Genomic DNA, 72,089 nt, shown 5'->3' with positions numbered 1-72,089 from the left:
ATGGTGGAGCTTGTGCAGGATGACGCGGTTTCACTCTACCGGCTCGCACGAACCAACGGAAAGATACAGTAAGTCCTCGCTTTTCGCAAGGGTTACGTTCCTGGAAAACCTTATGATAAGCGAAACTGTGTTAAACAAAACATATTTTCCCATAGAAACCAATGTGTTAAAGGGGGGATGTGTTTTTGGCTCGGAATTTTTTGGACATAAACACAAATAAACAAAACACACTCCTCGAGTAGTGGCGACTTACCCTGAGGCTGGAGGAACGGAGTTGATTGTGGTGGACAAGTCACACTTGCGGAGTGGCAGAATCATCCCCCTCTTCACTTGACACTGTGCTGTCACTTTCTTCACCAGTGGGAACGGTCTCTTGGCAGCTGGTTGAAGGAGCATCCTGGATGGTGGATGGAGTTGGTGCTGCATCTTTTGGCTTGAAAAATGCATGGAGAGTGGGCTGGATGGCTTTCTTTTTCTTTGCTGCATAAAGTTCCTTGTAGCAAAAAAGGGCGTCATGAACAACACTGCTAAAATCAGTGCTCCTTTCAAGATTTGGATCTTGCTCGATAACAAATTCTATGGCACTTTCAAACGAGCTGAGGATTTGACTGAGGTTTTTCATGGTGAGATGCTCGGATGAAGGTGTCACAGCATCTTCTTCTTCCTCAAGAGCCCACTGCTGTTCCAACTCCATAAGATCTTCATTGCTTAAGGGTTCTGCATGAGACTCCAGTAAGTCATCCACGTCCTCTTCGTCAACCTCTTCAAAACCAGCCTCCTGCGCCGTCTACAATTTGACTTGTAATCAACGGAACATCAGCAAACCCCGTGAAATTGTGGACACACTTTCTTTCACACAGCGTTCATTGTGGAGGCACTCACCTCCACCCATGAATCCTTAATGTTTTCCAAAGCCATTTTTATGTTGTATGTTTGCCAAAACTCCTTGATTGATAGCTTGTCCTTATCAGTTTTTTTGATAATCTGCAGCATGGTATGCTTAACATACTAGGCTTTAAAAGCAGCAATAACTCCCTGATCCATACGCTGTAAAAGTGAGGTAGTATTTGTAAAAATACTACCTGCACGTTTTCACACCAGTCTTCCATTTGCTGAGGATGGGCAGGAGCATTGTCTACAAGCAGCAAAGATTTGTTGTCAATGTTGTTCTCCTTGGAGTACTTCTCAACATGATTGGAGAAGTAATTGATCACGTAATCGTGGGTCAATGCCCTCACAAACGACGCGCTTTTTCTTGTATCACAGCAAGAGATAAAGGCATGCGACGTTTAGTTTGATCTTCTATCCACACACATAATAAACGCTCCATGTTGTGCATGGCACCATCTCTCATTCTCGTTAGTGTCGTTGCACTCGAACTGGTCGCAATCTGTGATATTTTCTTTATCTTTGCCGAACTTTGAACGATCGAATGTACAGTCGATGCAGCCATTGCTGCGCGCGGCCGATTTCCGTTGTCCCTTCACCTCGTTCATGTCTTTTAATTATATCCAATTTCACCTTCAATGTGACAGCCTTTCGTTGTATCTTGAAACGAGGTGTGCTCGGCAAAAGACTTGCGGGTCGCTTGGGATTCATACTGGAAGGTATGCAGGCGAGCGTGAAGAGAATACGTACAGTACAGCATACAGTACATGCGCAGTAAAGTGAAAGTGTGTTTATGCGCATCCTGTGTGATTGTTTATTTTTGCAGGCAGTTTGAAACTTTTTTTGCGTTTTTCCTTGCAAGGACATTACGATAGGCATAAAATGTTTGCGATAATTGAAAAATTGGTCATTAAAACTAAATTACGAATAATCGAAACTACTATATGCGAACTTCCGGTTAGCGAGGACTTACTGTATTTTGTAATTCTGTTTTCATATTTCGCAGTCGATAACAGTGGCCTAAATCCCAACGTTGAAAACCGGGTGAAAATCGAAGGATTTTTGGTATTTTGGCGACTAAATTAGCTTTGAATACTTGGGAAACATAAAATAAAATGCGCTGATTCACTCGCTTTTGTGGTGGTTAATGTAAATAGTTTTTTCATCGGTACTTGGACTTTGGGGAGGTATAGAACTACAAAACGAGAGGTATCATTCGGTCGTCGGAGTTGTGAGGATTAAATTATAAATTTTAAAAGGTCAGGTCAGGTATGGGAGCATGTGCCAGAAAAGCACGTCGCTGCGTCCACTTTCCGCTGATACTCCAGGGGCCTCCATCTGGCCATCCCCCTGGCAGATGCCAGGCCCATCCCCATCTCCTTGAGATGATGGTCAACCTGTTGCAACCATGAGGCACGTGGTCGACCCACTGGCCTCCTCCACTCGTGAGACTCCCTCGCTGAGAGAATCTGGTGAGCAGGATCAGAGTCAGGAAAACGAGCCACATGTCCATACAGCCGCAACTGACGCTCACGGACTATGCAGGTAACAAATCTCATCTGAGTCTCTCTCAGCAACCGCTCGTTGGACACAAAATCGGACCAGTGATAGCCAAGGATTCTCCGAAGAGACCTGGTACCAAAGGAATTAAGTCTCCGTCTCAGATCCTTGGTCAGAGTCCAAGTCTCGCACCCATAGAGCAAGACTGGAAGTACCAAGGACCTGAAGACTCGGAATTTCGTCCTCCCGCACAGGTACCGGCAGCGCCACACCCCATGATCCAGTGAATCCATGACTCCCCAGGCCCGACCCAGACGTCTATTGACCTCTGACTCGCAGCCAGCAGAGACATGAATATCACTGCCAAGGTAAGTGAATCTCTCCACGACCTCAACATCCTCACCACAAACAGACACAGACAGGACAGCAGCATCCAAGATGTCACCGAAAGCCTGGATCTTAGTTTTGACCCAAGAAACCCGTAATCCCAACAGCTCTGACTCCTCATTCAGCACCTCGAGGGCCCCCAAGAGGATGTCTAAAGTCTCCGCAAAGATGACTGCATCATCTGCAAAGTCAAGGTCCGAGATCTTGATATTCCCAAATGACGCACTGCAACTTGATCTCTCCGACATCCTCCCGAGAATCCAGTCCATACAAGTGCTGAAAAGTGTGGGGGCAAGTACACATCCCTGACGAACTCCAGTAACAACTGGAAATAAGTCAGAGATGGTACCACCACACTTCACAGCACTCTCAGTACCAGAGTAGAGTTCAGACATCAGATCGATCAGTTTTGGTGGCACCCCACGTAAACCAAGAATCCTCCAGAGGACATCCCGATTCACTGAATCGAACGCTTTACAGAGATCAACATAGGCTGCAAGCAGCCCCTGCCGAAACTCTCGTCTGCGTTCGGTGAGGACACGAAGTGTAAGGATACGGTCAATCGTTGACCTCTTTGGTGTAAAGCCTGACTGCTCTGGACGCTGGTGCTCAAGCAGATGGTGGCGAACCCTATTGAGAATTATCCGAGCAAAGACCTTGCCCGGCACTGAGAGCAGCGTCACCCCTCGGTAGTTGTTGCAGTCTTGGCGATCACCCTTCCCTTTCCAGAGAGGGACAACAAGGCCCCTCTTCCAGTCAGTTGGGATGATGCCTGTGTTCCAGGCAGAGCACAAAACTGCATGCAACGACACGAGTGCAGCATTTCTACCAGCCTTGAGAAGTTTGGCATGGATGCCACAGATCCCTGGAGCTTTGCCCCGTTTCAACTGGTTCACCGCAGCCCGTGTTTCCACAAGCGTAGGTGGACCACAGTTGATTCGAGGGTCAGCAACAGGGATTGTAACACCCTTGACGTCCAACTCGACAGTTGGGGGATCAGCCTGGTACAACCGCTCAAAGTAACCGGCCCAGCGGGCCTTCACTTCAGACTCCTCTGTCAAGAGCCTACCACTCTCTGCTCAAACTGTTGTGCTCCGAGGGATGGGCTTGGATGAACGTAATGCGCGAATTCCCCTGTAAGCGGGACGAGAATCGCCTGTCCACAGGTGATGCTCTACCCCCTCACAGATTCCTCGCACATAGGCCTCCTTGTCCACCCTCAGTGCACGTACAGTTTTACGCCTCTGCTCCCTGAACAGCTCAGCTCTGCCATTCAGCCTGGCCCTGCGACTCTGGTCAATGGTATCCAGTGTCCCTTGAGAGACAAAATTCTTCTTTGCCCTGCGGTGAGCTCCAAGGCATCCACCGGCAACATCAAGGACGGTGGTCTTGAAGGCGCTCCACAACTCTTCAGGACCCCCCAAAGCACCCAGACCCCCAAGTGTCCACTCAGCCTGTTCGCAAACTCCTCAGCTACTCTCTCATCCCTGAGCTTGGCAACATCCAGCCTCGGCTGGGATGGTACCATTCTCCAGGATTTAAGGTGCAGCTTTAGAGTTGCTACAAGCCTGTGGTCAGTATTGAGGAACTGAGCACTCCTGTAGACCCTGCAGTTCTGGATCATCCTCCAACGACCATCAATGAGGACATGGTCAATCTCCTTTGCCACACCGCCAGCGTTGGAATACCAAGTCCAGCGATGAGCTTGTGGGCGCTGAAACCATGAACCAACCACCCTAAGTCCATGACTTCTTGCAAAGTCAAGGAACTTAGTGCCATTCTGGTTCATAGTTCCTGACCCATGGGGACCAACACACACCTCATAACCATCCCTATCAGTTCCAGTCGAGCATTGAAATCCCCCAAGACTAGAAGTGTATCTCGTCTGGGGCACTGATCAACCACAGACTCGAGCGTGGCGTAGAATGCATCCTTCACGGTGAGATCACTCGCCTCAGTCGGAGCATAAACAGAGACCAGGGAAATGACACCTAAGGAGTGACGAATCCTTAATCTCATAATACGCTCATTGACCAGTGTTACCTCAATTATCATTGGGGTCAGCTTATTGGACACAGCTACAGCAACTCCTTGGGTATGGTAACCATCAGAGCGACCAGACCAATAGTAGGTGTAACCACCCACCATTATCTCGCCGCAATCCGGTCTCCGAACCTCAGAGAGAGCTGCAATCCCGATGTCCAAACGCTTGAGCTCAGATGATAACAGAGACAGGTGATCATCCTTTCTTAGGGATAGGACATTCCAGGCACCCACCCGAAGGGACCGCCTCAGGTTAACCCAAGGAGACCGCCGTCTGGTGGACGACACCTCAGCACCACTCCGACACACTCTCCCGCAATCTGACCCAGGGATGTTACCCCGTGCTTTCCCTCCTATCATCAAAGATTGGGGGTCCCGAAGGCTTTGCCCCAATCCCGTCATCCGGTGAGCTGCCCTGCGAAGGGAAGCTGCACAGGAGGTACTCCCACGGAGTGGGTTTTCAGATTTTTTTGCGTTTTTGCGTTTTGCGGAATGAAGGGTTTTACGCTGGCCAGAGTGCAAATCCTGCCACCAACCTCCTAATAAGAAGTGACCCAACTGCAGGAGGATGTCCGCAGACACAGTTGGGCACTAGATATGGATGGCCGTTGGCTCACAAGGAGCTCCTCCGCCCTTTGACAGGTTTTGTTTTTAATCCTGCTGGGTGTCCATATCCAAACACCCTCCTCACCAGAAAACCTGGTGGGGGAGACGGTTTAGTCGCCGACAACCCGACCATGGAACAGGTTAGTACAGGTTTACATGGTACCTGTAGCAGGTCACAGATCGAACCTGACCTGACATAAAGTAGCTGTTGTAGTTTAAAAGGTAGAAAGTTTAAAAGCTAGCTGTTGAAAAATATGCAAAATTCACCTCAGCGGTTTGGACAAACGAACGGAAAATTATTTTTGAATTCTGTTCTCGGATTATACAGTATCTACAGGGTAGTAATGAGATTACCTCGAAAATCCGATTAAAAAAGGCTTAGGTTTTGTTGCTTAGCCGCGGCTTGCAATTTTTACTTGGAAAAATAACGTTCCGGAAGGAATTTCTCTTCCGCCATCATCCCAATAATTTTCCGTTGGCACGAGGATGAAGACGAAGGATAGACCGACAGAATAAGGTGTCTCATAAAACTGTGTGATTTAGAATGATTAAATTAGAGATTTTAAATGCAGAGTTGAAAATGAAATATAGAGGATTGTCAGCTTCTTCTTCACCATGTCGACACCGCAACGGTTCTGGGCCCTTTAGCGACCAAAATGGTTTATTTCACCTTTCTAACTTATATCGCACTATACTTAAACAAAACGTATGGGCACACATATACTTAAACAAAACGTACGGGCACGCACTATACTTAAACAAAACATACGGGCACGCACTATACTTTAACAAAACGTACGGGCATGCACTATACTTAAACAAAACGTACGGGCACCCACTATACTTAAACAAAACGTGCGGGCATGCACTATACTTAAACAAAACGTGCGGGCACGCACTATACTTAAACAAAACGTGCGGGCACGCACTATACTTAAACAAAACGTATGGGCACACATATACTTAAACAAAACGTACGGGCATGCACTATACTTAAACAAAACGTACGGGCACGCACTATACTTAAACAAAACGTACGGGCACGCACTATACTTAAACAAAACGTACGGGCACGCACTATACTTAAACAAAACGTACGGGCACACATATACTTAAACAAAACGTACGGGCACGCACTATACTTAAACAAAACGTGCGGGCACGCACTATACTTAAACAAAACGTGCGGGCACGCACTATACTTAAACAAAACGTGCGGGCACGCACTATACTTAAACAAAACGTACGGGCACCTACTATATTTAAACAAAACGTACGGGCACGCACTATACTTAAACAAAACGTACGGGCACGCACTATACTTAAACAAAGCGTACGGGCACGCACTATACTTAAACAAAGCGTACGGGCACGCACTATACTTAAACAAAACGTACGGGCATGCGCTATACTTAAACAAAACGTACGGGCACGCACGATACTTAAACAAAACGTACGGGCACCTACTATACTTAAAACGTACGTGCACGCACGTACAGCCACGCACTTGTGGAAATGATGAACTTATTTACAAATCAACAAACTATGTACCATAATTGGAAAGAAGAGAGTGCACGTCCGGATGGCAACAGATCTTAATCCCTCGTCTCCTGGTCTCATGGTTTGTGAGAGGTAAAGAATTACATAAATGTTCACATTACAACTGATTTTAGCTCATTCCTTTGGTGAACCCTTTTGATGGCATGCAAACCAAGAACACAATCTTTAACGACGACGCTAACTATGAACCGATAATATCATAATCATCTCACTCAACTTAAGCTCATTGCTTAATTAAATGCAGATTAAATAAAATGATGAATATTAATAATCCCAGGTAATAAAATACCAGGGCATCTGACCCCAACCAAAAGTACTAAAAGTAATAAGCGCGTAGCCGGGAACGAAGCGAGTAATGGAATGCTAAATTCGGAGCTCAGATACTAAATTAAGAACTGAACTCGTATCGGCGCTCTTTTAGTAATACATGTGCTACGCTCTTTTAGTAATACATGTGCTACGCTCTTTTAGTAATACATGTGCTACGCTCTTTTAGTAATACATGTGCTACGCTCTTTTAGTAATACATGTGCTACGCAAAGCTTATCACATGTCAACATTGTGCCTGGAGGTATAGTGACCTAGCCAAAAGTATGTTGACCTTAAAAATGCCCTGTTACGTGAAAATAACCCTTATAATTCACATTTCAAAATTTATTCAACTGAAATGTAATTCCCTTCTCGTTTCATAGAGGATATATGGATAACAAAGTTTTTTGCGACAGCATCAAGTAGCACATCCCCGACCACTCTCCTGGAGCAATCAAGTTCCCAGAAAGAGGTGGACAATTCAAAGGAGAAGATAGCAGAAAACTGTGCATGTGCGAGTTCTCGGCCTAATTTCCCAGATCAGCCTTTTCAACCTCATGATGTCAGTTGTATCCCAGTCCAAATAATGCCAAACCGAAAGTTGAAGTTTCAACAACAGTGGTTCAAAGATTATCCGTGGCTTCATTTTGATCAGAGCATCGGCGGTGTACTCTGTCACACCTGTATGGACGCTTCTCGTGAAAAACTTACCGAACTTGCCCGCTGTGCAGAAGACGCATTTGTCTCAAAGGGCTTTCGGAACTGGAAAAAGGCGACAGAAAAATTCAGACCACACGGACGATCAAACATACATAGGCTTGCCTCTGAAAATCTGAAATGTCTCAGAAGTCAACCTGGTGTCCATGTGCAGCTGAGCAGCAAACTGATAGAAGAGCAAAGATCTGCACGGTCAGCACTTCTGAAGATTATCACCTCACTGCAATATTTAACCCGACAAGGTTTTGCAATTCGTGGGAAGGATGCCTCTGAAGGGAATTTCAAAATGCTCTTACAGTTGCGGGCCGAGGATGATGTAAACCTCAAGACGTGGCTGTCAAGGATGACGACGTTCACAAGTGAAGAAATTCAGAACGAAATTCTACAGTTGATGAGTCATGCCATCCTCAAAAATATCTGCAGTAACGTGAATGAAATGTCCACTCAGTTCAGACTCATAACTGATGGAACGCAAGATATTCAGGGTAATGAGCAGGAGTCGGTGTGTGTGCACTATGTGATGGATTCCTTTGATGTTCAAGAAGATCTCATCGGCCTCTAGCAAGTATCGTCAATAACAGGAGTATCACTTTGTAAGATGCTTCAGGATGTCCTAATTCGGTGTCAACTCCCTATTGAACACCTTAGAGAGCAGACTTATGATGGGGCAAGCAACATGTCTGGAAAGTACAAGGGCTGTCAAGCACAGCTAAAAAAAACTCCAACCGCTGGCCAATTATGTTCACTGTGGAGCTAATGTCACCCAACTCATTACATCCAAAGCCCTACAAACTGCACCGTTCATAACAGACGCCCTTGATTATGTCCAGGTACTCAGCAACATCTACAACAACTCTGGAAAATCAAGCATCTGTACTTGAATATCCACGCTGACGATGCTGACACTCCCTGCACTACACGCCTAAAGCCAATTTGCCCGACGTGTTGGTTAACTCGTTCTCCTGCCGTGAAATCGATATTGGATAACTATGAAGCGGTACTGGATGCCCTTCAACAAGCAAGTGATGACTTTGGTACGAACACGGCATCGCGAACCAACGGTATTCGAAGCTGTCTTTCATCAGGAAATTGTGTTCTCGGTCTGTTTGCTTCATTGCCCATTCTCCAATCCCTTGAATACCTCAATAAGGCACTTCAGGGTTCACAAGTTACCGTCTCTGGTATGCTTACTGCTGCAAAGGTAACTGCACAGAATCTCCAATCTCCCCGTACCGACCAGACGTTTAAGGAGGTTTTCGAAGCAGCACAACAGAAGCTCCAGCAGGGCCAACTAGATCCAGTGACCCTCCCTTGTAAGCGCAAGCTTCCGAAGAGACTTGATGGAGGCACGCAGGAATACACTGCCAATTCTGCAGAGGAGGTATACAGAGTTTAATTTTTCAAAGTCATCGACAGAGCATCCGAGAACTTGAGCGAGTACTTCACATCAACCGACCTCATGGCGTACAGGGACTTGGGTGAAATGCTCCTGTCTGGGTCATTCAAACCACAAATAGTCCGCAAATATCCCGAACTGTCGGATTCCCTAGAGCAAGAACTTGGCTTCTTTCGTAACTAGTTCATTGGTTCATCTGTTGAGGATTACCGTAAGATATTTGTAGACATGGTGCCGGAAGTCCGTCGAATGTTCCCACAGGTAGAACGTTTGCTTAGGCTTCTATTGGTTTCCCCAGCAAGTTGATGCGAAGCTGAACGGTCATTCAGCGCACTCAGACGTATGAAGACTTGGTTACGTTCTGGTTACACAATGACCCAACAACGCCTCAACCATCTCATGATCTGTCATGTTCACCGAGATCGTCTGACTGCACTTGACCCCCAAGACATTGCTACAAAGTTTTTAACTGGATCGACAGAAAAGAGGGTTCATATTTTTGGCAAGTTTTAAGGTAAGTTGACCGTGCTCGTGTAATATCAATTTGTATGTCAGTCTAGTTTTCAGTTTATGTTTAGTGAATCAGTTCAAGGGTCGTGAGAAGGAGGCTTGATAAACAATTATATGTATATATATATATATATATATATATATATATATATATATATATATATATATATATATATATATATATATTTCTTTGATGACAATTGAAACTTTAAAATGTGTATGATCAATGTTTAATTAATTTCGCTCCATCTGCTTACATTTGATAAAAAGATGGTCGATAGATGGTCAGATTAATTTAAGGGATTTGTGTGATCAGAAAGCAGCATGTCAACGAGCGTATGAAATCAAGAATTTGCAAGGGTAGACTTTCTGTGTCCACGCCGGCACGAAGTGGGCTTCGTGGTCTGGACATGCAATGTCCCCCCTCCCCCCCCCACTTTTCAAAAGCAATCGACGCCCATGACATACCCTTACTGAAATGAAGGTGGATGCTTTGAGCCTGTCTTGGGAGGACTCCATTCCACATTCTTAAATGCATATGAAGATATCAATCAATGACCCACACCCTTTTATTCGTATAGATTAGGCGGCAGTGAGACACCTCTTTCGAAACTGCCATGTTTGCATGATATTTCCCACTGTTGTTCATATATTCTTCTTCTCTCTCTCATAGCAATCAGCAAATAAACTTTGTATCCTCTATCCTCTATCATATCATTTTTCCATGAGTTTTAGGATGTTATAAAAAAAAAGGCTCTAATTATTAATGCATTCCTGCTATTGCAGACATCGCTACGTGATGACATCATGTGTCGGGACGTCTTTTTTTCAGACTTCACACGGAAGCAAACACGGGATATTTTTGCTTAAAGGTGGGGTCTTAACATCACCATACCGTGCCAAATAAAACTTAACATCATAATCCGATACGTTCTCAATGTAGAGGCGGACTGTCATGATCCTCTCATTGTCAGAGAGTGCCTCGACCATGACTACCTCGACTTGACCACGAAACATGGGTCAGTGTTTAGTTGTCCTGACTCCACTCCACCGATTTACACCCATCAGCTCTACAGCTGGCCTAACTCCACCCCAATAATATCATGCGTCACCACTGCATGAAGTAGCACAGATCGGCAGTAGCTTGCAGCCTGACAGTACTACAGGCAGTAGCCTGTAGTAACAGTATCCTGAGGAGTTACACCTGGATGTGAGTCCATGACCCAGTGCAATTGGAATGATCCCGGGTATATAACCACAATATATTTATTTTATATGCACCTAAGCCGTATGCGCTTTTTTGCTTCATGTATGTACAGTACATCGGGTCATTACCCTCGCCCAAGGAGAGGGTATTGCATTTGGGTCCATTTGTCTGTTTGCTTGTCTGCACAGAACTTTAGTGTTTTTCTCCACAACCACTTGTCAGATTGACAAAATCTTCACCATCAGTGTGACGACTCATGAAGAATGTTTTAATGATAATTATGATGTCATAGGTCATGTGATATGGCAGCCAAGTTGGAAAAACCGAAAAATTTTGGACCTCTGTATCTCTGAAACCGCACCATGGAAGAATGGATACTTGGCACATAGCAAATACTCCTCATGGGGAATGAGTGTGATTTTTTTTTGGACGTTATAGGTGCCTTTGTTATTATGTCATAATTGCATATGTAGAACGCTACATCAGATCAGTATGAAACTTTTTGAGGGTCATATAGGGATGAAATTGTCCACACAAAAATATTTGATAATGTCATCGGTCACATGATTCAGCAGCCATATTGTTAAAAAAAAAAAACCTTAAAAAATCTTTGTAGTGGCTGAACAGATCGAAGGGAAACTTCACAGAAAATGTTCCCCAAGACTTGGGTGTACAAGTTTGTTCAGGAATAATTGATAGGTCACATTGCTTGGCAGCCATATTGGATTAAAGAAATTATTAAATACTGTTTTTTCTAGAACTGCTTAATCAATCAACGTGAAACTTCACAATTATAATCTCGTAGTGATGGGGAATACAGGATTTAAATTTCAACTTGATCAGACACATGGTCTGACAGGCAGAATTAAAAATTTTTTTAGATCTGGGTTCTTTAAATAAATTTTTTAATAAGGCTCACTTGGCTGAGCCTGGATGGGTTTGAGGGTAGAGGAGTAGCAGCTGAAACGTGAATGCTATTCTTGTTCCTCCTGATGACTTCATCTTTGCTTTTTGCTTGTTTGGGTTCCTTCTGATGACTCCAATGCAGAACTGTACCTATTTGGTTTTCCTTTTGATTTGAATTGAATTTATTTTAATTCCATTCTAAATTCAATAGAATAATAATAAACGATCAAAGTGGGGTTGCATCAATGTGGGACGTCTTGGTATCCAGTCATCACTGCCAGCAGTTATAAAGTGGTAGCTCTTGTTATATCTCGTATTAATTACACAACACACTACACAAACACCACACAAAACAAATCATGGCAAGGGTCTGCAATCTCTGATTGCTCTTTTTCTTGTTTTCCTTATTTTCGGCACCGAATGTGCCATTATACACCCAGCGTCCAAATAAACAAACATTCATTGGGACCGGTCAGGTACATGTTTTGCAAAGCAATTCTCACAGGTATATATATATGTATATATATATATATATATATATATATATATATATATATATATATATATATATATATATATATATATATATATATATATATATATAAATATATATGTATGTATATATATATATATATATATATATATATATATATATATATATATATATATATATATATATATATATATCAGATTTCAGAACTTTTGTCGACCTCATTTTGAAAGCCACATCAGTCATTAAATCTGGCCTGTTCTCCAATAAGAGTGATTATGCGCGTAACAGAATGCACCGTATTGAGTGGGACAAGTCAAGTTGTCCTTGTTAAGTAACATATTGTGACCCTTTCCTCGTTATTGTTCAGGCCTTGTGGCCTCTCCAGGCCTTTCCTTCTTATCACATTGGCCTTTGAAAAGGAAAATTCACATTGTGCTTTGTATATGAACAGAATCCAATCACATTTCTCCTCCCCATCTCACTGAAACATGTAATTAATCATTGTGGAAGAATGACCACTTAAATTCTCAACCAGTGAAGCATCTTCCAAATGACGAGTCATTTCTGGCTTTTTCTGTCTTCTTCCGAGGAGTACGATTTCAGCCGATGGGTGGAACATTCCATTCTATTGGACTATTGAAATGCCTGAAATGACTGTCAAAGCACATAGTATGACAAGTCTAATGGGTATCATTGAGGTTACTTTTGATCCTGTGGCCTTTGAAGCTTTTACAATCTTATGGAATTTACAGCAGGATGGTACATATTTGTAATTGGATTGCTAATTAATGCTTTAGAATATTGTAGCCACAAAATCAATATTTGGAACTCTCAGTGAGCTGCAGTGATTGTAACATAACAGCTGAAGCCATCTTAGCCATCGTTCCTCGACGGCAGTTTTGTGACTGATGAAAGTTCCATTAGACTGTGTGACTTCACAGTGATGTCTTCCATTAGACAATCATGGGCCAATCTGCTGCATAATGATGATGTGAAATGTATCAAGGACAAGAGGAGTGTAGCAAATGGTGCAACGAAACATCACTGTATTTTATTGCTGTTTGCAGCTTGGCTTGTGAGTCAGATTGTGAGACCAAGTGAAGAAACGCCGAAATGAATAACTTAACAATGCACGAAGTAGTTGAATGAAGCAGAAAATGAATTTTTGCAGCCAAGCTGAAATAAAAATTGATTCCGAGTAGGAAGGAGGTTACAGTAAATACAGCTCAAGGACATTGCTAACTCCAATTGGTAAATGGTGGACATTGGTGGGAAATGCTATTTCTGACAGTGAGGTTGCGAAAGCTACAGACACTCATTACCTCTGCCTCCGAAGGTAGACGGAGGTTATGTTTTCACCCCTGTCTGTAGGTCTGTGAGCAGTATCTATAAAGGTAATGGACAGTTTTGGATGAAATTTGGTGGACAGGTTGGGTGTGTGATAAGGATGAAATGGTTCGATTTTGTTGAAGATCTGGATCCTGATCCGAAGATTTTAAAAATTATAAAAATTATTCTTCACCATTGAGTGACAGAGCCAAAAACGGTATATTAGTCAGGAGGCCCAATGCAGAATAGTGTACGACCCTGCTGATTCCGTGTTAGAATAGTGCAACAGGTGTAAATTGACTGTCCAGACACACAGAAACGTGAATCAACTTGTTGCCAACTCTGGATATGGATAGTATGGCCGCCATGACAGTTTACAAAATGGTCGCCATTAAATACACTTTTCGTCATATTTCAGCCACAAATTGACATGAAATTACAAAATTAGGGTCGATTTCCATGTTTTTGAGCATGCCTGAGCTGATGGGAGTATAGACAAAACATTGCTCCATCCATTTTCTAAAAATAATATGACTTGTTTTTCACTATATTATTTTTAAAGAAATGTTCAGGCTCGAATTAGAATGTCTGATTATACAAACCACAATCAATGAATTTTACAACTTTGCTATAAAATGAACCTAAACTACATAACTGTGTGTTTTTCTGTTACCCAGGACTAACTGAAAAATGAAAGCCGCAAGATTTCTCACAGGGGGTTCAAGGGATCGAGAAGAAGAAGAGAATGTAGACTGGAATAAATGCTTTATTTGCCAGGAAAGTTCAAAAACTAGCAAGTCAACGCCACTTCGAAAGACTACAATCGTTGGTGTGAAAACTGTAGCTGAATGTTGCAAAGAAAGAGAGAAATATAATGACGCTAAATATGTTGACTCATTCTCAAGAATCAGAAAATATTCTGTACCGGAGCACGTCGAAAAGATTCAATGGCACAAATTCTGCTATAGTGACTTTCCTCACGCACAAAAAATAGACCGACTGAAGTCAAGGATTCAGCCACAATCTGTGACTTACGCAGAAGAGATACCCACAACATCAGGTTCCTCAGAGAAATACCATGTCCCAAAGTCACTAAGATCCGCGCACAGCGCTATGGATTGGTCAAAATGCGCTTTCTGCCAGACTGACATTCCTGGAAAAGCTGGTGTCCTGACAAATGTTGAATTTGATCACACATCATCCAGGATGCTTAGTTTGGTCCAATTTGACCCCACCATGCGTCACAGGTTTGCAGGTGTTTCAGACTTGATGGCAGCTGAAGGTAAATATCACCTCAAGTGTTATGTTTCTTTTCGCAGAAAGTATAAAAAGGAGAGTGGAGAGAAAAACCAGTCTCCTGAAAGCATCTGTTTCAGAAATGTGATGAACCAGCTTGAGAAAGAGCTGCAGAAGGGACATGTGTTTACCCTGAAAAACATCTGGGAACACTACAGCATGCTGTTATTGAATGATTTTGGAATTGAGGCTGGAGCCTACAAAAGCTAAAATTTCAAGCAGAAAGTGGAGGTTCACTTTGGTAGTGACAAGGTGACATTCGTGCAGCCATTGGATGTCACAAAACCCCTCATAGTTGCGTCCTCAACTGTGACAAAGTTTGCCATGAGAACCGCCGTGAATGATTTATCTGAAGAAGGTGAAAGTTCTGAAGAAGATGAATTGGCCCAGTGCAGTCTGCCTCATCATGAGAACGAAATCCTTAGCTGGATCTTCAGAGTGGGCATAAAGATTTACAGTGACGTAAAACACTCTCCAGGGCATAGCATTATCGGTGGACTGAACACAGAAAATGCAGAGCGAATTGTACCTGAAACCCTGTACATGCTTGTAAAGCTTCTTTGTGGTGGTGACAGCACTGACAAGATGGACAATGAAGAAGCGGATGAGACAGATACCAAGAACAAAGTTCTGAGCATCTGCCAAGACATTATTCATGTGGCTTCAGGAGGCAAAAAACTGAACCCCAAACACCTGGGCCTTGGCCTTGCTCTTCACCAGGCTACACGCTCAAAAGAACCACATCTACCTGCACCTGAGAACTGTGGGTGGGAACAGGTCGTCAAAGATGGCAACGAGACATTTCAGCCGCGACTCATGACTGCACAGCCTATTACTGCTTACTGTGTAGAACTGACGACATGCAAATGCTGTGGGTCATGCTCAACTCGACGGTGCAAATGTACACGGAATGGACTGCCTTGCACGAAAGCATGTGGATGCAAAGCCTTTGTAGGAACCCGTTCAGTGTACAAGCCGATCAATAGCTCTGAAAATTGTACTTGGGTGTTCTCAGAACACTTTTTTCTTCTGCAAAGCAACGTAATTTTGTGTTAGAAAGAATCTGACAGCTGTTGAAATAACCTTTGACTGACTGTAAACCCATCTCCATCAATAGTGCTAAACATTTTCTTTTTCACATTTGTTGCTCGTATGTGCATTTTCAATTTCGTCTTTAAGTTGTCAATTATGTGAAAAGTTGTGATCGAGTACAAAAATAAAGCACAAAATAGTGTTCCTCGTGTCAGATTACATAGTATTTCACAATCATGACAAATTTCTGGCTAGTACAATTTGCAGTAAGAAAAAGACTAAATCTGATGGCAGCCATTTTGATTACTGTCATGGCGGCCATAATATTCAGATGCAGACTTGGCAACAAGTGGAACTAGACTTGGTCATGCCTAGACTCTTCAAAAACACCAGTTGCACCATTCTAACATGAAATCAGCAGCGAACCCATTTTCTAGGCTAGCTACAGATTTTGGCTTCTAGACTATATTGCACGATATCTCAAAATGTTATGGATGGATTTGGATGAAACTTTGTGGACACGTTGGGAGTGTGACAAGGACAAATTGATTCGATTTTGGTTAAGAAACGGATACGGATCTGGATACGATAATTTTTTAAGTGAGTCTTCACGACTGAGAGATGGAGCCAAAAACGACATAGAGCATGGTATTTCAAAAGGTTGTTTACGTATTATGACAAGATTTGGAAGATGAGTTGGGTATGTGACAAGAACAAGCTGATTAGATTTTTGTTAAGGTCCAGATATAGACCCAGCCCATCAGTAGGATACAAAACATAAACTCTTGTGAACTATTTTGCTTGTAAATCCATCCATCCATCCATTGGGACCATACCCTGCACAGAGCATCATTGCTGCTGAAGCAGTCTCCTGGGATATTGGGATGAATCCTAGACAAGTCACCACTCCAACACAGGACACTGAAATGGCTCAATCATCCCAGCAAACTGGTACTCATTGGTCCTCATTTTGCCAACCTCAAAAGGATGCCAGGCTGAATGAACCCCACCTGTTAAAAATTCAATAACTGAGCAGGATTTGAACTCAGGATCCTAGAATCCCAAATCCACCATCCAAACCATTAAGCCAACATCAAGCATAGTTGTAAATCCATGTACTTTTGATCTGTATAAATGTTCCAAACTGCCTGATCGTCTTTTCTCCAATGGTTGGACTATAGTGTGTTCTAGAGACAGGGATTTCTGCCCATATGGTGACATGTGGTCAGGCCTCGCTCTCCCCACCCCCTCCCCCACCTTAGTATTCCCATCAGTGAAGCGACGGATTGTATTTGCTAGTCTCAAATAACGGTGGTACATTTGCCACTATCCAATCCTCTGGTACCTGTCCTGACTCCAGTGAGCTACGAAACATATTGGTTTACATTTCACTTATCTGTTCTGCCACCTCCCTCAAAACTCCCAGGTGAATATTATTTGGCCCCAGAGCTTTATCTACTCTTCACTTTCCGAGATGCTACTTTACTTAATCCACTCCGATCTGTATTTTCTGTAAAAGCACTTACTTCCTCACTAGTAACACAAGAACATGAGTTGGATATATATAAGAACGAAGGAAACAAAATGATGAAAGCTGATTTTTTTTTCAGGAAAGTTGCCTTGTTTTCTACCTAACACCATGGAGTTAAGTCCCCAAAAATCCCACTTCAAGAAAACTCTGAATCCAAGATGGCTGCCATCATTATACAAACATCAGGAAAACACTAAAAGAGCCATAACTTCGTTACTTCCTGTCATAGGAAGATGATTTTGGGGTCTGGACCCAGGTTTTGTGGAATGAGGAATTCAAAGGAATGCTCAGATTTTTCAATTTGAGGTCATTTTATGCATATAAATTCAAGATGGCCACTGTTGTGATGTACAGATTCGAGGAAAATGCTGAAATAGCCACAAAATAATTACTATTTGTCACAGGAAAATTATTTTGGGGTCTCCACCAAGGTTTTGTGATGTGAGAAATTCATTGCAATTCTCAGAATTAGAACGGCACTCTTTGACGACATGATGTTAACTGGTATGCCTCTGCTCACATTATTACATCACCAGCAAATACAACCCGTCACTTTGCTGACAAGAATTTTAAAATGGGAGTGGGTGGGGGTGGGAGGAGTGGGGTAGTGAGTAAGGGGTGCGGGAGCGAGGAAAAGGGAGCAAGGAATCGGGGAAAGAGAGGCCTCACCACACGTCACCATGCACTCTGGGAGGTGGGGGGGGGCTTGAGGGGAGGGATCGAGGAGGATGGGGAGAGAGGGGGAGGGGTAATGGGGATGAGAAGGGGGTGGTCTGAATATGCATTTGATAGGGGGACTTAAGTGAAAGTTGGTGAGGGGGGGGAATGTTCCCCTTATGCTGGCATGAGTGCAGGATTGAACAAAATTGGCTATGTTAAAACAGTAGGTTCAAACGGGTCAAACTAAACAACACCCGGGCACTGCCCAGGAATGACTGTGGGGGGGGGGGGGGGTGGAGGGGGTTTGGGATGAGGAAAGCACGAGGGAAGGAAGGGTGTTTTCCTTCAATTGTTGAAAAAGCCACACCAGTGCTTGTGCCTTTATTTAATTTCCAGACATCCAAGAAGCTCGAGAATCTCATAACCTGAGATGAATTGTGGAATTGATCTAACCAGCACTTCCGACTGCAAAAAAAAACAAAAAATAACTTTCATTTGTCCAATTTGCACACTCTTTGACACCCCTTCCTCTACTCGACCTCAGGAAGGTTGTACGGTGGTGGAGCAGGTTTTGGAGGATGATAGCATGAGGGGGTGGGGGGAGGGGAAGGCAGCAAGAGGGGAGGGAAGGCAATGTGGGGTGAGGGGAAGGCAGCATGGAAGGGGGGGAGGCAGCTTGATGGGAGGGGAAGGCACCATGAAGGGAGGGGGTAGGAAGGCAGGGTAAGGGGAATGGAAGGCAGTATGAGGGGAAGGGAGCCAGAATAAGGGCAAGAGAAGGAAGAATGAGAGGAGGGTAGACGGCATACTAGTGCATTATTGGGGTGATAAAATGCACCCAAACAGCAACATTTTCTTTTTAATCACCGTGTTCCATATAAAACCAGGCAGGATCATTTAAAAATAGGGGCAATCGCTTTGGGTGCTGTGGTGGAGATTTCCAACCAAAAGAGAAAACCCTTTATAATTTAACAGATCGTTTATTATACAAAAACACATACGTGGAAAGAAGAGCTTGTCTCAAGAGTTCGAGCAGATCTCTGCCTTTGAGCCAGAATACATGGCCTTTTATACAATTGGAAATCGGGAGGGGTCAAAATATCACAGGGCACTTGGCCAATCAGACTACAATAAAGTTTTGTTTGCACACGATGTCCTTTAAGCAAAGAGAAAACAATCTTCTGTATAATTAAGCAGATTGTATTGTGAAAGAATGTGTGTCTTTCTGCAGGGCATGTATGCACAGAAAAACCTTCATTTAGTTTAGGCAATGATAAGCATTTATTTCAGCATGCAGATGGAACATCTGGTTTTTACAGCTTTTGCGGAACAATTAGAGGTCAATGACCTCTGCAGTTTGATGAGACTCCTGTTGATAAGAGGACAATGGGAAGACAGAAATCATGTTTGTACAACTTTGCAATTGAATGGGAGGCCAGAGTTAATGAGACTAATGCCTCTGGGGACCAGACTCTCCAGCATCACCAAAGTAATTCTCCCCAATTTGCCAACCAAGTGTAAGATATAACATTATATTGTAAGAGAGTTAACTAACATATGATATCTATTTATTTATAAAACAACCTTCAGTATGTAATTATTTATGAAGTATGTATTTTAGAGTAACAAACATAACAGATGGGTACATATTTCCTTTAACTAAACATGGACCAACAAGATCTTTTATCAGGCCCAGATCCTTTTGGGCCAGTATGGAGATTATATATTCGTTATTATTATATTTATTAATCAATGATCCTAAGGTTAAATATGGGAAGATATATCAGTTTATTCACAAGACCATAGTGGAATGAACATTTACTTGTGGCCTCTCAGTATCAACTCTGCAAATTTAATGAGCTCTGCCCTTGTCATTGTGAGAGACCTCATAAGCATAATTACCCTGCAAACAATTGGTCTATTTCAAATCTATCTCGGTGCCTTTGCAGACGATGTTTCCTGGCAAACCATTCTTTATTTGGTGATAAAGTGACCTATACTTTACGATATATTTTATACTTCCATGTTATTTAAAAGCAAAAATAAAGAGCAATGAGTGCATAATTTGTGGACAAAGAACACTTATCTCAATTTGAAAAATATTTGTTTCAGTGTGATTAATACAGAAACACCAGTGTTTTGCAATAGTCATGTGATCCATGGAGCTTTCTATGACCAAAATTTTCATGCTCATATTTCACAAGATGGAATTAATAATCTTTACTTCCACAGTGCTCACTTGGTAGAATAATGATACTGAGGAGGATGTCAACGTGTGATGAAATCAGCAAAATGTACCAATGAACCAATGTTATAGCAAAAACCTATTTTGGGGGGAAACTCCCCCCACCCCCGTAAGTCCCCCTCGACCCCAATTTTTTTTAAATAGCATGAACAAATTTTGGTACATCACATGGATGGGTGATGAAGGTTGTGGTCAAGTTTCATCAGAATTATGTGTGTAGTTTCCGAGAAGAATGAAAATGTATATTTTGGGCGGCAAACCCCTGTAGACCCCGATTTCTTTTTTTAATGTCGTGAACAATCATTGGTACATCACATATGATGAATGTTAAAGTCAAGGACAATTAGAATTGTGTGTGTAGTTTCCGAGAAAAATGAAAATGTATATTTTGGGGGGAAACCCCCCAAAATCCCCTGTGGACCCTGATTTATTTTTTTAATGTCATGAACAATCATTGGTACATCACATATGATGAATGTTAAAGTCAAGTACAATCAGAATTGTGTGTGTAGTTTCTGAGAAGAATGAAAATGCATATTTTGGGGGGCATCCTCCCAAATCCCCTGTCGACCCCGATTTCTTTTTTTTTAATGTCGTGAACAATCATTGGTATATCACATATGATGAATGTTAAAGTCAAGTTTCATCGGAATTGTGTGTGTAGTTTATAAGAAGAAAGCAGATAGCTATTTTGGTTGGCAACCCCCACCCTCCCCCGTAAACCCTGATTTTTTTTTCATTGATGTGAAGGAACTTTGGTTACATCATGGGTGATGAAGGTTGTGGTCAAGTTTCATTGAAATTGTTTATGTAGTTTAGGAGAAGAAAGCAAATACATATTTTGGGGGGCAACCCCCCCCCCCCCGACAACGACTTAGACCACAATTTATTTTAATGTCATGAACAAATTTTGGTAAATCATGAGTGTGAAGGTTGTAGTCATGTCATGGAATTGTGTGTGTCGTTTCTGAGAAGAAAGCAAATACCTCTTTGGGGGAGGGGGGGCAACACCCATGTAAACTCCCTCCGTGACCCCCTCATACCCAGTTCTTTTTTAAATTTTATTCCGTGAACAAACTTTGGTACATTCGAGGTGATGAATATTGTGGTAAAGTTTCATCGAAATTGTTTGTGTAGTTTCAAAGAAAAAGTTGCAAGTATTTGTGGACGAATGGATGGACGGACTGACGGACTAATGGCATGTCATCACAGAAGCTCCCCGGAACTACGTTCCAGGTGAGCTAAAAATTAAAACCCATGCTATCTACCTGGCAAAGGCCTGCCTGCATGCATGTCTCCCCCCTCCCTTACACATTCCTCCAACTTCCTCCCATGCAGGCATGCACACACCCCACGAAGAGTCATTTGTACCCATTCGTACCACATCCATGGGTGCTGTGACTACTATCTATGTACCTCTTCATTTTCAGCAACTGTCAACGATTAATATATTGCAGCAACTATTGGTATATTTATATTAATATTTTGTCATGCAAGCATATCACACAAAATGGTAAAATCCAAACTGCGTACATAATTGCTGGAAAAAAAGGACCCCTGTGGACTTCATTGTCATGGATTGCAAAAACAGGTAAGGGAGCATGGTGATGCACTCAATGAAGTTCCACTATCTGATCATTCCTTAATCTTTTCTTCACTCAATATAATCGTCTGAATAGTAGAAAAATACGAAGCTTAATGCTTTACTAAAATAAATACACTTAGTTATACAAATCGTTGATTTGTATAAATTTTCAGATTCCACTCCAAATTTTGACATTTATTTAGTCCACGACATCCGATTCTTAAATCAGATATAATATTTCGATTATACACTTTAACTATAACGGGCACTCAGTAGAGCGCATACCTTCACCAACGCTACATTTCCCCCCCCCCACCCCCCAGAAACCGTTGATTGTGAGGGTATTTAATCCCATACCACATCTGCCATCTCATATGTGTTATGATGGCTTGAAAACATTAAATTTCCTGCTGTTTGACACTGATTCACATACATTGTACAATTTCTGTATAAACTCCCTGACGTTTTTGGGTGTCGGTATCAAGTCAATCTGATGACAACTGGTCACATAAAAAATTATTTTCTGGCATTTTAGGGGCATTTAGCACACACGAGTTTCTGTTTTTCTAAATAAGTTATTTATTGTGAACAAACAAACATTCATTTTCAAAAAGTATGACATCTGAAAGTACTAATTCAGCTGTGTGTACTATATGTAGAGTGTATGACATTAGCTAGATGCACGATAGGGGTTGAAGTACTATCGATAAATAGAACCATAAGTTGTGAAATACACCTCTCCTGGTGCCAAAGTCCCATTGGTTTGCATGGAGAGAACTATGTTTTTGCCTGCTAATCCGTTTTTATTACCTGCATCCTTACAACTGTAAAATGTGCATATCTTTTATTTTTTAATATCTTCAAATTGCACCAGCAGCCGAAAGCATCATGGCACATAGGAATGACACATTTGAAGCACACATCAGGTGATCGTGCCTTTTTTTTAGAATGGTTGACATCAGCTGGTTGTAGTTGCGCAATCAAAAAGTAATACGTCAGCTGGCTCCTAATTTGTAAAAAGGAACATTTTTTGTTTAGTGTGCGTACGTGCCACTAAGGTATGCACATTTTGTAAGTTCATTGACACCCCCCCCCCCCCCCAATGCTTTAAACTCACTGTCAAATATTACACATCACAGGATAGGGAATTGAATTCTAAACATTTTGAATCTACTTACATGCAAATTGTATAAGATTTGACCTCGTTATGATAATAAGGGTCGTTCACCCTCCTGACCTTTGACCCAAACTGCTAATAAAGGTAATGGCGTCATTGTGTCACATCATATATCACAAGATTGGGCATTGAATTCACATTTTGGCATTGGTTGCATGCAAATTGGATAAAAATCGACCACACTATGGCAAAATGACGATTTTGACCTTTTCATGACCTCGACCTTGACCTTTGTACTCTTAATTTTGTAAATGGTATTAGAGTGTGGGAAACAGAACAGTCAACATTTTGGTGTTCGTTTCATGTCAATCGGATAAGAATTGACCGTGTTATGACTAAAACCGCACATTTTGCAATGTCGTGACCCCCCCTGACCTTTGACTCCCAACCGCTAATAAGGGTTATTACGTCATTGTGTCATTTCGCATATCACAAGATGGGGCATTGAATTCTGAACATTTTGGCATTAGTTGCATGCAAATTGGATACAAATTGACCACACTATGGTAAAGAGACGATTTTGACCTTTTCATGACCTTGACATTGACCTTTGACCCGATTCCTCCCAAAATCTAATCAAATGGTCCTCGGATAATAACCAATCATCCCACCAAATTTGCTGCGATTCAGTTCAATACGTTTGGAGTTATGCGAATAACAAACACACATATTCACAAATAAATAAATAAATACACAGCGATCAAAACATAACCTTCGCAACAAAGTTTGCGAAGGTAATCAGTCTGTGAGAGTAGATCATGTCTCCAAATCAAGGCATGATAGGCCAAACAAATGGCGAATTAAGACCCCAGCAAGCTGACAGAGGGCTGACCAAGGATAATTCCTTGATAAAGGATAATTAAATAAGTCTGCTAATTATCTTCAAAAAGGGTGTTTAAATTAACCCAACACCTAATTTTCATTCATGCACTACGTTGGAGTTCCCTTACTATGCTCGCAAAGTTAAAGGCCGCTCGGGTTTCATGGTTTTGGAGTTATGGAACACACACACACACACACACACACACACTGACTGACATTTGTTATAATAGACGAGAAAATACCACCTGTCTCTTCGCTGATGAGAATAATAAGGAAGGGGTGAAAAATATGGGGGAGAGAAAGAGAAGTGGGGCAGAGTGAGTTGGTGGAGGGGGAAAGTGAGAGGAGGGAGTAAGAAAGTGAGAGAAGGGGGGGTGAGAGGAGGGAGCGGGAAAGTAAGAGGAGGGAGGAGGGAGCGAGGAGGGGGGGGGAGTGGGGAGCGAGGAGGGAGAGAAAGTGAGGAAGGGTGGAGGAAGGGAAGGCATGTGAGGTGGATCGTTAATTACATTCATAATGTCTCATCAAAATGATTCTGCATAGAATGACAGTGAAGATGGAAACAAAATAATATCTGAAACACATTTTCTACTGGTCATACTATAAATACTATCCAGAGACCAACACCGCCTCGACATGTTCTGAGATAAACACAGTCTGGAGACAAACACCACCAGGACACGTCCGGAGATAAACACTGTCCAGAGACAAACACCTCCCAGACATGTCCGTGGTCACATATCGCATGGACACATCTGGGGCCAAAGCCATCCAGAGACAAACTCCCCACATAAACACTGCCTGGACATGTCCATCGAGAAATAGCATCTGGACATGTCCAGAGACAAACACCGTCTGGAATTAACCACAGCCCAAACACATCCGGTGACGAACACGAACACGTCCAGAGAAAAATACTGCCTAGACAGATTCAGAGACAAATTCCGTCCAGAGATAAACAATGCCCAGTCACATATGGAGACAAATATACACTCTCTGGACAGGTCCAGAGACAAGGAAACACCACCCAGACAGGTCTTGAGACAAACACTGTCTGGAGACAAACACCACCTGGACACATCCGGAGACAAACATCGCCCAGACATAAACACGACTTGGACATGTCCGGAGACAAACACTGTCTGGACATGTCTGGAGAGAGAGAGAGAGAGCGAGAGAGAGAGAGAGAGAGAGAGAGAGAGAGAGAGAGAGAGAGAGAGAGAGAGAGAGAGAGAGAGAGAGAGAGAGAGAGAGAGAGAGAGAGAGAGAGAGAGAGAGAGAGAGAGAGAGAGAGAGAGAGAGAGAGAGAGAGAGAGAGAGAGAGAGAGAGAGAGAGAGAGAGAGGTGTGGGAGGTGTGGGAGAGTGCTGTACTGTATTAGGAGTTGGCAGAGCGAAGATTGCACATCATTAAACAACACATTGCACTTCATTAAACAACAGAGCTGTTATCAGCATGCTCAAAGGTCAACATTTAAGGTCAACAGCATTCTCAAATTAATCAGCTTAAAGGTCAACATTAAGCTGAAATGATAATTCAACTTTATATTGGGTGTTATAGAAAATGTTGATTTTTCTGCTCTTCATTTTCTCTGTAGCTGTTCACATTTAGTGGTTCTCAGCATTGTTTAGAGCGAATTTTAATTTAAAGAAATAGCATCTTCTATTTTGAAACATTTCTATGAAGAGACCGACAAATATTGTGTATTGGGTTTATATGAGCCCATTCCTTCCTGCCTTGTGATATATTCAATGATATCAATGATGCATCTGATGATATTAAAAATCAACTTTGGTTTTGCGGTGACAAAAAAATAAACTGCAGTGACAATTTTTGGTTACGATGACAATAGTTTGCAAAAAAGTTCCACTATAATTTATGTTTGCACACAATCACACAAGAAGACAAGAAAGTTTATAATAATGGTGTGCCCTTTCTGAGTTCCATCAGTGTGGTGAGTTCACAGCCTTCTTTAAACTAATTTTCAGACAATCTACAAAATGTCCCTTAGTACATCAATTTCAGTTACTATTCATGAAATAAGCAGTTTCTTCTACATCAATTACACCTTCTGAAAGGGTTCTACTGATGGACAACTTGCCCTTTTAGGATTCCAGATAAAGCATTCTCTGACATTATCACACATTCCAGAAGGCACGCTTCTCTGCGAACTCATCGCTATCTGAAACTTTTTTTGATGTCAAAGTTTTGGGTATTAAACCTTTGTCTAACTCAAGATAAGCGGTCTATTCATTAAACATGTAAGGCAGCTTAAATCTTCCAGATGTCCTTCCACCAACGATTATTTCTACTGAAAGTGTGGATCTGGTATTTTTCGTATCAAGTGATTTTAAAGGATGTTGTACAGAATGTCAACCCAGTAGCATAGATTGTTCAATGAACAGGATATATTAAATCCAACATCACCTATTGAAATTTACTTATTTCAATTTTTTGCATGGTCCTTATTACAAAGTTTTAACAATAAGGTTATGATTAAAATGGCACGGTAACATAATTTTTGAACAACCATCCTGATGATGATGATGATGATGATGATGATGATGATGATGATGATGATGATGATGATGATGATGATGATGATGATGGTAATAACATTTTTTTTGAGATAAATCTGATTCTCTGTTCACAAGAAACATTTCGACAAAATTGTGTATTGGGATATTTCATAATCGGTGGATAAAACTAAAATACATGTCAATATTAAGCTGAGATGAGCACATACATGCAGTTGATTGGAAAGAGCTGAATGAGCAAACCTACGAGAAACTGAGATGATCATATAGATTGGAATAAGCCTATGAATGAGCAAACCTTTTACAAAAGTTTTACATGCTAAGGTGAATAACTAAATGCTGGCTTGTACAAGTGAAAGAGAAATATTGTTGTGGAGCCAGGTATCGGCTGCGAGCACGACCGCGAGGTGGTGGGGCAGTAGGGTCGACTCTACCGAACACACGGAATCTAGATCGTACCTTTCGGAAAACTCCGAGGGTATGGGACCCTTACCGGACCGTAAATCGTCAATAATTCCATCACGTGATACAGGGTTATTTGCCAATCTTCAAAATACCTAGAGATCCATGTGGCGAGCTACCGAGAATTCACACCCTCGACGGCACTCGTCGAGTCGAGCCGTTAGCGTGCCCGACCCGTGCGCAACCCGAGCGGATGGTTGCCGAAGTCCCGTCGGTCCAAATGTACATTTACAGCGGCAACAGCCTTTGTAATTCACAAACACGCGCCATGCTAAGCCAATGGAAGCAACACAGAAACGAGCCGATACATTTCACAGTTGGGGTATTTATTCACAGTAATCGGGGAAACGAGGGAAGCACGTAAGGGCAGAGTTATCACGACTAATAGAGAATGTAAATTTAAACACAAGCACTTCAACAATTCCTACTTAAAGACGGGCCCAAAGACAGATGCATACCCAAAAGAAATGGATCCAAAATGGTCTTTATTATCCCTTCAGCTCAGAGGGAAGTCGAGCTGAGGGACGAGAAAGTGGCTGGCTACATGGCCGCGAGCGCGCGGCTCGACGTCCACACCTTCCCGGAGCACCAGTAGGCAAGAACGGACCAAGGGCAGCCGACGCAGGACACACCAGCGACGGGATCAGCCGGGAACCAGAACACGCGCTCGTGAAGACGAGGCGCCGATTCTTTCCAACCCGCTCGAGCAGATCCACCTGATTATTTGCTCTCCGTTCCTTTTGTCACTCTCTGGCGTGGTCCGCTCTTCTTGGCCCGCTCTCATTGGGTGGGACACGACGCATTCCCTTATTTGGCGCGCAGCCAAGTGAACCGGTTCATGACCATATTTGGGAATGAAATTCCATCCCCGAACGAATTCCGAACACATCCGCATACCAGCGAGCGTGCGGAGAATGCCAGGAGCAGAGGGTTGTCACTGTGAGAGCGAAGATTTGTTGTTGTAGTCGTTGATGTAAAAATCCTAACTATCAAAATAACTCCGCAGCGCATGAACATTTAATTACCCAATAAACACAGATAGGGAGCCCTAACTATAAGCACATAATTACCGATATAACTGTTCTATAGGGACTCTGAATGTTGAGTGATCATGGCTTCCAGATTCGTAATATATAGATTGGAATAAGCTGATGAATGAGCAAACCTTTTACAAAAGTTTTACATGCTAAGATGAATAACCAAATCCTGGATTGTACAAGTGAAAGAGAAATATCACTCTTAAAAAGGGTATACAAGGATTACAAGGAATTTATGCACAAGAGGAGGTCATTTGGCCCATCATGTCTGCGCCACATCAATACCAGATTTTACAAATCCATCAATACCCCTTCCCTTCATGTGCAGCCTTTTAGCTGCTAGTTGCATCATTGGTTAGGGGCACAGATATGCCGCTGATGCAGTGCCCCTATTACCAGTACACTGGTACTCATTCACCAATCTCAGTAGGTTGACAGGCTGAGTCAATCCCCTGGGGTTAATTAAGCATCCAACGGGGCCTTAACTCAGGACCCTACAATCCCAAGACACCACCCTAACCACGAAGCCAACCACTAGGTATCAGTCCATTTAAAGGACAAACATGTTGGAAGAACATAACACAGCAAAATTTCAGGTTGGTCAAATAGCCAATGAAAGTTTAGCCAAATATGTTCAGGTATCAATCAATGTTTTTTTTTATTTTATTTTATTCAGAAATTGAGATTTGTGGAGGGGTGAAACGACAGAGGGCAGCAAGTTGATGGGTGACTGGGATAAAAGGCAAACGGAAACAAAGACATCACACATGAGTGAATGAGTGGCAGAAAGGAAAGGGGTGGGATGATCGGTGGGGGAGGGGAGCGGATGTGGGGGGCCTGAGTGAGGATATAATGGGTGTTGGAGAAAGCATCGGGTGACAATGGTCAGGAGAATTGAAAGACATAAGTTAACAGACACATGGACTCAGTTTCAAAGATGTTGCAAATGATCCAGTTGACTACAGGAGCCCTTGGACAGCATACACGAGAGAATAAAGGGGATGCATTTTATCATTTTCAGCTCCAAAATATGGAGCAAAGCCAAAGAAACATCATCAACTTCATAGAAAAACACTCAAAAGAAATTCTCAATGGCATAGAACAATCTATTTTATACTTTAGAATCTGAAAAGAGATTTAGCACCTGCCTCAGTAGCATGATTGTTTAGCAGCTGGCTCATTAGCAAAACAAAATGTTTGATAGATGGCAAATGTAACCCAACACAACAACCAACTTTAAAGATGAAAACACCACGATATAAATACTAGCCATACACGTATGGTACTTTTGTTTAAAAGTAAGAATAATAAACATAAGTAGATTTCAATAGGAAGCAATTGAAATGCAATTAAAGGCAGATCAAGGTAAATTCCAATCACTTTGAACAAAAAAAAAGTCATCGAGAAAATAATGAAACAAGTGAATTGACCAGACTTTTTCGATCTTGAAATTCCCCTTCTCGAGCGATTGATTTTGTATCCCTCTGCCAATGTAAACAGAAATATCTTTTTCTTAATCTGAAAGTGAGTCTGTAGCTTGTGTTTGTCCATTGTGAGTTGTTTTTTTTTTAATGGCAAGGGAATCAGGAAACAGCAATTTAGAAATTCGCAAGACGACCAACACACAATGGTCTATTGTTTTATTTCAAAAGGTATGTCAGGATGCTTAATATCCACAAGCAAATGCGAGCAGATGAAACGAGCAGATGAAACGGCTCGTTTAATGTCCCCTCCACAGTTTGGCACACACATTGATGCAGTTACCCATCTATAAAGCACTAGGTTGACTGGTTATAGTCGGATCGGGAATACAACCAACTATACAGCTCAAAGATGACAACACCACCTCTGAGAAATTCTGTCAGCTCATATTTTTTCTCATTTACTGTCTTTTAAGTATAAGAACCAATTCAATGTTTTCCTATTGGTTCCTATCCATAACTAGTTATTTAAATGGAAGAATCTTGAACCACCTTGAAACATAAAACTAGTTGGAGACCTCGATGTAGGCCAATAGTAAGGGAGTGAAACTCAAACGCAGGAAGTGGCCTTGTTGTGAAACTGTTGTCCAAAAGCTCAGTGTGGAATGTCTCGACAAATTTGCAAGCATTTCCATCAACAGAGAAAGTAATATATCTATAAAGAGATGCATAAACAGTTTTGCCTTCAAGATCATTGGAATCTCCCGCATTGAAGCCGAGTCCATGGGCCAATGACTTTTCCATTGCAGACAGGTCGGTGGTCTCTTTGACTTCTACCACCTCCTTTCTGATTTTGCACTCTCTGCTCTTTGTGTGCTTTGTTGCCGCCCCTCCCTCCCCAGGTTTCTGTAGGGAGCACGTGGTCCAACATGAACCCCTTCTGGTGTTGCTCCCAAAACACAGAATCACTGATCAACTCCACTCATTCGTTCCTCTCTTTTTTCACCTGTGGAATCAATTTCCACATTCTCTTCAATCTCATTCTTCCCATCCGATCTTCAAGACAACTGTTTACCACCATATCAGATCACCCCATGTAAGACCATGATTTTTTTTTACATCACTAACCTCCCTCCCCCAAGCCCCACCTCCTTCCAAATTTCCAGTTTTTCCTTCGTAAGAGTTTGCTTCTGTATGCATCTTGTCCACCCCATGCATCCACCCCACCCCTCATTACTCCTCTTTCCATTATTTGTCCAAGTCTTCCTCTAGTTTATCCTTCCACCCTGCTGTTGGTGTTTCCCCCCTCTTTCTATTGTTAATTTTGTTCTGTTGTGTCCAGATCCATCAGTGTTTGAGCTCTTCCACGAGCCTTGATTTTTATATACAAAAAAAACAGCTATCCTTTCAGGGCCTAGACAGCATGTTTTGGCTTTTAAGGTGTTCAAACTACAATTCTTACTGTGAGAGTAATGTATCTTGTTATCCTCATCAAAGGAGAGTGTATCGCATTTGTGTCCATTTGTGTCTGTCTGTCCGCACAGAACGTGAGTACGGGTTTTCTCTGCAACCGCTTGTCACATTGACACAAAATTTTCACCATAAGAGTGACGATTCATTGTAAAATGTTTCAATGATGATTACAATGTGACATGTCACGTGGTGTGGTAGCCATGTTGGAAAAATGGGAAAAATTTGGACTTCTGCATCTCTGAAACCGCTCCAAGGAAAAAATTGAAACTTAGCACATGGCAAGTACTCCACATGGGGAATATGAGTAATTTTTGTATGACATCAAAGGTGCCTTCATGATGACATCATAATTGCATACATCAAATGCTACAACCGAACTGTATGGAAATATTTGTGTCATCTTGGGATAAATTGGTCCACAGAAAGAAAAAAAAAAAAAGAGATGATGTCATCGGTCATGTGCTTAGGCAGCTATATTTTAAAATAAAAACCATCAAAAATCTTCTCTGAAACACCTGAACAATTCGAGGTGAAAGTTTACTGCTATGACTGCCGCCTATCCATGAGGAACAACACGATCCTACCTTTGTCATATGTCACATGGTTTGGCAGCCATATTGGATATACAGTAAAACCTTTAACCTTCTTCTTCTCCATAATGGCTGGACAGATTGAGGGCAAACTTCACACACATTTTCCCCAAGCCTTGGGGATACCATTGTGTTCATGAATAATTAATAGGTCACATGGTCTTGCAGCCATATTGGATTGAATGAAAATGTTAAAAATATATATTTTTCTTTAACCACTTCATCGATTGATGTGAAACTTCACAATTATGATCTGGTTTTGATGGGGAATATATGTTTTAAATTTCAACCTGATCGGATGCATGTTCTCGCAGCCAGAATATTTTTTTTTGAATAAGGATCACTTGGCTGTGCCTGGATGGGTTTGAGGGTAGAGGTGTAGTAGCTGAAACCAGAATCTTACCCAGGTTCCTCTTGATGACTTCGTCTTTGCTTTTTTTCTTGTTCGGATTCCTTCTGATAACTCCAAACCAGGATTGTACCAATTTGGTCTTCCATTTGATTTGAATTGAATTTATTTTAATCCCATTGTGAATTCAACAGAAAAATAATGAAAAACGTCATTGATCAGGGTCAGGTGTCCTGATCAAAGCGGGGTGCCTTGGTACCCGGTTATCACTGCCAGCAGTTATAAAGTGGCAGCTCTAATTATGTTTTATTAATCACGTAACACACCAGTACACAAACGCCACACAAAATGCACCACACAAAACTATACAAGCACCACACAAAACAAAGTCCTGGTGTGGGTCTGCAATCTCTTTTGCTCTATTTTTTGTTTATATTGTTGCCATAAAGAAACCATAATGTTCTGCTTGTACCAAGGTCCCTTCCTGTTCATAGTAGTTATTTCAAAGCACTTTCATCGATGTAAATACATTTTATGAGGAAACTGCAAGGTAAAATGACGTAACACTAACAAATGAAATATCGTAAATTGTTGTCATTTCCAGTGAAAAGGTAAACTGTCGTTAAAATTATTTTATGTGAATCTTCGCACGTTTCTGATAACAGTGAGACTCTCACAGAAATGTTGGGCAAGATTTTAAAAAAGAAAAAAAAGCAGCTGGTGTTAAGAATTGAAATTTTCTAGTCTCCTTCCGAGTTGAAAGTAATGTGCGTAGCCAACAAAATGACTGTGAGTAAGCACCCCACTAGAATGAGAGCACTTGACCTCTCAGGCATGAAGGGATTTTAGTGAGCATGCAGTTTCAGCCCCTGAAACACTGTGTCGCTATCACTCGGCATGTCCTGATGGAGCAAAGCAACTGTGACAATCGGAGATGATTCACGCTGCACTTGGCATGACAGATGCCCAGTGGTTTGGCGCGTTCAATGTAGTCAAGTTTAATCGTCATGAATTAAGTTTGAGACCGGTGTCATGAAGCTAATTAACTGATGAGGCCGTTGCTTCTAATATTCCTTTTCTTGACTCTTTGGAAGCTTTTCAGAGAGATCCACCAGTATTTGGTAACAGTTAGGGAGTTGAGTAAAAAAAATAGACTTGAATAAGCAGAAGTAATGAGCAGAAGATAAATCAAAACTTCCAGCACTTTCGAAGGGTGCGGTACAATTGAGGAAGTCTTACAAGGCCAAATCTAATTCTTTTGTAGCAGCAGTCCCAGCAGAATCTCACTGAACAGACTGTAGGATAAAACATTCGTTTCTTGTAGTATATCTCATGAAAGTCTGCTTCTAGTAAAGTTTCTGCCTTTTGTAAAATTCCACCTTCCTTGAGGTGGTCACTGACAAATTTATATATTGGATGACCTGCAAAAACCAGACCCACCAATAATGTCATGCCCAAAATATGATTAGCCAATGAGAAGCCCCTGGAAAAAAAAACATTGCACCAAAAGTCTTCATTTTCCTGTTAAATTAGGTTGAAACTGCAAAATGCACTTCACATTTTCATGTAATACACAAAACCTGAAGTTGTGGTGTTGGTTTAATGGTGAAGGTGGCTGGCTTAAGATCTGAGGGTCTTGAGTTTAAGCACGTGTCAGACTGTTGAATCAACACCCCATTGGGATGACTCAGCCTGTCATCCATCTGAGGTTGGTAAAATGAGTACTCGTGTACTGGGGTAATGACCATTCCTGTGGTGGAGTGGTGACCCATCCAGGACTGTTCTCTTTGCCAATTAAACTGCCTCAGCAGCCCTATGTGAAAGTGTGAAAGGAATGGTATTTTTGTGGGCCGGGGGTCGATGGCGAGAACGACCACTAGGTGGGGGAGGTTACGCCATCTCCCACCAACCTCCCGGAATTGTAGGCCGTTGCTCGGATAACTCCGCGAGCCGGCGGGTCGCTTAATCGACCGTGGAACGCCAATATCTCGACCGCATGGCATAGGGTTATTTTGTCTAGATCCAATGTACATAAGTCACCACGCGATCTTGGCTACTGGGGATCCAAGCCCTCGGAACGCCTGGCTGAACTGGATTCACTCTAGCAGCAGCCGTAAATTTACACCTACCGACTACCACTCTGCCACCTACCTTTCCAGCTTGATGCAGTCGAGCGGGCCTGCCCAGGACGTCCTGGCTACAATGGACCGATTACCGAGGATAAAACCCCGCCTAAACTCAGATCCGAACCATGCTGGACGGAAATGAACTAGGGACATTTCTAACAAGTTTTATTTACAATAAAAAGACAAAGGCAAGACTTAACGTGAATATGCAAACAAGAAATATTTACAATGATCCAAAACACTTATTCAGTTCTATTTACCAGACAGGCCCACACGCAGACACACACACAAATGAAAAGAAACCCAGAGTTCTTTATTGGACCCTCGCAGCCGAGGAGAGAGACAAGCTGGGGGTCAGAGTTTGGATGGGTACGTGGCCATCAGAGAAATGGGGTATTCCGTGCTGCGGCACCTTACAATGGTTTCTGGTTTGGTCCCCAGTCGCACTTGTGGGACTCGAGGTTCGTGGCAGAGCTCATGTGGTGAATGGCTGGGGTCCATGGAGGGGGGGGTCAGGGTCACTCTTCCTTTCCTTGTAGAGGGCCAACAGAGACACGTTCGCCGCCTCGACGACCTTCTGCTCAACCCTCGTGACAGCCCTCATAACAACTGCTGTAACCACCCCTTCATAACAACCTTCGTAACCCCTTCGTAACAGTCACCCCTTCGTAGATCCCACTTCAACACGTCAGGATGCGGGAAGGCAGCCGGTTGGTGGTGGATCATGACTGGGGATGGGATGGTTGTTAGATGGCTTGTTAGATGTAATAACCTAACGAAAAGAAACCGCAACACACGCCTTTGATTCTCCCACTAGACAAAAGGAAGGGGATCTGACAACCCACATACTTAACGACATAACTGACTTTTGGGACATCTGTATGTTGGATGTATATGGTTTCCAAATCCGTAACAGTATATATATATATATATATATATATATATATATATATATATATATATATATATATATATATATATATATATATATATATATATATTATTAGTATACAGAGGCTGAGACCTGTCAGTAATTTCATGAGTCTCAACGTTTGTACTGCACCAACATGCAGGAGAATGGAAGACGAAAAACAAGAGACATACAAAAACGCCAACTTATCATTTGTGGGGAAAGCTTCAAGTAGATGAATGTCTTGTGTACTTTATCATGTTGTCGCCCTCCCACCTCCTCAGATCAGTGAGAATATTTCGAAACATTTCCATCATGTCAGATGAAAAGGAGTCTTATTTTCCACAACACATCATCAATCAGTCAATAGGTGGCTCCTTAAGTTAAATGCTCATTCACCTTGATACGTTTCAAAGGATTACAGTCCTTGAGGACATTTAGATCTCCACATCTTACTGTCGTCTAATTGTCTTCCCTTTCTCTCAGTCAAGACCACATGCTTTGAATATGTTTTTCAGTTTTTATCTCCGCCACGGAAGGTGAAGGAAGTTATGTTTTTCCCCTCTCTGTCTGCATCTGGTTGTCTGTCTGTGTGCAGGATATCTCAAAAAGTTGTCAACAGATTCGGACAAAACTTGGTGGACATGTTGGGTGTGTGACAAGGAAGAATTGATTCAATTTTGGGGAACATCCGGATGCGATAATTTTTAAAGTGAATCTTCACCATTGAGAGAAAGGGCCAAAAACGATATATAGCACAATGTCTCAAAATTTTATTAGGCTCGGTATGTTTTCGTGCATCTGTCATTACGTAGCAGAGGTATGCACTCTACCAAGTGCCCTTCTAGTTTCATTCTATATTCCCTCCTCACTCCCTCATCTTTCTTTTTCTTCAGTTTTCAAACAACTGGCTTCCAGAGAACACTTACTTTTGTAATCAAGACTGTCATTACAAGATTATCATGTCAATGCAGTTGGACTCGAAACAGCATTAATGGATGGTCAGCTTGTTACAGCACTTGAGAAAGTCCAAATTGGACACGTTGTTTTATGATTTGATGTGGAGTCTGGTTTGCATTTTGTATTGCCGGAGTTGTTCGAGTTATTTTATATTCCTGCTGAAGTTCCTCCAACATTCACATTTGTACAATCGCGATGCTGACACAGTAGTAGATCGGGGGTTTTGTTTTGATGTTGTGCTATTTCCATACTGTAAATTGAAGCCTGCCAAAAGAAGGTTGTCATGAATTCTGGTGATAATTTTATCGGTTTAGTGAGTTGTTGCAAGTCACTGAAACTTACTGTCCAAGTCATTGAATTCAGAACCATAGTTGAGCATGATATTGTCACTACAGATATTTGGTGCTTCATCTGTTTCTGGTGTGGGTTGATTTATAATTACAGTTTTGTTCAAGCTGATTCAATGACGAAAATTCCAAGCATCCACAGACTATCTGAGGGACCTTTGGGAAATCTTCCAGACTGTGTGACAGTGGAACACAGTTGGCTGCGAGTAGAAAGTAGTTATCATATAACTACGTCAGTCAATTAAGGTGGGAGGAAAAGGTTGGGAAAGGTTAGGGAAACATGCCCCCTACTCAAATATATATCTCTTCTCAGTCCTTATTTTCAGTATACCTAATTGTTCATTTGAAATTTTACCAATGGCTGGAGAGACCTCTTGTGTGGACGTCCATGATACTGAACATGTAACAAGGACTGGGGACGTTTTACTGTGGGTAGATGGATGGGTGGTGTACATATTGCTCCACCTTTCCAACAGGAAAATCTTCACCTTTGATGAAGTAATGAGATGACTTATTTTGAAGAGTTGGCAGATGTTCTAAATTTTGTGGAGCTTGTACATATATAAATTACATGTAGGACAAATACATCAGTAACTAGAAGGGCACTCGGTAGAGCGCGTAACTTTGCCATGCAATGCCTGATCCACGAGAATATATCGGGCCCAATACATTTTTGAAATATCATGCTATATATCGGTTTTGGCCTTATCTCTCAATGGTGAAGATTCACTTCTTTTTTTTGTATACATTGTCGAGGCTCGTATGAGCGCTAACACACAACATACAGCAAAGGGGGCATGAGACAAGAGTGTTGGGAGAGGGAACGACAAAACAGTAGGGAACAGAGACATTTGGAGATCTGTGGAAGGGAGAGCGATGGGGTGGGGAACACGGGGTATACAAGATGGATATTACAGGGACTTTCAGGAAGGAAAGCAGGGAATTTGAAGGAGGTGGGTTTGGGGTGGATTAACTGGGGGAGAAAAGATCAAGGTTTTGGATGGGGATTGATAATAGGTGGTGGTGAACAACTGTTTTGAAGGCCTGGAGGGAAGAATGGGATTGAACAGAGTGAGGGTGTTTATTCCAAAGGCAGGAAAAAGAGGAGTGAAATAGTGAAGGTGAGCAGTGATTCGTAATTTCGGTAGTTTTACCAGAAGGGGGTTGTTGGCAGACCTTGAGCGCCCTGCAGAAATATGGTGGGGACATGTCGCAGACAGAGCGGGGGGAGAGAGACCGGAGAGGAGACGGAAGAAGACAGAAAGACCACCGACCTACTTTAAAAATTAAATAAATCTCGTATCCAGATACAGATTGAGATCTTCATCAAAATTGAATCAATTTGTCCTGTCCACACACCCAACGTGTCCCCCAAGTTTCAACAAATCCGTCCACAACCTTTTGAGATATCATGCCATATATCGATTTTGGCCCGATCTCTCGATGGTGATGAATCCCTTAAAAATTATAGTATTCGAATCCGGATCCAGATCTTCACCAAAATCCAACCATTTCGTCCTTTTCACACACCCAACCTGTCCACAAAATTTCATCTGGATCAGTCCAAAACTTTTTTGAGATATTCTACACACAGACAAACAGACAGAAAGGGGTGAAAACATTACCTCCTTCACGTTCAGTGATGGAGATAAAAAATAAGTGTACTTTTACATTAATAGCTTGGGCATTATGAGACAAAGATCAAACACATATGGGACATGACATTTGACGTGTATTCCTCATATCACGAGCCAGAGGTTCAGCTGTGAACACTGGCAGGTCAACCCAAGCGTTGTTGTTTTACTAGTTTCAGAGGATCCTCAAGGATGACACATTTCAGATTGAGGAACTGGTCAAATCTTCTTGCTTCCAGCTTAGAAGTAAAACCCTGACAAAGATGAGAGTTGATCCATCTGCACCTTTTTTTATGGTGAAACACAATATTTTATGGGTTTGTAAATGTCTTTCAGGCCAGTATAATAGCTTGGAATTATGGTGCACAGTCGGTGGTAAACATCTCTCAAGCTATGATCGGATTCCGGCAGTTCACTCAGGCTGACCAGTAGGGACTGCAGACTACCATCTCACTTCACTAATGGCCAATTCTGTTTGTGTGAAAGCCGAATGCCTCAATTATGAGTTTGTTTTTAAATCTCACATATCCAACCCCTCGCTACACCTATCCTACCTATCCTACCTATCCTCTCATACCCAACTGCTCCTGGACATTGTGTCTTTCTTACCTGAGAAAGAAGATAAGTTTTGAGTGCCCTCAACTCTGATTCTGCAACAAGCCCTGATGGCATAAATACCCCAAAAAATATTTCCCTGCCACTCTTGCATATCCTGTTTTGACTCTGTTCACCTGCGCCTTTTCTTTAGGTCACTTTCTGACAACTTGGAAATCAGCCAACACTCCTGCAATATACAAACATGGAGCAAAAACAGATCCTCTTAATGACAAGCCAAGTCACGTACTTCCAATAATAAGCAAAGTGATTTAATCTATCATCACAGTTGACATCAAAACCTTCCTTTTCTCTCATAATGTGATCTCAGGCCATTGGCTTAGATACAGACAGTCAACCCCCCCCTCCCCTTCACCATAATTATAACCTTATCCATGTGTAATCTTTCACCTGTGGAAATGCTGCTTCTGCTCTCTCAACAATGGATGAAAGCCCTTAATCATCGGCTCATGTGTCCTAAAAACCTGCTTTGTTGCTCTTGGACATTCTCTACCTGCTCTGTTCACCCAACCATTTGCCTAAGGTCATCTTACATCTGCTTGGAAGTCAACCAATATCACCACATTACCAAAAAAGTGCAAAAACGGATCCCCTTAACTACAGACCTACTGTATTAGCTTACTTACAATCATTAGAAAAGTCATGGAATCCATCATCGAAGTTGATGTGAAATCCATTCATTTCTCCAACCACTTCATCTCAGATCACCAATTCAGATCCAGACCAGGACACTCCACCTTGGACATGCTGCTTCTACTCTCTCAACAATGGATGGAGGCCCTCAATGTCAGACATGAGATTAAGACCATCTCTGAAGACATATCTCGAGCTTTCGATACAGTCTGGCCTCCTGCCTTGCTCAACAAACATTCTGCCTATGGCATGTAATGCCAACTCCACACATGGCTTATTCCATCCATCCATTGGGACCACACTCTGTGCAGAGCATTGGTGCTACCTAAGTGTTCTCCTTGGCTATTGGGCACAATCCTGGACCTGTCTCCACTCGGACACAAGATACCAGAAAGCTGGTACTCATGGCTTATTGACTTCCTCTCACAGACAAGGTGTGGCTCTCAACGGAATCCTTTAGTCTCCTCTCCCTCTAAAGGCTGGACTGCCCCCAAACCATTGCTCTGGGCCCCATTCAAATCCTAATCTTCACCAATGATCTCTCTGACTCTGAAAAACCCTCTCTGTCTCTTTGCTAATGATTCAATGCCCTGCCTTGACACACCTCATTCTTCAGACAGGCAGGCTGCAGCCTCTTCCCTCTTTTCAGACTTTGATAAAATCCAAAGCTTGTCAAACACTTGGAATACATCTTTCAATCCTGACGAATCTCGCACTCTCACTCTCGCTCTGAAAGGACTGTCTGGCATATCTTCTCATCTACATACTTTCTTAACAATCCCATTGAAGACGTTCAGTCACTGAAACGTTTGAGTCTCATTATCAGCTATATTTCTTAGGGCAATCCCCATTTCTAAGTTGGTCTCCAAAGCCAGTATCTGACTGGGTATCCTCCGTCCTTCCTTGGTACACCTGAACACTTATCCACCTACAAGGCCTTCATCAGCTTGAATGAGTACTGATTTCCCCTGTGGGATGAGGCCACTACCTCACACCATGTTCAGCTTGACTCCATGGAAACTAAAGCCTTCAAAATTATTATAATCTCCCATGAAGAATGTGAGTCAATGGGCCAATCACTTTCACTTTGCAGACAGGTCAGTAGTCTCTCTGTCTTCTATTGCCTCCTTTCTGGTTTGCACCCTCTGCTCATTGCGTCCTCTGTCAACCCCTTGTTTCTGCAGGGTGGATGTGGTCTGCCAGTAACATCCTTCTGGTGAAAGTCCCAAAATACAGGATCACTGCACACCTCCACTCATTCATTCATCTTTTCTCCCACCTGTGGAACAAACCTCCACACTCTCTTCAATAACATTTATTTCAACATGTTCACATCTATCTATAATTCCAGCAATGTGTCTGTGTCTGTGTGTCTGTGTCTGTGTCTGTCTGTCTGCGACCGCCGTTTCTCGACAACCACATCTCTGATCTGATTGAAACTTGCCAGGAATATTGCTGGGGACCCGCGGATGTGCCTTTTCAAGGTTTGATATTAATCGGACGAGCGGTTCCCAAGTTACGGCCATTTTATTGCTTTTTTCAGTGTTGGAAAGGTGTATATATCGCAGCTGAAGTGTCGTTCCACCTTATCATGCCATTTTTTCCCAATGATATCTCAGAAGAATGATAACAGCATATTAATAATAATAATAATAATAGCACAATAATTGGCAGTAATAAAAAGAATAACGTGATACAATGACCAATGTCTGTCAACCAATAACGACCAATAATGCCTGTCAACCAATGACAGGACACAGTGCTATGACGTTACAATGTTTATTTATTTATTCTTTGTTTTTTTTTTTTGCACGATTGACGTCACAATTCTTCTTCTTCTTCTTCTTCTTCGTTTGGGATGACGTCACAATCGATGCTGGGGACCTGATTATGTGCCTTTTCAAGGTTTGATATCGTTCTTCATCCGTTTCAGCCATTTCCCAAGGTTTGAAAGCTGTTTTTTCCTAAGGTTTGAATTAATTGTTCAAATTATTAATTAATCCCAAGGATTGAATTTTCCCAAGGGAAACAGTTGTTTCCCAAGGGTTTGAAAGCTGTTTTTTCCCAAGGTTTGAATTAATTGTTGTGCTTGGTCGACATTTGTGAATACATTTACAGAGAGAGGGGCGAGAGAGGAGGGGGAAGGGGGGGAGAGGAGGGCGAGAAAGGGGGGAGAGAGGGGGCAAGAGAAGAGAGGGAGAGAGGGGGGTGAGAGAGAGGGGGCATCACAATTCAAGAGAGGGGGAGAGAGGAGGGGGTAAGAGTGGGGGCGAGAGAGTGGGGGCGTCACAATTCTTCTTCTTCTTTGTTTGATATGACGTCACAATTGACGCTGGGGACCTTAGTATGTTTCCCAGGTGTTTCCCAAGTTATGGCCATTTATGATACGGTTGGTCCGATCGAATTGAAAAATGCCCCAATCCAGTCATCGTTTACGAGAGCGAAGGAACGAAGCTGCACATACTGGCACGCACCTACGGGCACGCACTAGGTGGGGGGAGAGAGGAGGGCGAGAAAGGGGGGGAGAGAGGGGCGAGAGAGGGGTGGTGAAAGAGAGGGGAGGGTGAGAGGGGGGTGAGAGAGAGAGAGGGGGTGAGAGAGAGGGCGTCACATTTCAAGAGAGGGGGAGAGAGGAAGGGGCGAGAGAGGAGGGGCGAGAGAGGAAGGTGAGACTAGGGGGGATAGAGGGGGGGTCGAGAGAGAGTGGGCGTCACAATTCTTCTTCTTCTTCGTTTGATATGACGTCACAATTGACGCTGGGGACCTGAGTATGTTTCCCAGGTGTTTCCCAAGTTATGGCCATTTATGATACGGTTGGTCCGATGTTATTGAAAAATGCCCCAATCCAGTCGTTGTTTACGAGAGCGAAGGAACGAAGCTGCACATACTGGCACGCACCTACGGTCACGCACCTACAGGCCGCACTAGTACAATAAAATTGAAGTGATTCATGATGTTTTGAAATTAAGTGGTTCTGCAACTCGTAATAGTTTGGATGTGTATGGGTGATGGCCAGTTATGCAATCAGTAGCACACATTACACAGGTTATTTTAACATTATGCCAATCCCTCTGGTGGGTGATGACATACGGTATCAGATGCTACTAGGCAAACTTCCCAAAAATAGTACTATAATAGTGCGATAGTTTCTATACAATTGCAATAAAGCAAATATTGTTGTGCCACTGCAACATGATTATCGTAAGAGGAAGCAGATTGGAGAAGGTGAGGGAGAGAAGTGTTGGTAGAGGGGTGAATAAAGGCACACGAGGTTGAGAGGATGGATGTAAGAAGAAAAGGGAGGCAAGAAGGATATATTGGACCAAAAGGTGAAAAAGGGATTTTAAATTCTGCCTGCATACATAAAATGTATCTGGCCCCGTCAATGACTTCTGTGCCTCTTCCACCCTTTCCCAAATACGAAGGAGCATCAGCTTGTATGGCAGAAAATGCATGATCTTCAGAGGTTCTCTGACCTTTTTGCTCTGTGATTGCTTTGGACATCTTTCAAACATATCAATGCACATTGCAAAAATAAATTCCTATCACCATGTGCCTGCGGCCACAATCTATCCGATCCACAACTGACTTGAAGCTTGTTTGTGTCTTTGGCCTGTCTCCTTGATTCCACTCGTACCCTTGTTTGGCTCTCATAAATTTACATTCATTTGAGGCTTGGTTATTACAGCTGCCGGGTGAGCACATCTTGTTGATCGAGAGAATAAGCTACTGAGTCTGTTGTTGTGAGTGAAGTCACAGAGAACCTCTGGGGATAATAAACCACACATAGACAGCTGACATATGCAGGGGCTATGCTCATTGTACAACATTCATTCCAAAGGACATCTGGAGATGGTGTCACTTCATACTGATGATACAAGGACGCAGCTGTCGTTATTTTTTTTGTATACATAGTCGAGGCTCGTGGAAGAGCTAGTATTAGTACTGTTGAGGTTCTGCAAAACCGTGGTCTTCTCGCCCCCGACCCCGGGTCCGTAACAGTACACTGAACAGATCAGGATACTATAGGATAAAATAAACAGTGGAGAAAGGGGGGTAACACCAACAGAAAAGTTGAAAGCCAAAATGTAGGCAGATCTGCCCAAACAATGGGTGTGGGGAGGAATGGGGAATAGGAGAGGATGCATAGGGTGGACAAGATGGATACAGAAGGAAACTCTCAGGAGGGAAAACTGGAAATTTGGAAGGAAGAGGAATTAGGGTGGGTAGGGTTGGGGGTTAACGAGGGTAGAAAATATCATGGTTTCAGATTTGAGATGATCTGAGATAATGGTAAACAGCTGTCTTGAAGATATGGAGGGAAGAATGAAATTGAAGAGAATGCGAAAGTTGGTTCAACAGGTGGGGGAAAAAAAGTAATGATTGGGAGGAGGTGAGTAATGATTCTGGATTGAGGTAGTTTCACTAGAAGGGGGTTGATGGAGGACCATGTGTGCCCTGCAGATGCCTAGGGGACAAAGCATGGAAAGATCAAGAGGGTGCAAGACCAGGAATGAGGTGGTAGAAGACAGACAGACCGCCGACCTGTCTGTGATGGCCAAGTGATAAGCCCATAGACTCAGCTTCATCACAGGAGATTCCAATAATCTTGAAGGCCTTGGTTTCCATGGCATCAAGCTGAGGAAGATGTGAGGCAGGAGAGCTAACACAGAGTGGAGAGCAGTACTCCATCAAGCTGCAGTTGAAGGCCTCATTGGTGGATTGGAGTTCAGGTGTGCCAAGGAAGTACTTTGAATGACAGAGGATGCTCAGTCGGTGGCTGACTTCAAAATCTAGTTTGTCCAAGAAAGATAATGGCTGAGAGTGAGACCCAGGAGTTTAAATAACTAAACTTCCTCAAGACGTTTGTTAAGAAAGTTGCTTGGAGGAGAGGATGGTTGCCAAACGGTCGTTTTGGAGAGAGCGAGTGAGAGTTTGAGATTTGTCAGGATTGAAAGACATATACTATGTGTTGGAACAGCTTGTGATTTCATCCAGATCTGCAGAGAGTGAAGAGGCTACTGCTTGCTGATCTGAGGGATTACAGATGGTACGGAAGAGGGTGGAGTCATCAGCAAAGAGATAAAGAGGATTTTCCAGAGAGTTAGAAAGATCATTGATGAATATCAGGAATAGGACTATGCCCAGAACACTGCCTTGGGGTACTCCAGCCTTGACAGAGAGAGGAGATGAAAGGATTTTGTTGAGAGCCATGCCTTGCCTGTGCCATGAGAGGAAGTCAGAAAGCCATGTGTGGAATTGGCCTTGAATGCCATAAGCACAGAGTTTACAGAGCAATACGAGATGCCAGACTTTATCAAAATTACGAGATATGTCCAGAGAGATGGCCCTAATCTCATGTCCGATATTGAGGGCCTCCATCCATTGTTGGGTGCGTAGAAGCAGCATGGCCTGAAAGGTGGAGCGACGTGGTCTGAAACAATTTCAAAATTTATAATCCTCAGAATGAGGAATGGCTCCTCAAATTTTTCTCATTGAGATTCCTCTCCCTGAGGAGGAAATCACTATGATTTAGAACAAAGCAACAAACTCCAATCTGATTTTTTTTTCACTTTTCAAGGTCACTTAAGAATTTATTTACGAAATTGCCCACTTCCGATAGCTTAGAGAAAGGCACATTTACGATGAATCTACATCATACCCCTCTGGGATACAAGTTGAGGTCTTGGAGCCCAATGAATACTAAACCACCATTTAAGTGTTTCTCCATTTTTTATCTGCCAATGTCTGAGGACTTTTGGAATGATATTTTGCAGAAATAATGGGAATAAAAAGTATGCGAGGTTGGCATAATTTTTTGACCTTGACCTAATTTCTAATGTCACGACCCAATTATAGACATTTTAACATTTTTCAAAATAACTCGACGAAGGCTTGCCTGATTGGAACAAAATTGCCATCACTAGAGCAAGGTACACTTCCACTTTATTTACATCATAACCCTCTGAGTTAAAGGTCAAGGTCAAATTGTGGGCTGCAATAATCTTTTGTCATTGTTCAATTTTGCTAGAGCGGAATCTCATACCTTCCAAGATGTTTTTGCATCGTAATAGTGGACCTGCACTGAAGTTGTGCACCTGATATTTGATTCATGTTCTTGACATAGTTTTTTTCGGATTGTGACCAAATTAACAAAAAAACACCTTTTTGATCATAACTTGAATAATTTTCCTCCAATTTTCATGATGTGAGCTTTATGGATAGATTGTAGCTGGAGACACATTTTTTAATTTACAGGCGATTCCTAAATGTTGAAGGTAAAGGTCATATGGTGGTCTGAAAAAAGAAAGCCATCACTGGATCGCGGGACAAGGGTAAGTCCCCGGCGATCACTAAGGGTAAGCCTTGCAGCCGGGGAGGCTTACCTTTGGCGATTGCTTTGTGATCCGAGATATCTAGTTATTTATGAACTTACATTTTACTTAACGTACTTCACATTTAGATTCAAACCTTCATCATCGACATGGTTTTACTTTGCCCTCTTTGGCACCTCTTTATGAATTGTGCCTACCTTTGCTGAATCCTGTTGCCCATGGAATAAGATGTCTAAAGTTACAATTGTTTCAATCACTTATCTCCCCCTCATCGATCATTTTTAGCATCTTTTTCTCCTGCTGTGCAAAGCAGGATTAGTGGCATGCAAAGTAAGCAAGATTCAGCATGGCATGGTTCACAGTGCAATACAAACAGGGAAATCGAGCTTGCTGCTGTCTGAAAGGCATAATGTAGCAATCATGGAATATTTTGCATTCATTCTTTCATTGCATATGCTACAGCTGACTTAATACTTCCTTGGAAGTGTCGTGTTATTCATAATGCAGCACTACTCGTTGGTACTGGAATGCAAGAGCAAAAGTGGAATAAAACAACTCAAGAGGAAATCAAGTGATATCTTCCATGTGAGGGATCTCTATTTGTTTCGAACGAAAAAGTGGAATTTCAGGATTTTTTCATTCCTTCCTGTGCACACCTCCAGCCCACATGACCCTTGCCATTCATCTGCTGACATATCCCCTCTCTACCTCCATTCCCCATCCCTCACAAACTCTTCTCCTCTTTTATTTCCTCCCAACAGCCTCCTTTCTCTTCTTTTTTTCAATTATTAATTTATTTATTTCGTATGCCATCCAACTTGTAGGAATTTCAGGATTTCGGAAGCCCTTTATTTTTTATGCCCATCCTAACTCTAACCCGAACCCGAACATACATCACTCGTAGGTCTGTACCAAAACCCAGATGCTGTGCTAGGGGTTAAGGGGATAATGGGGGATGGACTTGTGTCTACCAAAACTACCGTCTAAAGTTGCAAATAATCATCATAACAGCGAGTTTATGAATTAGACGGTAAAGAGCTATATCGTACCAGATGAGCTTCCTTTCTTACCTTAATATTTATCAAGTTGTTTTCTCAATGACATTCCTCAATCAAAACACCACCAGTTTGCTTCTATGTTTGCCTGGTGTTATTTGCCATTCCATGAATATTTTAAATGCAGGTAGTGTATTGGCAGTTATGCTATTGTATGCAGCATTTTGTATACCTGGTGTTGGCTTAATTGATAGGGTAGTGGGCTTGGGATCCAAGGGTCCTGAGTTCAAATCTTGCTTGGCTGTTGAATTAATACCAGGTGGGGTTGACTCAGCCTGTCATCCTTCCGAGGTCGACAAAATGAGTACCAGAATGCTGGTATACTGTGTTGGAGTGGCGACCCCCCCAGGATTGTGTCCAACAGTCAAGGAGACTACTTAAGCAGCACCAACACTCTGCACAGTGTATGGTCCTGATGTATGGATGTGGCATTTTGTGATATTTTTAATGCCTATTTGCGTCTTAATTAAATTGAAGAGTGTGTTGCAACTTATCGAATTGGAGTTGTAAGAAATGGAAGCATATTCTGTAGCCTATCTTAGCAGATTAAGTGTTGACTATTAGTGGCAGTTGAAATGGCTCAATTATTATGAAATTTATAATATAATAGAATCTGGAGTTATTTTTCTTGCTGATGTATTCGTGTCTTCCACAGGCCATATTTAATCAAAAGTAGTTCAATATTGCCCTGATAAATGTAATTTGGACAGAAGACCATTGCCATTCTGTAACTCACAACTCCGATATTGACCATCTCTACAACTACAGTGTATTGACAGAATGCGAAATTCAGACAGAATAAGAAACGATTTGATTCAATAAATAAATATATATATATATATATATATATATATATATATATATATATATATATATATATATATATATATATATATATATCATAAATATTTTCAAGTGTTTACTTTTTGTGCATTTGTATGTTATTGTTACGTTTGAGGGGGGGTATGCATTCAAAGGGTAATTAGGATGTTTAATTAGGTATGCCTTGCTGTTCGAGTTTACCAGGATCTCGATGTAATAAGTAGCAATTCAGTGGTGATAAGTTGTCTAGTAAATGTCCAATTCTTCAAGGGGGAAATGATAATTGTCACGTAATTAAATAGGGATATGGGATAGGGTAAGTGTGTCTGCGTAAACCCCTTTTAGTATTCTCTGGAGGCTTGCCGTGACGTCACAGGACAGTGCTGCGGATAGCTCCGCCCCGTGATCACGATTGGCGGAAGGCGACGGCGGAGGGCCAATAAACGGCTCGATTGGAAGTGACGAGGACGGGAGCATAAAAAGGTTCTGTTCGGGGTCGAAAAGGAAGAGGAAGAAGATCGGGACAGAAAAACTGTTCTGGTGGAGGCTGTTGTGCTGGGAGCGTGCTTGTTGTTGCGCTGATTCGGCCCTGGTTTCATCGTGTCTTGTAGCCTTGCTGAGCCTCGTGCCTCACCTTGGTTGGCTCTGGGGTTCTGCTGGCTCGGAGTACAGGGTCGAATGGCGGGCGGACCTGTCTCCCTCTCCTGCTCGCAATTTGGCGCCAGAACTGGTTCCCTGGCGGCTGTGAGCGGACTTGCTTCATCTGTCCATTTCTTTCAAACATAGCTGGAGGGTAAGGCGAGAGTTCGTAAGACATCAAATTCCCAGCATCATAATCACGCAGACTGTTCTGAAGACGCATAGCCCTGGAGTAAATCAGTTCTGTGTCATATACCTTTTGGTCTCCGAGCTTGATGTGTTTCTTTGACACTGCCATGGTCTTTACACATTTCTGCAGCGGCAGGTGGAATCCATCTGGCCACGTTTCCTCAAATGCCTTCATCTGATTCAGACCCAAGTGATCGGCGTTGTCAACATTAACAGTGGTGCCAGACACAACCTTGCCGCTAACTATATTCACCAGATCCTGGGGATGCAGACTCTCATCGAAGGGATTCATGCAGGTTTCCAACTTCTCATGTAAGCTGGTTCTGTCCTTGGAGTCCAAAGCGATTCGGGACTTGCTTTCCTCCTTTTGTTTTTCTGAGGATTGTGGGTGACTGGTTTGTGATCTCATGGAGTCGAGAGAGATGATGACTTTGTTGCAGGCAGTTAGGCTGTGGGCCCATGTTTTGATGGTCTCTGGCTTCAGGGTCAGTCCAACTATTCCACTCTTGCCTTTTCCATAGCGCATATACATAGTTTCTATGGCCATGTCGGACCAGATGCCATTGAAGATTCCACACTTGAGATGCATGACATGTTCACCTTTAAGGAAGTGATATGCCACTTCTTGGGGCAGCTTCTCCATGGTGCACAAGTAATATAACCCATATCTGGCATAATTGAAGTGGCCTGCAGCAAAGAAGAGTGGAACCATCTCACGTACTGTAGCTAGATGGATTGACCAATCACCTTCCCGTTCAGCTCGTACGTATTTCATTACTGTGAATACGGGATTTATGAGGCATGTAACCCAGAGCCTGGCTGTACATGATTCCTTGGAGATATCACCTTATATCTTCATCAAGCCAGCCATGCTGGTCAAGCTGCTGTGAGTTGTGAATACTGGCTGGAGTAGTTCTTCAGTTAGTAGCCTGAGTGCTCGCACATTGTCAGGAAACTTTTTTCCACTGAGCATTTTCAGGACTCCAGCGAATGTGGATTCAAGTACCTGCACAATACCACTCTCAGCCATAAGACTACCGATACACCCCACATAGCTCATGAGTAGATGCATACCGCCCAGACGTAGATACACATGACTAAATCTGGCTAGATTCTCCCATGACAAGTGGACAGCTACTTTATATAGCTGTTGATCAGCAGTGAACACCACAAAAGTCTGTCCGGTCTTTTCTGTAACAGCTTTTGCCTTGATTACTGCAGCCATCATAGTTGAGGGGCTGGCTGGAGGACTGTCTATGAGAGGTAAGAAGTTGACTTTTGTCTTCGCCTGTTCAGTATGTCCCTGTTCCCTACAGATCCTGGAATTGTAGCATTTATACTCTGGGCAGTCAGGTAACCTGATGACATCTGTGATGAACTTGTAGTCTAAATCCATAGCTCGATTCACTGAAACGGCTTCATTTCTTGTTAGATCAGGACATTCAGGATGAACTGACAATGGGATGTCAGGCATGGCAGGTTTCTTGTCACCCACATAGTGTGAAGCTAAGTTGCTCTCGTCTTTATCGTCATCATTCATATCGATATGCTTGTGCTTGTGCTTGTGGGACAGTCGTGGTACGGTGTCTTCCTCTATCTCATTGTTTCTGGAGGGTTGAGTTACGATCATCGCTCGTGAATGGGTAGACAATTTCCCATTTGGAAAATGAATATCGGTGTCGAAATTGTCAGCAATGACTTGTATGAGTCCATCCTGGTGATTAGCAATACCATGAGACTCATGATGCCTTGAAGCAGCAACAGCAGATGATTGCTTAAAGAGGCGCACTTCATCATAGCTACAAGTTACTCCATAATCATTGAGGTAACCAAGCTGATTTTTAGAATCTCTGAAGAGAACTCCAAGAGCTACTTGTAGATCGGTGGGTTGGGCTCGAACTGCAGAAGTAGCAATGTTGCCAATTAATAGTGCTGGCATTGTATTCTTCAGTCTAGGTGAGATTCCAGCCAGTAGATCCATCAAGGTCTCTGAAGTCGCTTTCTGAACTGTACTGTTGTCCACATTTAGATTGTAGTGTGATTTAGTCATGTCGATGGACTTACTTACTCCTGTGTGATTTGCTTAGCTACCTTTGCTACACTGGGTTTGATGTCTTCTTGGTCACCGGTATCTTTTACAGCTTTCAAAAGTCTCGCAGCCTGGGTGTGAAATGCAAGTATGTGTGCATAACCAGGTGATGATAGGACTAGGATTTCACTGCCAAAATGCTCAGACACTTTACTGACCAGCTGTGCACGGGATAATTAATTTCCACCATGACATTGGTACATTTCAAACACTTCAATGGAATTCCAGAGCTTGTCCTTTTCATTTGACAATGCATCTCTGGTGTGAGCAAGAGCTTGCTGGTTCTGATTGGTATCATTGCCAGGGGTTGATGGGTTGATTGCAACATTATTATGTCCGGGGTAGGATCTGTTATTAAAGAAAGTAGCCATACAGTACTGATGGTAGCGAGCGTCAGCTGCATGTAGATCGCTGACAGCACCATCAATGCGGAGACGCACATCTTGAGCCCACTGATGATCACGCTCCGAACATTTGTCCAAAATGTTCTGCTTGTATGACACCATCTCTTCACCTCTCTTGGACAAGGTTGATCTGCACAAGTAAGCAGGTTTCCACCTGTCAGGATGTTTGCGATCCTTCTCAAGGACACAATTATCACTGCAGTGCAGGCACTGTGTGAAGAAATCAAATGGAGCAAAGGAGTGACGGAACCTCTTTGGAGGAGGAAGGCGAACTTCTGTAGATTTCTTGCCATGTTTAGTGTTAGACTGAGACATGTATCTCGACACACAATTCTTGTGATAATTAATGGTAAGATCCTTCGTTTCAGAGAGCTTCTGTGTCCCAAGGCAATATGGAGATCGTCCTCGTATGCTAGACTAGCACAAATAATGGAATGGACGTGACTTAGCCCCTTGTTCTGGATGCAGGGTTGATCATCACAGTTGTATTTATCCTTGAATATACAGTTTTCTGAATCTGCGTCCATCATTCACTAACCATCACCTGAAAAGAGAACCACCAACAAATCTAATCTATCCATCAACAAATTAATATATATATATATATATATATATATATATATATATATATATATATATATATATATATATATATATATATATATATATATATATATATATATATAGTATCCGCTGCCTCTGATCCACTTCATGATATATTGATGAATTCTGAATGAAATAATGAAATAATTTGATTATAGTTGAAGTGTCATTTATCACCAAAGGAAAGGGATGTATTTCCAGTATCACCTGAAATAAATTTAAGAATAATCATGAAATCATTAGAACTATTGATGTAGATTCATTGAATTACCATACCGCTCATAAACTGTGCTAAGAAAAACATGTGAAAACTCCTGATTCTGTGCCATTTGGGATAGAAAAAATTAACTTAGCAATGTTAAATAAGACAAATAACATATTTACTAATCAGTAGGCAATATATATATATATATATATATACATATATATATAGTTCAACCAGTGGATACCAACAATAAACACGCACTATATCACGGGATATGTATGAAATTAGTAAAACATCATATTCGGTTGGTGGCCATTTTGAAAAAATTCAGTAAAAAAATTTGCCCAAAGGTGAGATCACCACACCCACCCAGAATAAATCATAAATACCTTATAGAATAGGAATCAGAAGAGAAAAAAAAACTTTTACAGACGATAAGGGGTCTCGGTCAGATTCTCCCGGACTAATCCTTCCTTTTGGACACAGGAGTGGTGAGTTTGGCGAGGTGTATTTAAAAAAAAATCTGGATTTCACAAGGCTACTTGCATTTCACAAGGACAAAGGCTACTCTCGGTGAGGGCCATGTAAGGAGTGTTTGGAAGGGAAAGATAGAGAAAGAGAAAGAGAGACAGACAGACAGACAGACCGACAGACAGACAGACACACAAAGAAAAAGCAAGCAGAGAGGAAGAAAGCAAGTAGAGTAAATTTGTTAATGTTTCTCTTTAATTACAGAAGGTTAAAAGATTAAAAAGAAAAGATAAGGGAAATAAAGATACTTGTAAGGAGTTCCAGAATAGAGAATCATGAGGAAGGAAGCTGGAGCAGTATCGAAAAGACCCAGTATATGGGTGTGAGCAAGTATGCTTAGAGGGAACAAAGGTGGAGAAACATCAAGAGCACCTTCAATGATAATATCTGTAGAAGACATCTCAAGTCGTGAAAGAATGCCAGATGGGAAGAGGTTCGAGTGATGATGCTAAGTCATGCCCTATCAGATTGATAGCACAACGCTAGATCCTGTCAAGGAGAGAAAAATGACAAGCAGGTGCACCAGCCTAGAACAATATTCCAGAAGGGGCTGTAAAGTGGAATCATGCAGATATAAGAGAATTACTGGAGGAGGTATTGTCGTGCACAGTGTGGACAGCTAATGCATTTGGCAGCAGCTTTTGCAACATTGGAAATATACTTCTCCCAACTGAGGTTGGGGCAGATATTAAGCCCAATAAGACATAAATAACTCCTGCCTGTTGAACCAACTTCCTCTGTCTGTTCCATTTCATTCTTCCCTCCATAGCTTCAACATAGCTGTACACCACCATTTCAGATCATTTCCCATCGACAACAATGATCTTTTTAAATCACATTAACTCCACCCAAGCCCAACTCTATCTGGGTTTCCAGTTTTCCTTCCACTTCTGTGATTTAACTTGTGACTGTATCAATCTTGCTCATTCCGTTTCCTTCTCTTGTCCGCTTTCTTCCCCACATTGCATATTTCTCAAAGTCTCCCTCCATTTTGTTCCTCAACCCTGCTGTTGGTGTGCTGTCCACCCTTTTCTACTGTTCTGTTCATGCTGTTACATGCTGATCCATTTTGTGTTCTAGTTCCTCCATGAGTCTCGACACTTGATACAAAATAAACTTTGGGAGATCCTTTAATGGATACGGACACATTGACAATGTTGGAAAACATGGAGACCTTGTTTGGGATATGGACATTAACTGAGTCTTCTTCACATTGAAGGATACAAGGAAGTTATTCCCCCAGTTTACCACATTCTCGAAAAATTGAGGAAGAGTGGTGCTGGCTGTGGCACAAGATGAAGCATTGTACCTGGATGAGCATAAATGGTTAGCTGTGAAATAATGCAATTTGGCAGGTCATTTGTGTGCAACAAGAACAACCTTGGACTCAGAACAGTATCTTGAGGAACACCTGCATTGATGCTATGTGTGGGAGAGGAGTGTCCCTCATGCACCCCTGAAATTTGGTGATTGGATAGAAATGCAGAGATAATGGCAAGCCATAGAACCATCTGACCCTGGCATATGAACAAGACCTCTGTGCTTCACTTTACTGAAGGTCAGAGAGAGAAAGAGAGAAAGAGAGAGAGAAAGAGAGAGAGAAAGAGAGAGAGAAAGAGAGAGAGAAAGAGAGAGAGAAAGAGAGAGAGAAAGAGAGAGAGAGATATATATATATATATATATATATATATATATATATATATATATATATATATATATATATATATATATATATATATATATACTTCAAGAGTAACAAATCTGACTTCACCACAGCAATCCAAAGCCCTATTAATTAATATGCTCAGTCATGAGGGATAAAAGATTACCTGTAAAACAATGCAAGAGTACCATCACACCTCAAATGTACCCAAAATGCACCCCTGTCCACTGCTCTCAGCCTCTGCACCCTCACACCTCAAATGGACCCAAAATGCACCCCTGTCCCCAGCTCTCAGCCTCGGTCCCCTTCCCCCAGGGAAGTAAAATTGTGTGTGCTCTCTCTCACAAAGATAATGATATTTTTTGCTGACACAGAGTTTATGATGGTGGGATTATACCCTCGGTTAAAATCCCATAAGCTGTGCTGAGCTGCTGATTGTCTCTTACAGTGCTTTCAATTCAAGGATAAATGAAAGAGTTTTGCACATTGGCCCCAATTCCGATTTATTCTTGGTCTCGGTAAGCCAGACCCCACTTGTGGGCTCGTGTCATTATGCAGAACACAGATGTGATTGCAGCACCAGAGCATTCACCTGGATAATCACAACTAATTTCTTCTTGGGATCAGCGCTAGTGCTGCTGTTCAGTGGCCATTGTTAGAGATTGACAGTTTCATTGATGAATGCTATTCTGCTGTCTTTGGAGTAGCTACTTCTCCAGCGAATATTCTGCAGACCTCTGTGTTTGATGACAGGATGAATTGCCTCGCAATCCTGGTGTAGACATTGACTCTATGCTGGAGATCTTTGCTGGCATACACTAATGCAGAGTCGTGTTGGTTTAGAACTGTAACCGTAAACAGCATTACAGTTGTTGGTTGTGAAGGTTGAAAGCATTGTGTTGATTTACAGCCCTTACTGTAAACTGCAGAAGAATAAGTTAGTTCACTGGTATTTGTGGTTTTATTTAAAGTTTTTTCTTTATGCTCATCTGTCCTGAAATGCATCTGCAGCCTGCCCGAACTCCCGCAAGATTGTTACATATTCTGGACATGTTGGTCAAGAAAATGACTCAAATTGCACCATTCTACGATGCCAATATTTTGGGATCAGCCCCTGCACAGGTTGAGCTATTTTGCTATTATAAAATGAATATCCTTGCATTTGGACCTCCAATATACACAAACTATCCTCTCCATCTCTGTAAACTTCAACAAGAAACTACAGCTGATTATTTTTCTAATTAGCTAAATATACAAAATGTTAACTTGTGGCTTAGATGTCCTTTCACAAAGCTGAGCATGTTTTTCATTGAAAAATATTGGGATAGAGCTTATATTGAAGAAAAATAACTTGTAACGATTTACAATAGTCGTGAACAAGCAGACAAGCATAATTTTTTGAGTTGGTCTGACTGGCATTCCCACCTGAGCTCATAGATAATGATGCTGGGTTAGGTTCAAACGTCACATACTGCAGTGCCAATTATCTCATACTGCCCTCTCAATGCAGATGCAAGTATTATCATGTCTTCTAATTTCCATATCTTGCTTGTAATTTATTGTTACAGACGCAGGTTTGGGGTTCACCACAAGAGGGACTTCATGGACACTTTCCAGACCTCTGGCTCTGGCGGATAAGTCTGTGGCCCATTGGATTATCAAGCAACTATGGATGCCGATTGATACCACCAAACCTGGTAAGATCCCTGCTCTAAAACGCTTTACCTTTTCCAGTGGTTTAGCAATGGCAATTGGGGTACATACCCTCAATGCACACCTGTCTATTACGTACAGCTGAACAGAACCGTGAGCATGTACTGACTAATTTCGGAGCCAATAAATGGGGCAGAACTTCCCATATATTCTTACACGCTAAATCAACCAATAAAGAGAATAAAATGAAACTGGCAGGCTGGAAACAAACCATTTACCCAAATAGGCAAACACATAATTACAAGCACAATAATCAGTCATGAAATGCAGATATTCACAGGCACAGCCAACAATCAATAAAAGGCACAAAATAACATATTTTAACCCTTAGCACTCATTCCCCTTCTAAAATGTCACCTTAATCAGCTTCCAACAGGCCATGGCGCCAACAGAATCACACTGAGGAAAAGTAGATCGGAATAAAAGAAGATGGAGGTAGAGTAAGGCATTGGTCCAGCCTTTGACTTACTGCGACACATGTCAATAGACGTGTGCCTATCCTGAAACAAATGAGGAAAAAGGATGCGTAAGGAAAGAAGAAGGGTGTAGATGCAAGTGGGACAATGTGGGCGATGTATACTTTGAGGAAAATGTGAGGTGCGTATGTAAAGCCTTGCTCAGAAGGGCCAAGAGGTAAGTCACTGACAGCTCTTTATAATAATTGTGATGCTTCTTGTGAATTTAGCTAGATGAAATAGGAATTATTAGAGGGATAGCAAGTGAAAGAAGTGAACGTCAATATGGAGCTATCTCCACATGCTGAGGACTTCTCTCTCGCGCCTCTGCCTCATGCTCGATCAGCGATTGCACAGTTTTCCCAGCGCCATCTGTCACATCTAGCCCTGGCTTCACCGCAACCAGTTCTGGCTTAAGGGCAGATTCAAACGGTGGTGTCACCTTCTTCAGCATGAACAGACAGGCAGGTTGTCGCAGTGTCCCTAGTGTGTCCCCAGCAGGTGCCCAGGTACCCAAATCCAAAATTTCACCTTTTAAGCAGAAGGAAACTTTTGTTTTTTAATATATATTTTTATTTTTTGCAAAGAAAGTCAAGTCTTGTGGAAGAGCTATAACACTGAACAAATCAGGATGCGAGAGAGAGAGAGAGAGAGAGAGAGAGAGAGAGAGAGAGAGAGAGAGAGAGAGAGAGAGAGAGAGAGAGAGAGAGAGAGAGAGAGAGAGAGAGACAGAGAGACAGAGAGACAGAGAGAGAGAGAGAGAGAGAGAGAGAGAGACAGACAGACATACCAACAGCATGGATGAAGGACAAAACAGAGGGAGAGTTGGACAAATGTGTGGGGAGGAATGAGGGGTCAGGAAGGATACATAGGGTGCTGTAATTATTGTACAGTAGTTATACCCAAATATCTTCCTTGTTTCCACTTACACCGAGTGTGATCTTGACTAAAGTAGAAGTTGGTGATTAAATAGGAGTTGAAGTGCTCGGGGTGGCAACAGGAGAGGCTAATGTGCATGGCGTTGATGTGTATGGAATTTAGTCAAAGAGTCGCTCTGGCTCAGTCACATCATGCAGAGGTAATGGGCTTTGTGAAGTGGTTGAACAATGCTTTGTTGCCCTCTTAAACATTTCCTGAGAAGTGTTCCTTGGAATGCAACGCCAAAAGAGGCCAGTCTCATCATCATTGTAAATCTGTTCTGGAGTTAAATATATATATATATATATATATATATATATATATATATATATATATATATATATATATATATATATATATATATATATATATATATATATATATACACACACACATACATACAGTAAAACTTTTAAATCGCGGCCGTTGGGGTCCATAAAATAAAAATCCGCGGTTTAGACGATCCGTGGATCCATCAATAATATTAAGAAAACCGCGAATAACATTAATGAAATATAATCTTGTACCAACGGACCGCGGATAGGGAGTACAAGTGGAAAACATGCGAGGCGCGTTCACCCAACAACTCTAACCTTGCCGCCAGTGGTCACGTGACCTGATTTTGGCGGCATTGCTAGAATTAAACAAAATATAAGATAATTTATGCCAATAAACGCCGGCATTATGTTTTATATACATTTTTTAAATGTATATACTCGAATGTACTCTCTTGTACCCCAGTTTCCCTGGACATCTGAGCTTTACTCTCCTTCCCAGAAACAATCCTGTCCACAAACAAAAGTTTTTCGGAAACAGTTCTGGATGTGCGCTTCCTCTTTTCCTCCGGCATGTTGACCGATGACGTCACAGCAATGTCGGAGGGAGATGAAGAAGAAGCCAGCTTCGATGTTGGAAAAGGCTGTAGAAAGCTGTAGAATGGTCATAGAATCGTGGATAATCAATGTGTGGTCTGCAGTAAGTAGTCTAAGGTTATGATTGAGAAAGATTTGGCCTGAGGTTTTATACAGAAGAGGTGAGAGCGAGTTTATGACACCCCGCCACCTCAGATTCGCTTACCGCGTATCAAAAAGGACTCAATTGTTGGGTTAAACGGCGGATTAAGGGCTAAAACCGCGGATTATAGCAGGTGTCGGCGGTTAGCGAACATATGTCAATGATTTGACAAGCCGTTGTGTGTTTTACACCAACATCCGCGCATTCACACTTGTACAACGGTTCAGACCGCGGTTGAGATCAAATACCTACATTCCACCCAAAAAATACTACTATTTCATGCTTAAATTTTGGGGTCCATGTTGGGCCCGTGGATTAGCCGATTTCGCGGTTAAAACGGCCGCCAATTAAGAGGGTTTTACTGTATATGTATATATATATATATATATATATATATATATATATATATATATATATATATATATATATATATATATATATATATATTGTTACGAATTTGCGCCCACCAGCGTGCGAACGACCGCTTTTCACTAAGAGTAGCCGCTCTCACACCGGACAGACAATTCAGTCGTGACCTTCCGGAACAACGCCGGAACCCTGTCACGGGTGGGTCTTCAACCCCACCACGGCCTAGCCAATTTTCTGCCTGCGCAAAATAGGGTCAATCGCCGAATATCGATATACCTAAGTACCTGCGCGGGTAGCCTACTGGGAGACCGTACCTCGGCGCAGGTCGGCTTGGACACGAACCGCTCAAGCGGTCCGTTCCATTCTGCAGTGATAACCGAGCGGGTATTATCGCCCGACCTCGCCGGATCCGATTCTACTTAACGGGTATTTAAAACCCAACTAATATTCCGAGATGCAATATGGCGTTCCAATGGGGGAATAAGACACGCCGAACGGGTTACATTTAGATCAGCACATTTATTATACACATATGTACAGCCATGCAATCAATGCAGGTATTCAAAAACACGTATACATGCAAACAATCATGCACGCGACGGGGACAAAGACACGAGCAAGGTGAAAACACTACGACCGTCTATCAGCAATTATCTAGTCACTTAACAGTTTTTACTTACAGGACACGGCGCCACCAACATTCGTTCAAAAGAAAGGAAAAGGCCACCCTCAAAGACGAGGGCGCCAGACAGGGTCCATAGACCTTTATGGCGTGGAGCCTGGTTGACCGAATGGACCCCACGAGACCGTTGCAGGTTACCTGCACCCTTGTAGCGCGATGGTGGGCAAGCTCTCTCCAGCACTCTCCTCCCGGGTGCGCAGGCTGTGCGGCAGAGCTGCAAAGTGGCGCCTCCTGTCCGCATCCTTCGCGCCTCAACCCGGACCACCGCGCACAACACACACAACTTGGCGCACCCAAGGAGAAGGCACCACCTCGACGACGACGAAACCACAAATGCACACGAAGAAGACCACCAGTGAACCACCATGAAGACGACCACCAACCCAAAGACGACAAAAAGCCCCCAACTGGTGTTCTGCGTGCCCTTATATCCCCCAGTTCCAACGCCTCGCTCCTCCCTGTTTATTGCTCCGCCCCTCCTTCCAGCTCCTGCGGGAAGCTTCCAGAAAAGGGGCGTGCCCTCTTGCCCCCCTCCCCAGCGCGCCTTGCGGGGCCCGAGAGAATCATTCTTGGCACAGGTCCAGGGATATTCATTCCCCCAAAATGAGGCCCCTCCTTCACATGACCTTTGACCTTTGACCCGCATCGCCCTTCCCCCACACCAAAGCGTGGGGAAAACAGGCGGGAATAACAAGGCGGGAGAATCAGGTTGGAAATCCGCGCACCATCGGAACTCCTCTGGTTTCCTTCGCTTCGTAGAGACGGTTTACATGATCGGAGAGGGTTGTGATGTGATTTGTGGAGAAGGGGATCGACAGTTGGCGTAGCGGGGAAGGTGGTTAGGTGATTGGCATAATTGTTGTTGTGTGGGAGCGATAATGGTGATGGTGGAGGAGGCCGCCGCGAAGTGGTGGTCGAGAGCGACGTTGGTGGTGGTGATTTGGTTGTGATTGGTGGTGGAAGCGATCGTGGTTGTGGTGATGGTGGCGTGCTTGGCGTTGTGGTTATTTGGGAGCGATGTTGGTTGTTGTAATGGTGGTTGAGATGTGGTTGGTCCAAAATAACGATAGGAAAAGAAAAACACTATCTCAAAGGATCACAGCCCTGTGACACGAAAAATCCCATTAAACAACGGTGGGGAAATCGAACTGAACACGGACTTATCAATCTAACTGAACTAAGGACCTTTATGGTGTTCTGCGAATTTCCACAGCTATAACAATATATATATATATATATATATATATATATATATATATATATATATATATATATATATATATATATATATATATATATATATATATATATATATATATATATATATATATATATATATATTGTTGCAGTTCTGGTAAAGGCATCCTTCCAATGCAATGTGTGTTTTTTTTTTTTTTTTGTATACCTTTGTCGAGGCTCGTATGAGAGCTAACACACAACTCACAGCAAGGAGGCATGAGACAAGAGGGGTGGGAGTGGAAGGGACAAAACAGTGGGGAACAGACACATTAGGTGAACTGTGGAAGGGAGAGGGATGGGGATGGGACGGGGAACATGGCGAAGAGAAGATGGACATTACAGGGACTTTCAGGAAGGAAAGCAGGAGAATTGAAGGAAGTGGGCTTGGGTGGATTATCGGGGGTAGAAAAGATCGAGGATTTGGATGGGGGAAGATAAGAGGTGGTGGTGAACAGCTATTTTGAAAGCCTGGAGGGAAGAATGGGAAAGAATAGAGTGAGGAAGTTTATTCCAAAGACGGGAAAAAAGAGGAATGAAAGAGTGAAGATGAGCAGTGATTCGTGATTTTGGTAGTTTTACCAGAAGGGGGTTGTTGGCGGACCTTGAGCGCCCTGTGGAAATGTGGTTGGGACAAATCGCAGAGAGAGCAGGGGGGGCAAGGCTGGAGAGGAGTCGGTAGAAGACAGAAAGACCACCGACCAACCTGCGGTGATTGAGTGAGAGGCCCAAAGACTCAGCTTCATTGCGGGAGATGCCGATGATCTTAAATGCCCTGGTTTCGACAGCGTGAAGTCGAGAAAGGTGGGAGGCAGGAGCACCAGCCCAGAGGGGAGAGCAGTACTCCATCAGGCTACGGACAAAAGCTTTGTAAGTGGTCAGGAGCTCAAGAGGGCCGAGGAAGGACTTTGCATGACGGAGGATTCCCAGTCGGCATCTGGCTTTTGAGGCGAGGTTGGAAATGTGACTTTCCCAGGAAAGGTCATGGCAGATAGTGACACGCAGAAGCTTGAAAGAAAAGACTTCTTCCAGAGGATTGTTGAGAAAGTGGATGGGGGGGTTTTGTAAACGGTCCTTTCGAAGAGACATAGTGAGAGTGTGAGATTTGTCTGGATTGAAAGACATGATTGAAGGTTAATTCACACTTGTACAACGGTGAAAGACATGATTGAAGGTTAAAGGATTGAAAAGGTTAATTCACACTTGTACAACGGTTCAGACCGCGGTTGAGATCAAAGACCCACATTCCACCCAAAAAATACTCCTATTTCATGTTTACTATGGCCTGGCCCACAACTACAATCGCAATCACACCTTATCCCGTGATAATCCATCATACAGTGGTCCCCAGACAGCTATTTCATGAATATACATACAGTTAGACCCTTCCTTCTTGTCTAAAGGGTCAAGCGGGACAGTGCGTCTTATGGATTTCATAGTTAGGTCTGATTATATCTCTAACTTTATTCCTACACTTTTTCTCTATTGCTGAGGTAAATCCAAGCAGCGGCCATCTGTAAAAACTGTGGCCATGCCCTTCACGTAAGAATGCATCCTCACAGAAGACCAAAAGGAACAAAACACAAAACGCCCACGCTGCACAGAACACGTACAGCACAGAAACAACCCCCACCCACTGTTCCGGAGACCAGAAGCATAACCAACATGATGGCGCCGCTGCAGGAATGCCGTGCCCGGGGGAATATAGGAACAACACACTAAATGCCAATGCCATCTAGTACGCCTGTGGTGCACTCTTTTCAACCCAAATCTCCATCTTATAATTATATCTATCTTCTTTTTCAATCCAAATCTCCATTGAATACTTATGTCTACACTCTTCTCAACCCAAACCTACATCTAATAATTATATCCAATTTTTTCCATCAATTCCTGACACAGATCAGGGCTGGCACTACGCACACCACCGCCTTTGATAAAGAACCGCATGCTCGATGGCGGCGGACCCACACGCAGCCCCGTGATAATTTATTGTCATACACAAAGCGGGGCACGAATAGCACATATCTTGTTCAGGTCTCTGCATGGGTTTAGCATTGCATCTAACTGCCGGTTTTTGCTGTCCACCGCAGCCGCAGGTGTCTCCCGTGGACAGCGGACATCTTCTCGCCTCTCCACCTAGCAGGGCTGCTTCCAGGCAGAGGCGTGCTGTATGGTTCGGGCCACATGGCGTGCAGACGGGCAGCGCATTGACTGGCGCTGACCGCCAGTCACCAGGGCATGGCCTGGGAGTTCGGTGCAGGGTGATTCATGTCACGGTGTTCGGAGCGAGACGATTCCGTGGCTCGGAGTCTTTTTGCCGGATGTGGGACAGAGCTGCTTCCGGCAGTCATGGCTGGGCCGTGTGCTGTCTGGGGCCCAGCCAGAGCGCCCAATTTTGGTGGCAACACATCACTTCGGGTCATCGCCCCCACCCCGCACCACAGGGTCTGTGGGGGGGGGGACGGTTCGTGGGGCTGTTCGTTCGTTCCCCGTCTGCTGGTGGTTTCCCGTTCCTGCTCGTCACTCCTGGTTCCTGTCGGCTTGTCCTGCTCTATCTGGCCTGTGATTCATCTTTGCGTTCACCTGCTGCCACTGCCCTTCTTCACCGACTCGCTGCTGACTCCACCCATCGACCCACCCACCTGATCCTGTCTGCCACGACGTCCGCTTGCTTTGGACTCTGCCTTTTTCCACCCACTGGAAATTATACTTACATTCTGACTTCTGACTCTGCCCAAAGTCCCTCCTTCACACCTGTCGGTCACGCCCCATTCCATGGATTGATGCTTCGCTGCACAAAGTGCCGCGGAGCAGGAGATGACGTGCAGCTGTCAGGGAGGTATCGCCAAGCGGAGAATCCCCCTAAAACTTACTGGTGGTGGGGTCAGTCAATCGCGCAAGGTATTGAGAGACCATTAGCCTCATCTCCTCTCCTTTTTCTTCTCCTTAACTCCTCCTCATTGGTGTGTGTGTGTGTGTGTGTGTGTGTGTGTGTGTGTGTGTGTGTGTGTGTCATGGCGCCTGTCCTCACTTAAGTTAAGAGTGTGGAATAATTATATCGGGATAACTCTGCTCTGTGTCTGCTTTTGTAAGTTGCTTGCTTCAGGAGGTATCGCCTTGCGATATTATTGCCGCACCACACTTTTCTTGCTATCTCACACACAACAATAAAAACTATTAATTGTGCCACATATCTTTCCTCACCTGCCTAAAATAAATATTTTGTAGAAATGTTCCCAGCTCATTTTTGTCTTTCCTTTCATTAATCAAGCATGGTCCATATCCTAACCTAGCCCGGACTTTATTCCCAACGATCCGTTCCTTTTAGCCTGTACGTCCTTGGCAGTGTCGCTCGGCTGCATCTGATCCGGTAAAATGATCCAGTTCGGATAAGGCATACCGAGGGCGTGTTCCACAGTAATTAAATCATGTGATTATTTTTTAGGTAACCGGATAAACGAGACGGAGGAACCTAAGTCACGTGGTTGAGTTATTGGCATCTACGGTTGGTTAGGCCTAAGTCACATTTGCCACAGCGGCCGTGGGGTCTCCAAAATCTACGGCCACTAGCAATTTACGGCGGCCGCAGTATTTCCACGGTCACACAATGTAGCAGTCACATATGTTTTTATTTTTCGGGGAGCCGCACGGCGTATTTAGAAATTGAGGAGACCGAAAACGTGGTGTTGTCGTACGGTCTTTGATTTGATGTCGCACGGTGACCTTAAGGGGGCCCTGCGGCGGCCATATAATTTTCAAGGCAGACGCAAGGTGCCCGCAAGGCGACCGCAGGGGGGCCCTAAGGCGAACGTGCGGCCAGACGGACGGAAACGAATGGGTTAATTAATTAATTAATTTTTTTTGTACCATTTTTTTTTCGGCTTGTCGAATTGCTACGGTGAACGTAGAAATTAAAAAAGTTATAACTCCGCGTTATAATTCCACGGCAACCCTATGGCCTGTAAAAGATAGCCAAACGGCCTAGGGCCACCCTGAGGCCACCGCAGAAACTCTGCGGCTGCCGCACATTTCTGTCAATTCAGAGGGTGTACGGCCGCTGTATCCTCGCCGTAGAGCAAATGTGACTTCGGCCTTAGCGACCCACCACGTCACGGAATTATCCATGTGCTTTCCTTTGGGCTGCGATTCTGGGGAGTCTGGTGGGAACCTGAGATGGCTTCTCCCCCGAGTTATCTTCACAACCAGACCCCTGGCCCACAAATATATATATATATATATATATATATATATATATATATATATATATATATATATATATATATATATATATATATATATATATATATATATATATATATAGCATAATATGTGGAGTGTCACGAGTAATGCCCCAATCCCCATTGGGCACAGTCCTACATCACAGCGTCACCTCAAACACAGGGGCCTCGGCCCAGTGACTGTCAAACAAACAAATGTGATATGGTCAACATCAAACATCAAACGGAGCCACCAATTTCAGGCTTATTTGCCCTTATCAGGATGGCAGAGCATTATATTAAATATCTAACAAATGATAACCACATTTGTTGTTTATACATGAGATGCACCTCATAACTTATGGTGAGCATTGCCACAGATTATGTCTCACATGGTAAAACCACATAATCTGCACAGAGCAACCATCCATCTGCCACCCAGACAATTGTTCCTGGGAATGCAAACCATTCAACTCGAAAGAAATGATTTGATCGGTGGGCAAATCGAAACATATGGAGTGTGATGAGCACTCCCCTGATCCCCATTGGACACAGTCCTACACCAAAGCATCACCTCCAACACAGAGGCTTTGTCGCAGTGACTCTATTAATAAACAAAGATTATATGGTCAACATCAGTGAAACATCAAACAGAGCCACCGATCCGGATTCCAGGCATATTTGCCCTCATCATGATGGCATACCAATAAACATCTAACCAATGATAACCACATTTGTTGTTTATACATCAGATGCAACTCCTGACAGTAACCCAATAATGTAACCCCCCATCACTTCCATCACAGCATAGTCATTAAAGAAAACAACTCACAGGCTTGTGGATTTACTTTTGTTTCACAAAGAAAAATATGATTATTTTGGAAATATATTTATTTTCAAAGTGAAAATGGAATTTCAAAAGACAAACAAAGCATTTATATATTAGGAAGTCATGCTTCATCAGATTCAATCAGTTGCATTACAAATGATGTTGATCGAAAACTAGAAGGGCAAACTTTGAAGTTGCGACATCACCAGATATGCCCCCACCCACATTATTACACCTGTTGTAGAATTTTGTAGTTAACTTTTTAACCGACCCGATGTAAATCCTGTTACTCAAATGAAAGCCACAATTAATTCACTGTCCACAATGGAAAGTACATTACATCAGATAATTTTATTAACATACTACTATGGAGTACAACCCACTGAGATGGTATACATCCACAATGATTTGCATTAACCAAGATTTTCATTAACATTTTCTGGCATTTATATGCTTTTGTGGGAGTGGAGGGGGCTGATAAGCCTGAGGCAAAATAAGTCCAATTGTAATACGTGTCTTCTCGGTGAAAGAATCATGGCAAAAGTTGCAGTGTTATCAACCAGGTCACTTTGTTTCATAACAAGACATTCCTTTTATCAAGATTTAGGTCAAAAGACTCTTGGCTAAAAGGAAGCATAACTGACATTACAGCATAAAAATTAAATTTGTAAAACACCAGCAACAATTATAATTGAGAGTACATTAATATTATTATTTTCTCCCACACATCATTAAACATAATTGAACCAAGTTCGATTGAAATCCCTGAACCCAGATTCAAAAAATTAATTAATTCTAGCTACCAGACCATGCGTCCGATCAGGTGAAATTTAAAACATATATTCCTAATGACGGTGAGATCCTAATTATAAAGTTTCACATCGATTGATGGAACGGTTCAAGAGAAAGAATTTTAAAATAATTTTCATTCAATCCAATATGGCTGCCAGACCATGTGACCTATTAACTATTTATGAACACACTGGTATCCCCAAGGCTTGGGGACACATATGGGTGAAGTTTCCCTTCGATCTGTCAAGCTGTTCTGGAGAGGAAATTTTTTGAATGTTTTCATGTTGAAAAAAAATGACGACCGAATGACATGATTGATAACATCATCAATTTCACCCCCACCCCCCCCCAACAATTTAACCCTAGATGACCCTCAAAATTTTAATACTCATCAGAAAAGCAATCGATGTATGCAATTATGATGTCATAACGAAATCACCTACATCATCAAAAAAAAGATCACACTTATTTCCCATGGGGAGTACTTGACATGTTCCAAGTTTCAATTTTTTCCATGGAGCGTTTTCAGAGATACAGTGGTCCAAAATTTTCCTTTCTTCCAACATGGCTGCCATACCACATGATCAATGACTTCCTAATTATCATTAAAACATTTTACATGAGTAGTCACACCTATGGTGAAAATTTTGTGTCAATCTGATAAGCGGTTGCAGAGAAAACAGAGAAAATTAGCATGGATGGACAGACAGAAGTACGGATGTAGAAATGGATGAACACCTTAAAAATGTCGTTTCTCTGGCGACTTCATCAGCAGAGGCATAAAAATAATCTGTCATGGAAGTTCCTTTACATAAATGATGTTGAGAGCTGAAAAGTTAGCCGAGCCGTGCCATTTTGGACCATTATGAGCCGAGCCGAGCCTACCGTGCCATGCCAGACCATCTGAACCGAGACATGACAAACTGTTATGTGACCTGAAGGATCGTCCGAGCGATGCTATGTCGTGCCGAGGCATGCCGTGCGCCAGACCATGTGATGACGTACTGAGCCACGCCATGCCATTGTAGCCCATTCCGAGCCATACTGTGACATGACATGACGTGTGTGGTGTACTCGATCGTGCTGAGCCATGCCGTGATACGACGTGACATGACATGATGTGTGCCGGATAGTGTCATGCCATGACATGCCATTCCGCAATGAGTTGAGCAGTGACATGATGTCCAACTTATACAGCTCACTGGCTTGTGGATTTACTTTTGTTTCATTCGGAAAAGTATGATTATTTTGGAAATATATTTCTTATCAAGTTGATAATGGAACTTCAAATGACAGTAAAATTACTCACCCATATTTATTTTTCTGCGAAGAAAAATTACTAACGTCTCACCTCTAGCATTATAGTTTTGCATCGGAATGGTCAGGCAAACAACCCAAATTCAGGTGCATTTAGTAAAAGTTTTGGGTGGCGCAAATTCACCTTTCCAGAGAAGAAACAAAATTATGAATGGCACAAACATTGGAATTGCATGTGCTCCCTTTCAGTGATGAACACAACATCACTTCCATGAATGTGAGGTCACTTCCTCCATGACAGAGAAATAAATACACGGGGCTTTTATATCTATATTGATAACAATAACAAAAAAGCAAATTAAGACCACAAGGTAGCTGTTACATCTGGTGTTAGCATGCACATTATGCTGGCAGTATAGTGTAGAGTCTCGACTCTAGACTCTGGAGGTATGCTCATTCAGCTCTGAGCTGTCGAGCCTGGGGTAAAAGCTTGGAACAGCTACAAACTGTCATCCTGTTTTGCAATCACGGCATTTCATCAATGGGGGTACTGTCCCTCGGATGGACATTAAAATTGGCATCCCGTCTGCCAGCTTTAGTTTATGGATGTTAACGATCCCATGGTGTCCTTTGAGAAGAGTAGGCAAGCTATCACAGGCACCCTAACCAAATTCCAAATTCTTGTTCGAACCAACAGGGGTACTGCATCAGAGGCACAGCTCTGCTCCCAAAAATCAATGCTATGCACAACTGTGTTGCAACTAAAGAAGAAGAAGAACAACAACAAATAGAATAAGAAGGATGCAAATTATAAGGCAAATGGAAAATCTAACAAAGGTGAAAGCAAAAAGTAAAATTACAATGAAGCAAAATCCAAGCAAATATATTACCATTTTATAAAATGCAGCAAGTAGAAGGAGAAAAAAGTATTGGTGAGAAGAAAAGTGGACAGAAAAATACAGTAATGAAGCCGTATTCACAAATAAATCTGGTTGCTGTTGGGAAAATCCATTAAAAATTAAGGCTGAAGAAGGTCAGAGAGGACTGAGAGAGCAGAGGAGAAAACACTGGTGGAGAGGTGTCATAAATCGCAGAGGTCACCAAGAATGAGCTCAAGACAGAGAAGTCACCAACATGTCTGTAACATGAGACAACAGGCCTTGTGATTCAGCCTCATCAAAGAGGAGACCAATACTTTTGAGAGCCATAAGTTCTACATATTCCAAGATTAACACATCTGATGCTGGGGTACCAGGCTGTAGGCAAGAGCAGTACTCCATTGAGCTATGAATATTGGTCATGTAAGCGGTGAGTAGTTCTGATTCTTCAAGGAATGATTGAGCATGCTTAGTATGGGGAAGGCTTTTGAGGCCAGTTTTGCTATAGTATGATCAACCTAAGAGAGGTCATGGCTGATGGTGAGGCCTCGAGGTTCAAGAGACATTTCCACTTCCAGAGCTGCAGAGTGAGAAAGATTTAGCATGATTAAAAGACATTTTTCATTTGTCAGACCAGCATCTCATGACTTCCATATCAGCAGAGAGTGAAGGAGCTGCTGTTTCCTGGTAGTGGGATTGAGGGTATTGCATGATACAATGTGCAGTCATTTCCAAAAATGATTTCCAGAGCATTGGATAAATTGTTTACATAAATGAGACACAAGACTGGGCTTAAGACACATTATGGCACTCCACCCTCCATTGGAATGATAGAGAAGAGAGATTGATTGATAGCGACACATTGACTGCACGAGTGGAGGAAGTCAGAAAGCTAGATATGTAGGCCACCTTGTATGTTGGCCAGAGGCAATGAACTTGGCAAGTAGAACAGGATGCCAGATACGAACTACAAGGCACCACCACAAATTAGGTTAATTGCCCAGAAAGGACCTGAGTCGTATTTGCTGGGCAGCTCTACCAGCTGATGGAGGCTTCATTTTTCAATATTCAACTATGCATGTGATAATATATCCTCGTCTGGGTGTGATGACACGAGAGTCCATTGAAAAATGTAAAAAGTGGATGTCGTATCAGGCTTGCATCAGCCACAGCTGAAAGGAGAATGATGAAGTAAGAACAGAGAGCTTTAAGTGCAGATATAACTTAGTAAAAGTGGATAGTCAGCTTCCCAAAACCTATAGGTGAACAAACTCTCCACTCTGTAGGCATACCTTTAGTAGAAGGGGACACAACCCCTGCCTCACACAAGCAGATATAAGAAATGTGCCTGAAAAGATGCGAGTGGAGGTTTGATAACTCTCTATCTGACAGCATCTGGTGATTTCCCATGAGGGTTGAACAGCTGCTAGCATTATAGCTTGACACTTGAGATAAGTACTTAGTGAGATGGCAAAATAATGCAACGAAAGTACTGCTGCAGAATTATAAGTATCAGCCAACCTACAGAACATTCAGTCAAACGTGCACACTCGAGGCCACCAATGCACACAGACAACCTCAAGCAACATGTGAATCAGAGGTACATTACCTGAAGTTTCAGCACAGAGAATCAGTGACCAGATTAAAAGTAAAAAATAAAAATTCAAATCCAAAAGTACAATCTGTCAGACCAGATTCATTATCAGCAGAATGCTTACCAAATTAGACAATCACACCTGTCTTGACAACAAAAATTGGTGTGGGGGTGAGAGAGGAGAGAGGGATAGGTTAAGCTGGAACCAATCCCATCCTATCCGTCCCTGTACGTTATGCTATAAATTGTTCATTCTTCAATCAATCATGGCATTGAGATTTTGCAGCGTTTAAGTGGGATGTTGGAGTCGTGGTTTATTGTTCATTTGGATTTCTACTGTTGTATCAACCCTCATAAGGCCCGTGGACTATGTTGTGTCACATAGTTTGTGATCTTTTTAAATACATGAGTATGCGCCTGGCATGCAGAGTATGCGCTGCTGGAAGCCTCCATGCAGTAAGGGGTCAAAATGTGATTTGCTGGTCCAAATGCAGCTTTATTCATGCCATGTAAAGACTGGCCCTTCTGATATCGACACATCATGCTTGAAATATTTATTTTAAATATCTTCACAAGTGTACTATGATGAAACAAAATATTATGTGGAACAGTGGTAACAAAAGGCAGGTGTTCCGTATACCTTTTTTTGAAAGGATTGCAGTGAATAATGAATGAAAGGTGAGCTGCACAATGACAGCGAGCTGATGAAACACGAATGAGAGAAGGGAAAGGAGGAATTGAGGAGCGAGGATATGCGGCAGAGAAAAGGATGTGATGATGCAGTCGGTTCTTCGATGGAGTCAGCACTGACATGAATATAAAAATGACATGAAATAAAGGGTAGTCCCCAAAAAGAAAAACCGTGACAAACAGAGGAAGTAGAATTGAAAGAATTGGACAAGACAAGAAATGAGGAACATTCCCAGAAAAATAATGTGGCAAATGAACTAACCCTAACCCTAATCCCAAACAGTGTGTGTGTGTGTGTGTGTGTGTGTGTGTGTGTGTGTGTGTGTGTGTGTGTGTGTGTGTGTGTGTGTGTGTGTGTGTGTGTGTGTGTGTGTGTGTGTGTGTGTGTTAGAGAACAATCAGAAAAATAATATACCCTGGTATGGATTTAAACATGATCTCTTGAACCAGACTCGGAGGTGTAATGATTATATAGTAAGGGAACACACACCGACCAATCAGCTCCCATTTGTTTTTGCTTGTATTATACCTTCCAAACCCCTGGACCAACCTCCTGTCACAGCAGTTGTTCTTTAAGATATCATGTACCTGTTTCGGTTCCTTTGTTGCAACCTTGCTGTATGATGAGATTGTCCACATGCGGGATTTTAACACACGTGCTACACTGCACTTATGACATGCATGCCTGTAATGATAATCCTGTGGTGAGACAGTTGGACTGAAACAATTGGCCTTCTCTTCCTGGAAGGCAAATCCGACCAAAGGCAATCACAGTGTAGTCCAAAAATTCCCGAACAAGTATGTGTCCACTCTCAGGAGAGCCAGAAAACAACATCTGTCCAACCTCAATAATTCACTTTCAAACTTGTCTCCCACTTCTAAAACCCAGTGGCATCTTGTTAAGTTTTTCTCTGGAGTATGCCCCCCTTCCATCCCTTCCCTCTCTTCAAAAGGCACCACAGCCGACTCCACTCATGAGAAGGCTGAACGCCTCAATTCTGTGTTTGCTTCTATATCTTGTTTCCCAACGGCTCACTCTCAGTAGGCTACCCATTGTTCCCTATTGTCCTATCTTGCTCAGCTTGACACCATGGTAACCAAGGACTTCCAGATTGTTGGAATCTCACATGATGAAGGTGAGCCTATGAGCCTATCTCTTCACCATCACAGACAGGTCAGTGGACTCTCTGCCTTCTACTGCCTCCTTTCTGGTCATGCACCCTGTACTCTTTCCCTGCTTTGTCCCCTTAAGGTTTCTGCAGGTCCACTTTCTACACCCTTCTGGTGAAACTCACAAAATCCAGAATCACTGCTCACCTCCACTCATTTGTTCCTCTTTTTCTCACCTGTGGAACGAACTTACACATTTTCTTCAATATCTTTCTTCCATTCAGGTCATCAAGACAGCTGTTCACCACCATCTCAGAGTATCCCCAATCCAAAACCATAATCTTTTCTATCCTCGTTAACCCTCCTCAACCCAGGCCAAAATATCACACCACACCAATCCATACTCCTTCCAAATTTAAAGTTTTCCCTCCTGGGAGTTTCCTTCTGTATCCATATTGTCCACCCAATTCATCCCCTCCTGCCCCCATTCCTCTCCCCACCAATTGTT

At 42.6% G+C, this 72,089-nt stretch overlaps 1 protein-coding gene and 1 long non-coding RNA gene across 2 annotated transcripts in view; both read left to right on the top strand.

Annotated features, from left to right (window-relative positions):
- Positions 1-16,093, top strand: part of LOC147032094 (uncharacterized) — a 71,719-nt gene extending 55,626 nt beyond the window's left edge. Inside the window, exon 4 of the mRNA XM_085869397.1 lies at positions 14,529-16,093. Within this exon, the coding sequence (XP_085725523.1) occupies positions 14,529-14,538 (10 nt within the window). The 3' untranslated portion in view covers positions 14,539-16,093. The remainder of the gene's footprint in view (positions 1-14,528) is intronic.
- Positions 16,094-29,081: 12,988 nt separating this feature from the next.
- Positions 29,082-63,417, top strand: LOC147032093 (uncharacterized). The gene is made up of 3 exons (XR_015055030.1): positions 29,082-30,748; positions 55,393-55,521; positions 62,305-63,417. It is a non-coding gene; the product is annotated as an uncharacterized LOC147032093 (long non-coding RNA).
- The last annotated feature ends 8,672 nt before the right edge of the window (positions 63,418-72,089 follow it).

This window comes from Eptatretus burgeri, chromosome 2, assembly GCF_056783735.1.
Source record: "Eptatretus burgeri isolate ZD-2024b chromosome 2, Ebu_testis_v1, whole genome shotgun sequence".
In the NCBI taxonomy this organism is placed as follows: domain Eukaryota; kingdom Metazoa; phylum Chordata; class Myxini; order Myxiniformes; family Myxinidae; genus Eptatretus; species Eptatretus burgeri.
Note: the sequence above shows the minus strand (reverse complement) of the source record. Positions and strands in the feature narration are given on the sequence as shown.